At 46.0% G+C, this 64153-nt stretch overlaps 1 protein-coding gene across 1 annotated transcript; it reads right to left on the reverse strand.

The window, feature by feature from the left end:
- Positions 1-33154: 33154 nt before the first annotated feature.
- Positions 33155-36733, reverse strand: MCHR1 (melanin concentrating hormone receptor 1). The gene is made up of 2 exons (XM_026479575.4): positions 36366-36733; positions 33155-35013 (listed from the first exon to the last, which is right to left on the reverse strand). The coding sequence occupies exons 1-2, from the start codon at positions 36664-36666 to the stop codon at positions 34034-34036; spliced, it is 1281 nt and encodes a 426-aa protein (XP_026335360.4). The 5' UTR covers positions 36667-36733; the 3' UTR covers positions 33155-34033.
- Between the last annotated feature and the right edge of the window lie 27420 nt (positions 36734-64153).

Here is a 64153-nt window from a genome sequence, read left to right on the forward strand (position 1 = left end):
CCTCATCAGAATGCTACTTCTTCATGGTAATGAGTCCAGTTGTGTTCCTGACTAGATTTTTAAAATTATGATTACTTGTGATTCATTCACCTCATTATGCTTTTAGTCCATTAAGCTGGGGAAATGTCACTCAGAAAAGTATGAAAAATCAAGTCCAATGGGATCTCCCTCGATAGCCAAAGTTAATGATTATGAAAGTCACAAGTCCGCACCATTAGCAAAACAGAAAGACAAGGAACCTGATTTAACCAATAAGCTGTTCAGTACCATGGCTTCTAATTGACTTTCTCTAGGTTTCCCTTTGAAATGCTTATTTCAAAGGGCATAAATAATTTAATTCATTTTCAGAATAATTGACTTGTTTTTGTCAGGTGTTTCTTTTTTTTTAAAGATTTTATTTATTTATTTGACACACAGAGAGCACAAGCATGCAGAGGGGCAGGTAGAAGGAGAAGGAGAACCAGACTCCCCACATGGAGCTCCATTCCAGGACCCCGGAGTCACAACCTGAGCCAAAGGCAGACGCTTAGCCTACGGAGACACCCAGGTGCCCCTTGGCAGGTGTTTCTATGCTTCTTTGCTTTGTGGTGAGGGTAGATCCTGGGAGAAGGAAGGATTACTAGATTTAAGGACCCCACTGACTATCCTACTTGCCACATTTAAAGTAGGCTCTACACACAGCATGGAGCCCAGCACAGGGCTTACACTCACGACCCTGAGATTAAGATCTGAGTTGAGATCAGGAGTTGGATGCCTAACCAGCTGAGCCACCCAGGTGCCACCCGACTTTCCAAATTGTAAAGACAACGTTTGTTTTTAAAATAATCATTGTTTCCCTTTCTTCAAAGGAATTTAATAGTTGGTCTTAGCTTAGAAATCACTTAGTTCAGCGTGGCACAGCAGCTTTTATGACTGTTTCTAATCCAGACACTGGCAATTTCCAGAGGTGTTTAATTTACTAGTACAGCTGGATCTCCAGAGCACTCCTTCCATGTTCCATTAGTAGCTGAAAGTCCCTAACTTCCTGCTCATTTATGGGGCCTGCTCATCTTAACACTGGACTGTGTTCTTTACTTTTCACTGTCCTTCCTTCATATAAACGGGAAAGTAGAGGAGGACAGATACATCTGCTTCCCAAGCAGATTCCTTTGCCATATTTGCAAAATCAAGAGTTTTTCATGATATATGTTGCATGGCTAGAAGCTTTGATTTATGCAATGTCAGATTTCCTAAAAGAGAGAGACTTCACCTAATACCTTCATGGGCAATTCTTGGAGCAAGTGAGAATAAAATGATTGCTACTGTTGCACACAAAAGAAAGAAAGAGAGAAAGAGAGAAGAAAAAAAAGAAAGAAAGAAAGAAAGAAAGAAAGAAAGAGAAAGAAAGAAAGAAAGAAAGAAAGAAAGAAAGAAAGAAAGAAAGAAAGAAAGAAAGAAAGAAAGAAAGAAGAGGGGAGGGGAGGGGAGGGGAGGGGAGGGGAAGAGAAGGGAATAAAAGAAAAGAAAAAGATTGGTACCATCATTTCAATGCCATATTTGAAAATGAAGACTTCATTGTTTGCACTGTGATATTATGACATCTGGAGGCTCTTATTCAGTATGGTAGGTGAATTACTCATTTTGAAAAAGGCGTTTGCATGGCTCTTTGCCCAGGGTAAGTTCTGGCTTGTCTCCTTGAGCCTGGTGGCCACCACTGGGTAAGTTCCAAGATGCAGCAGTGAGAGGCTTTGAGATGATTCCTTGCCCCAATCTCACCAGAAGCCTCAGAGCCAGAGGTCAGCCATATGTTCACTTGGACTGAGCAGCATTCAGATGGTGGGGTTCAAGGACGGAAGAGAGAAAGGCAAAGAGGAAAAGGAAAATGAAAGCGCAGGGTGGGAGAAGGAAGGAAAAAACAAACAGATCAGACATTAGGGAGAAGGAAGCACAGGCCTTTACCATATCCCAGTATTGTATCTCAGTCTGCACTTTGTGGTTTGGGTACTGTTAGAGGAACAGAAGGAATCCAGGATGGCAAGAGAACATTTTCCTATAAGAATATAATTCTAAAAAAGGGGTTATGGTGGTAAAGAAAAAGCTCCTTTTTAAAATGGTTTTCTCACTATTCTTGCTTTTTCTATGGGCTGAGAATGGTGTCATGGAACAAGAAACAGTGACTGTTTCTTAAAAGGCTGAGGTCTAAAGTGAACACAAATATTTGCTGATCTGTAACTTTCTACCTCTCCCTGGCTTGGAGACTGGTGCTGTGGGTAAATGGAAGGCAGGGAGGATTTTGTTTAGTAGAAACCTAATCATGGTGGCTTTACCAAAAGGGAGTTATTGTCCTTATACACCAAATCTGGAAGTAGTCAATCCACAAAGAGCATTTGGGCTTCCTATCTTCCATTTGACCATCTTTAGCATAAACTTCCCTCCACATGGTCATAAGATAGCTGCCAAGCCTCCGAGCATTGCCTTCAAGTTCCAAGCAGGATGGTGAAGGGTAAAAGGTAAAAGACACACGTCAACTGAGTTTATTTCTTTTCCCTAAGCTTTTTATCTCATTGTCCAAAACTGAGTCCCATGGCCATCCCAAGGAACAAGGTAGCTGCTACTCCAAATAAACTTGAGGTCGTTAAAGGAGAAGAGGAAAAAGAATGTGAATAGGCAATTAGCAGTGCCTGTTACACAGGGTTCCTTAACCTAGCTAGGCTCCATGGACTTCCAGAGAGCTATGAGGAGTATCCATGGAAACATTTGCACAAACGTGTTTATGTGCATTTTCCTGTAAATTCTTAGCTTTTATCTCTCCAAATATTTCTTCTTCTCCATTCTTTTCCATCTTTCCTTTTTGGACTCCAAGTAGACATATACTAGACTTTCACTTTGGGAGGTTACTACTGTCTTTGATATTTCCATCTTGTTGTCTCTGTGTTGTACACTGTGCAATAGCCTCAGGTCTGACTCACTAATTTTCTCTTCAGATTATCTAGGGGCATCTGGGTGGCATTGTTGGTTAAGCGTTCAGCCCAGGTCATGATCTCAGGGTGGTGGGATCAAACCAAGGGTGGGCTCCATGCTCAGCAGGGGGTTTGCTTGAGCTTCTCACTCTCCCTCTGCCCCTCCCACTTGTGTTCTCTCTCTCTCTAAAAATAAATAAATACACCTTTTAAAAAATTATAATCTGCTTAACCCATCCACAGGTGTTTTTATTTTACAAAGTTCTAGTTGGGGAGCCTGGCTGGCTTAGTCAGTACAGCATATGACTCTTGATCTCAGGGTCATGAGTTCAGACCCCAGGTTGGGCATGGAGCCTACTTTAAAAAAAAGTTCTTATTAGTTCTTTTTTTAAAATTGCCTTCTTACTTTTCAGTAGTCTCTTTCTCATTTTCATTCTGTCTCTTTTTAAAATTTCATGTATGGTTATTTTACATTCTGATTCTCATATTCTAGTATCTGACTGATTTGAATCCCAGCCCTGCCATTTATTAGGTGTAAACCCTTGGTCAAATTATTTAATCTCCCTGTACCATATTATCACAACTCTAAAATGGGAATAATAATGGTCCCTATCTCATGTTGTTGTTATGAGAAGTAATGAGTCCATATTAGTGTAGTATTTAGAATGATGCCTGGCAGATAGTAAGACTATATAAGCTTTTACAATTATTATTATTATACTTTACTTACTTATTTTGTTTATTGCCTGCCTTACCCTCCTAGAATGAAAGTCTTGGGAGCAGGGATATTTATCTATTTTGCGGTGCTCTATCCCCTTTACCTATAACAGTGCTTGGTACAAAGCAAGCACTCAGTAATTTGCTGAGCACATGAATGAAAATGTAGAACTCTGTACCAAAATTGGAGAATATGTATTCTTTCAAATACACATGGAACATCCTCAAAAATTAACTATATACAAGGCTGTGATGTAATTCTTAACAAATTTCAGTGAATCAGTGTTATACAGACCATATTCTCTGTCCATCATTCAAATAAGTTAGAAATGAGAAATTTTAAAACATTTATTTGAAACTTTAAAAACACCTCACTCAACAACTCATGGGTCAAAGAGGAAGTCTTAATGGATGTTTAAATTATTTAGCATTGAATGATAATGAGTATGCCTCATATTAAAACTTGGGAGATGCCATAGAAGCCATACTTCCAAGCAAACTGATGGCCTTAAATTCTTCTATTAGAAGAGAAGAAAGGATAAAAGTCATGAGATAAATGTCTACCCCAGTAAACTCAAAGACAGGAGAAAGAAGGTAGTGGTAGAAATAAAAACAGTAACTAAACCATGGATCTGAGCAGAGGCCTGGGTCATTCATCAGAGGCCATTGCTTTGTCCCATGTAATGGGGGTCCTGGACACCATCTGTCTGGTCACAGACTGCTGCCCTTGGGGCCTGGGGCTCCCTGCGATGAACCAGCAGGCCAGGCTACACTGACTCCCGGCCAAGAGGCCCAGTTGCTGCCACCCACCAGGGCTCTCTAAGCTGCCCCCTGCTTCTTTTCCCACCTGTCTCCAACTGAAAGCCACTCTCACAAACTCCTCGTTGGAGCCTTGTTCAGTGGTGAACCATCCCCTTCTTCATCTTCCCCCTGAACATCTCCTCCACTCCTGGCTCCTCCCCAAGATCACCTCCCCCTGGCAGCTGGCTAGGAAGCTTACTTCTCATTCCCCACACCTGTCAGACCTAGAGGTCTGGGGATGGGGTTTGCATCCTCCTTCTCCATCACCCCCCAAGCCAGGCACACGCCTGTAACCCTTCCCTTCCTGTCTAGCCCGCTACCTGTGTCCTACCTCAGACCTCATCATGCTTGTCCTGATTATTGCAAGAGTCTCCTCATGGCCTCTCTGCCTTCAGTCTGGCTCCTCTTCATTCTCCCCACAGCAGGTCATTCCCAGAGCGAACTTTTTAGAAGCACAGATCATGTGGCCTCTCTTCACTCTGGCTTACATTTGCTTGGAAGTCTCCATTAACTCCCCAGTCAGTTAGGGGCTCTGTCCCTCCTACTCCTCTAGCACCCAGAGCAAACCTTGGTCATATCACCTGTCATATCCCTGGCATACCTATGGACCTTTGTGGAGAGGGACCATGCACATAAGTGTCACTGTTCTAAGTGTGGTCTGTGGACTAGCACCTTGGGCAATCACATGGAGGCTCCTTAGGAGTGCAGAATCTCAGGCCTCACCCAGATCTATTAAATTTGCATTTAATAAGATCCTAGGTGATTCATTTGCACCTTAAAATTTGAGAAGCACTAATGACTGTTAAGAAAAGCTTCTGCAAGAGGAGAGGGCAAAAGAATCTGAAGTTCAAGTTGGCCTTTTCATTTCCTTTGTTGTTTGGTGAGCTTGGAGTGGGGGTGGAGGGTGGAGACAGCCTATTGAAATGACCTACACGCATCCTAGACTGAAAAAAATCAATGCAAGCTTTGAGACTCAGATCAGGAAGAGAACTGATTATTCTGGAAACAGCTGACAATGTCAGGTTAATGCTGTGCTGCCCTGAATGAGGCAGGCAGATGCCAGGGTATGTCAGCCAAAGGACCTGTCATAGCATCAATTAAGAGAAATGCTGAACACTCACCCCTTTGTTGGAGCCCAGCATGAAGGGGAGTGCAGCAGGAGGGTGAGAAGAAGGCAGACAGCTCTGTCCTGGCAACAGGAAATTGCCTTAGGAAGATTGATTTGCGCATAGTGCGAAGTCATTGTTACACAGAAAGGACTGTGTGTTGAGCCTTTCTTGAGTGTTATACTCACCCAGGTTGTCCCACCCAATATATTCTTAGCACTCCTGTTGCTCATCAAGCAGTCACACGAGTGGCACTTAAATAATGGGCCCTGAAGCCTCAGTTCCTGAAAGGCTCCAGTAATCTTTCAATGATACACAATAGATCTCCAGGCAGATCTGAGTTTTCCTCTGTGGAAGCTGCTTGGTGAGGTCTGGGGGAGGGCAGGGACTGTAACAATTAGCCTTTGGGAAGTCAGCAGAGCCCCGCTGAGGAGAACATCACCATTTGTTAAAGATCTACCTCTGTGGGGCACCTGGGTGGCTCAGTCAGTTAAGCGTCTGCCTTTGGCTCAGGTCATGATACTGGGGTCCTGGAATCAAGCCCCTGTCAGGCTCCCTGCTCAGCAGGGAGTCTGCTTTTCCCTCTCCCTCTGCTCCTCCCCAATCATAAACTCTCTCTCTCTCTCTCAAATAAATATTAAAAAAGAAAAGAAAAGAAAATGATCTACCTCCATACACCAGGCATGATGGTGGCGCAAATGGACATACATGACCACACTCGTTCCTCTCTCTGGCCATATCATCCTGGTCATTCCTACAGCTAAGGAAGCTGAAGCCCAAAGACATTAGCTGAGTGGTGGCCTCCCACAGCTAACAAATGGCATTGGTATTTGGGTTGGTATTGGTATTAGAGTTGGTATTATGGGTTGAATTGTGACCCCCCAAAAAAGATACGTTGAAGTCCTAACCCCTAATATTCCAGAACATGAACTTATTTGGAAATAGGTTCATTGCAGAGGTAATTAAGATGAGGTGATAACTGTACAAAGGTGGGCCCTAAACCAAATATGACCAGTGTCCTTAAGAGAAAAGACACAGGAGGGAGAAGGCAGTTGTGACAGCAGGAGACAGAGATCAGACTGATGCTGCGACCAGCCAAGGAATACCAGCACTGCTGGAAGACACTAGAAGCTAGATGTGGTAAGGAAGGATTCTTCCCTACAGGTCTCTGAGGGAGCGTGCCCCTCGTGACACCTTGATTTTGGACTTCTAGCCTCCACAACTATGAGGCAATGATGTTCTGTTGTTTTAAGCCCCTGCTGTGGTACGTTGTTGCAGCAGCCCTAGAAGGGCAATGCATCTGGGAGCATGGTTTTGCCATTGACACCACCCCACAGACAGGATCTCGAGGGAGCCATTTGGGGTGCTCAGATTGATAGCATCCACACTCACATCCCCACTCCAGAGCCTTCTTGTGCACGTGTGAGATAGTCATCACGGTGGAGAAGACAACTCTGCTTGGAAGGCCTGTTTCTAAAGTGAACTGACAGCTAAAAAGGAGAAAAGAGCCAAAATCCTGCCTGGAGAGACCCTTTGAAACCCCACCATTTTATAAAGAAAGGAAGCAGATGAGCACGTCATCAGCCCCAGGAGAAACAGAACCTGAGACTGTGGCCCTTGCAAATCCTCGCAAGGGATTTATTGAGGGAGAGCTCTCGAGAGAAGGAAGTTGCTGAGGAAAGATGGGGTTTCAGGAGAAGACCAGACTCAGCCAGACCCTGTGGGGAGCTTGGAGCATAACTGCTCCACAGAGGTGGTCTCCCCCCAAAAGGCAAGGGGTGTTGGCGCAAAGGAATCCTGGCTCCACACGCTGGCCCATCTGAGGGTGTTCTGAGTGTGTGCACAGTGTGTGTTCATGTAGTGATGGGAGGGGCTGAGGTGGTGGGGGTGGGGCGAAGAAACTCACTAGAAGTTAATTAAGGTATCTCCTAGTGTGACTCTGGAGGAGTGGGGCAGGGGCTGTTGGCAGGGGGGAAAGGTGCTGTTGGCAGAATTCTTCATTGCTTAATAATCAATGTTCCAAGAACAACACAGCCTTGACCTCTTCCTCCTCTGAAACTCATTATTTACACGGAAGTTTGACTAAAAATCAAAATATCTTTAACAAAAGATTTGGATCAATTAATGAGCGCAGGTTTTCTTAATAAGTCATGAGGACCCATGTGTCCTTGGAGCACATCCTCGACTCTCTGAAATGATGGGATGCTCTGCTCCTTTCCCATCCTTATGACTCAAAAATAAAACCAAACAAAGGTTCTGGCATCAAGGTTAAAGTCAGGGGCTGAAGAAGTTCCTCTACTGGAAACCAGCAAAATGAGATGCAGTGGGAGAATGGGAGAGGAGAAAGGCTCTGTCCATAGCACCGGACAGTCCTTGGGGAGACTGATTTTGGGGACGGTGCAGAGTCCCTCTGTGGCGCTCCTTCAGGGCTGGCCTGGCGCTCTTTGTCCCCACTTATTCATCTGTTCTCACCTACTTTATCTGCTGCCTCCATGATCTGGGGAGCCAGCCAATTTCAGTTCTCATCTCATGGGGAATGGAAGTAAGGACGAGGCTGGCCAGAGGCCAACCATGAAATGCTGATACAGTCCCCCACCTCTCCCTCACGATGCCACCCGCCCACACATCTCTCCAGATGTCCCTCTGTGCTCTCCCTCTCTGCTCACCCTGCAGAGCTCCATGCCTTTTCCCTGATTCCCCAACCCATGTCTTTGCCTCCAGTAATCTGATTACCTGATTGGTAACCAGCCCGAACTAGGAGTCATGCCCTTCTCCATGCTCACCTGTCTCCCTCATACTTTTGTTCATACTAAGGTGCACGTGGCTAATAGCAGTCTTGCTCTCCCTCAGGCTGGGGGAAAGAGGGTGTTATTTTTTTACATCCATCAGGGTACTAAGCTGATAAATGAAGCTCCCCTGGGAAGAACTGTGGAGTTGGGCAGTGAGCAGCAGAGATGGAAGGTGGGAGTAGGGAGGAGCAGGCTTTCCTGGAGTCCCTAGAACCACATATTGATTACTTATTCATTTCACAATATTTATTGAGCAAGGGCAGTTGGGGGGAAATGTATACATAGAGAATTGGCAAATTTTTATGTTCTAAATGGATCTGACAGGAGCTCTCCTGTTCTCAATCTACATCGGGCTGGGCCTGAATTAGACCACTCCTGGTGGTGGTGGTGGTGGTGGTGGTGGTGTGTGTGTGTGTGTGTGTAAAGGAGAAACTTCCATGGCATGGTTGGCATAGGATACTCAACTTTTGTCTGTACCCAGGCACCCAGTATAGCTCCATCTCTACCTTCCCAAGCAGAGTTGGGAGGATGGGGACAAGAGGGGACACACTGTCTGTCTCTCGGCACATATTTATTGAATCTCTACCTCAAATCAAAGATGTCCACTCTGGGGATGCCTCGGTGGCTCAGCCGTTAAGCGTCTGCCTTCAGCTCAGGTCATGATCCCAGGGTCCTGGGATCGAGCCCCACATTGGGCTCCCTGCTCGACGGGAGGCCTGCTTCTCCCTCTCACACCCCCTTTGCTTGTGTTCTCTCTCTCGCTGTTTCTCTCTGTCAAATAAATAAATAAAATCTTTTAAAAAATTAAAAAAAAAGATGTCCACTCTGCCTTAATTTTCGTATATGGCATTCAAGCGGGGTCCAACGTCATTCTTTTGCATGTGGACACCCAGTTTTCCCAACAACCTATGTTGAAAGGACTGTCATTTCCCCCATTGAATCATCTTGGCTCCCATGTTGAAAATCATTTGACATATACACAAAGCTTTATTTGGGGGCTCTCTATTCTATTCCATTGGTCCACATATCTATCTGTCTTTATGCCAGGACCACATTATCTTGTAGTACGTTTTAAAATCAGGAAGTGTGAGTCCTCCAGTTTTGTTCTCTTTCAAGATTCTTTTTGGCAATTCAGGGTCCCTTGAGGTTCCATACAAGTTTTAAAATGGATTTTTTTCAATTTTTACAGACAACGTTAGGATTTTAATAGGGATTGCATTGAATCTGTAGATCACTTTGGGTAGTTTTGACATCTTAATCCATGAACAAGAAGAGGCTTTCCTGGGGCACCTGGGGGGCTCAGTTGGTTAAGCATCTGCCTTTGTCTCAGGTCATGATCCCAGGTCCTGCTCTTTGGGGAGCCTGCTTCTCCCCCTCCCCCTGCTTGTGAGCTTTCTCTCTCTCTCAAATAAATAAAATCTTAAAAAAAAAAAAAGTGGCTTTCCAGTTATTAGTGTCTTCTGTAACATCTGCCAACAACATTTTGCAGGTTTTTAAAAAAAGTTTTATTTATTAGAAAGAAAGAGAGTGTGCACGAGAGGGGGAGGGGTGGAGGGAGAAGGAGAAGCAGACCCCCTGCTGAGAGGAGGGAGCTTGACTCCAGCCCAACCCCAGGACCCTGGGATCATGACTGGAGCCAAAGGCAAATGCTTAACTGACTGAGCCACCCAGGCGCCCCATTTTGCAGTTTTCATCATGTAAATTTTTCACCTCCTTGATTAAAATATTTTATTTTTTCTAATTCTTTTGATGCTGTTGTAAATTGTCTTAATTTCTTTTTAAGATTGTTCATTATAGAAACACAGCCAATTTTTTGTGTTGATTTTGCATCCTGCAACTTTGCTAAATGTATTAGTTCTAACAGCGTTTTTTTGTTGTTGTTGTTTTGGTGGAAAGGGAAGGTTTTTTTAATTTTCCAGTTGAAGAGGAAAGCGATGGATCTTAAATAGCAATGTAAATCTTCTACCCACCGGGAGTCTCAGCAGGAACACGCTGCGTAAATGACTTCCATGGAGAACTGAGCTGAAGGATGCCTGGGCTTTGCATTCTCCTGGGTAATCTATACGTTGCCCTTAAGCCTGACCATAAAGGACGGTCTGTATAGAGCCCCTCATGTGTAACCACTCTTTGATTATTTTTGCTTGCATGTCTGTAATGCATTATTTAATTAGTTGAACATATAATGCACTTCCATGGTACAAAATTCAGAAGGTACAAAAGGCCATATAGTGAAAAGTCAGTCTCTTACCTTTATCACCCTCCCCCCGGTTCCCATCCTCAGAATCAGCGGCCTCTTGAGATTCCTTCCACCAGAAATGACGTAGGATAGATACAAGCATTTAAGTATAGACACTCTTTTCTTTTTTTTTCCACTTATAGGCGTTGTTCTACTCCTTGCTTTTCTCCACTTCCCAATATATCTTGGCGATTGTTTTGTATGAGTACCTAAATTGCTCCTATTTGTTTCTTTTTTAAAAAAAATTATTTGTGTGTGTGTGTGAGAGAGAGAAAGAACAAGCAGGCACAGCGGCAGGCAGAGGGAGAGGGAGAAGCAGGCTCCCTGCTGAGCAGAGAGCCTGATGTGGGACTTGAGCCTGATCCCAGGACCCCGGGATCATGACTTGAGCTGAAGGCAGAAGCCTAACTGACTGAGCCACCCAGGCACCCCGCTCCTCTTTCTTTTTAATAGCGATGTAGTACTCTATCAGATGTCTGTACCTTAATGTGTTTAATAGACATCGAGACTGTCTCCAATTTCTGATATTACAAACGGTGCAGAACGATTATTAGGATTCCTCTTGAACGGCATTTCAGTGCCACAGCTCACCTTAAGGAACGTTCTGAGAAATGGCTGTTATTATCTCTGCTGTCGAGATGCCCCTGAGAGTGTCCATTGCTTTTGACGTCTCAGGGTCACCTTTAGGTGGACAGAGGAGGAATTCCTCCCGAGTTTCTGTACCAGGGTTAAGGTGATACTTCTGAGTTCTGGGTTTTTTCCATCTTGTAGACTCTGGTTCATGTACCAGATTGTTGTCACTCTTAGCTTTGGCTGCTAAGGTTCTTAGAACCGAGTGTCTGGGCCTTGTTAGCAACTGTACAGAACTACTCATTATCCATTCGTGGATACTAATCTTACTCCTACTTCCATTATTTTCCCTCCCTTTATTTTCCTTTCACTTCAGTGCCGAGAGCTTATTTGTTTTATTCCTTGACGTTGTGTAGATTTTTGCAAACCATCTCAAGTTCTTTATATAACGAAGTGGATATAAATAAACATAAACCTAAATATATCCATCATACATAAATACGAATTTGGGTTGAACACCTAGAAGCAGCCCTAATCTCTCTTCAGCCGTCCTAGCTAGTATTTTCCACAGGCCTCCCCTCCCTGAGCCTCTGTAGGGAGGGTCCCCCAGCTGTCCTGCTTCGGCCCAGGAGCCTTACTCCAGGAGTTATGCTGGTCCATCAAAATGCTCCCAGGACCTGTTTTCCCGGGTAAAGGCTGAGGAGAAAACCTGACTCCCACACTACATAAACCCTTCCCTGGAACAAGGAAGGAGGAGAGAATTCCCAGGGGCTGCACCCTGCCCTGCATCAGGGGCTGCTCTGGGGTCCTGCTATGCAGGCGTCCCTCTTCCTCACGCATCTTTCAGCTCCTTGCCCACTTCACCCCACCCACCAGTGTTCTTTTGCCTCAATGTGAGAAAGCAATTTGCATCCAGCCAGCAGGATTAAGTAAGATAGATGGAGGTAGGCTGCTTTCTCATCTCAGAAACCCCTTTCATCTTGCAGAGGCCTCCGTGCAGATAGAGCAGTTTTGTTTTAATGTGGCCCCTGCAGGCTGAGTTTCAGGTTTGTGGTTGATCGGCCTTAGAGAGACAGGGTGAGTGACCAGCTTGGGAACACTGCAGTCTAAGGGGAAACACCCTTGGGCCCTTCCCGAGTGGCCTCTAGCTCCTGCACAGGACTGCTGTTCTAAGTCAGAAGAAGAGAGGACCAGGTCTGTTTGCAGTATCTGGGGTGGGCATGGGGCACCTGAGCTATGGAAAATGGGATTCAGGGGTTCAGGGCTCAGAGATGCACCCGGGGCGCTGCTCTCCCAGTGCTTCTCTGCTTGGACCTTTTCCAGAGCTGAGTTTGATCTTCGCAATTCTCAGCATCTTTACTTACACAATGGGCTTTTAACATGACTGGGCTCACAGAGTGGTTGAGGATTAAGTCATAATAGCTAGTGCTTTAATAACTCTTATTACATACCACCGGTCATGGTAAGTGCTTTACATACAAGTAACTCCTTCAGTCCTTACAACACTCTTAGTTATTATTATCCCCATTTTTCAGGGGAAGAAACGGAGGCTCAGAGAGCTTAAGTAATTTGCCCAAGTTCACACAGCTTGTGAGTGACGGAGCTGAGATGTGAAGCCAGGTGATCCGGCCCCAGAGTCTGTGCCCTTAAGGGCTCTGCGACTTGCCTGCAAAGGTCCTGGGGCAGTTCTGGCATGGTGGGGGGATGGTGTCTGAGCCTCTCAGCCGGTTTCCCGGCTGACCTGGGAGGTGAGTTCTAGCAGAGGTGATCTAGGTGATTCTCTGGCAGCCCCACCTACCCCTTCCCCAGTTAGCTGCCCTCTGGCCCACGTGGTCTGTAACTCCATCAGTGTACTTAGCACCTTGGGCTTGGCTTGAGGTTCTCTGTTTATCGCTCTGTCTTCCCTGCTCCTCTGCCAGCAACTCTTCCCTCCCATATCCCAGCACTAAACACAGTTCTTGATAGATAATAGGTGTTTAATGTTTACTTAAAGATTGTTTCTTCTTTGTTTTGCACTGGGCTCTGAGACTTCCCTGGGAGGTGACCTTGTCCTCCCGGAGGCCTGGGTCAGAGATGTCCTTTTCTAATCCATCCTTCTGCTTTGTCTGCTTGCATCTCAAGCAGGCTGTGTCAAGGGCCCTTTAAAAATATCTTTATAATTGTTATTGTTTTCCAGCACAAAAGCAAATTATGCATTTAAAAAAGGAAGGCGAACATCACAGGAATTTTGAAAATGAAAGTCCTCCCTAGTCTGCTCTTCCAGGTGTGGTTCCCAGCTTGGCCTTAGCGGCAGGGTCTCAGACCACCCCCACCCTGACCTGCTGAATCACATTCTGCACTTAACAGGATCCCACGGATTCAAGGCACCTGGAAGTGTGAAAAGCTGGCAGCAACCCTCCTTCTCCCCGACCCCAGCCAAGACAACAAGTGTCCCCAGGTTTGTGTGCTTGAGAGCCTTTTAAAAAGCACACTCTTCTAACCTCTCAGTAATTACCTGCAATTTTCTAACCTCATCTAAAGCCAAATGCTCGTCAAAGTCATCCAGCAGGAAGCTAATAAAGACCTCATAATGTAGCCTGTCTACTTCCACTCCTGCCCCCTCTCCATCCCATTTCCCCACCCCAGCAACCATGGTGATCTTTTTAAAAAATAAATTAGATCATGTCACTCTTTCGCTTAGAATCCCGTGGTGACTTTCCATTGCCCTGGGAACGCACCCCAGTCTCCTCGCAGCCAGTATCCCCCCCCACTCTCCTTCCCGCCCTCAGTCCTGACACATTGACCTTCTCTCTCGTCTGGATCCGGGTCTTTGCAGCCTCTGCTCCTGTGCCCAGATGCCCTTCCTTCCTCCCCTGGCTGGCTCCTGTTCAAGCTTCAGGTCTCGGCATAAACATCACCTCCTTGGTGGTGTGAGACGAAATGGGGTAAGCAGCTCCTGCCTTCCAGTATTCTCCGTGACTGTCCCCAGCTGTGGCTAGGACGGGCTCCCACAGGAGTGTAAACCCCAGGAGGGTAGGGACAGAGCTCCTGCGCTCGAGCTAGCTCTCCCTCAGACTTCACACAGCGCCTGTTGGCAGTAGGTTAACAATAAACAGTTGTTGACTTGCAGTGGCTTCCTGGAGATCAGGTATATTAACATCATTGCCACCTGTTTACAGGTTTATTGAAGTCACAGAAATAATAAATGCTAATTATATATGTTTTAAAACTCTGCAGGGAGAAAGAAAATGAAAACTAACATCCTTTTCTTCCTTGATTCCTTCCCACCACAAAAGTAACCACTGATAACTTTCTGTTTTGTCTCCTTCCTGTACTGCATTGCCCTTCCACACACACACACACACACACACACACACACACACACACACACACAAGATTGTGCTATCAGTATCGATTCTATTCTGCAAGTTGCTTTGCTTTAATATTGTGGTAAAACACGGGGGCACCTGGTTGGCTCAGTCTGTGGAGCATCCAACTCTTGCTTTCGCTCAGGTCATGATTTCAGGGTCATGGGATCGAACCCCGCATTGGTCTCCCCCCTCAGCGCTGAGTCTGCTTGGGATTCTCTCCCTCTCCTTCCGCCCCTCCCCCTCCTCGTGTGCGTGCTCTAAATAAGGAAGTAAGTAAGTAAGTAAATAAATAACTGGATAAAGTCTTTAAAAAAATTATGGTAAAACATGCAAACGTGAAATTTACTGTCTTGACCGGGTTTTTTTTTTTCTTTTTTTTAAAGATTTTATTTATTTGAGAGAGAGAGCATGAGCAGGGTGAGGGGCAGAGGGAGAAGCAGGCTCCCCACTGAGCAGGCCCCAGGATCATGACCTGAGCCCAAGGCAGATGCTGAACCAACTGAGCCACTCAAGCACCTCCTGTCTTAATCGTTTTTAAGTTTACAGTTCAGTAGTGCTGACTGTATGTATGTGGCTGTACAACTGATCTCCAGAACTTTCTCATCTTACAAAACAAACTATACACCTGTTTTCTTTTGGAGTTTATTTTTAAGTAATCTCCACACCCCACGTGGGGCTCGAACTCACGACCCCGAGATCAAGAGTCGCTTTCTCCACTGACTGAGCCAGTCAGGCGCTCCTGAAGCCAGACACCTATTAAACAATTCCTCAATTCCCCTTCCCCCTAGTCCCTGGCAATCACCATTCTACTTTCTGCTTCCATGAGCTTGAACAACTTGCTTTTTGAACTTAATACGTCTTCCTATGTGGGCTTTTGGGATCTAGCCCATTATTCCTACAGCCACACAGTATTCCACAGGAGCTACAGCTGATATTTAACCAGTCCCCTCTCAGTGAGATGAAAGTTGCTTCCAGTTTTCTGCTATTACAGAAACGCTGCGGTGCCACGTTAAACCCCACAACTGCGAGGTCAGAGAGTATATACTTCCATTTTGCCAAATTGCTGCTCAAAGAAGTTGTACCAGTTACCCTCCCACCCGCAGAAGATGAGAGGGCTGCTCTCCAGTTCTTCCCAATGTAAACCAAGTAAATACTGTCGCATCCCAGGGACAGGAGGGGCCAGCTTTGAAAGGAGGGTCAGTGGCTCCCTTCCGTGGTGGTTTCCCTGGGGAGAAGCCTGAGGGTTTTGGCTGGTGGCGAGATGGGAATCCAGCTACTAGAGGTATACACAGGAGGAAGTCTAATTCAAAAGCCATATAATGAGTGGACTTGGGAAGGAGCTCGTTGCCATGGCAACCTGATTCCCCTGCTGCCAAAAGCGGGTTTTCTTCTTTCTTCTGCACCTGGCAGGAGCTCCTCTCCTCTCAAGATGACTTGAGAAAGAAAGACAGAGTTTGGCATTCTTTTATTGAGGTCAGTGCACATTTTCAGACAGGGACCACCCTGTCACTGACAAAATGTGATTCTCAGATACCCTCTGGAGGCAAGGAGCTGGCTGAGCCCCGTTCTTGTGGTACACAGAAGCACCTGGGTCTCTTGCTCCAAACGCCAGACTGAGTGATGGGCCCCACTGACCTGCACTGTCTGTACTTACAGTCCTCGGAGGCGGCAGGTGGGCCAGGCTCCCAGGGAGACTGCTCTGTTCCCTTCACAAGAAAAGGTTTTCTAGATTTTGTTTTTTAAGAATGCCAAAGGTCAAGTTCAGGGAAGCCTGCTTGAGCAGGCCTCTTAAACCAGTCCCTGGTTTAAATCACTTTGCTCTACTTTCTCCAGGGCATTTAACCTTGAAAATGCTGATTGGAACAGAGCAGAATTAAATCAAATTGTTTTGACCTGTTTCCCCCATATCAGGCTCTGTGCTAGGCACACTGTGGGCATGCCCTCGTCTGATCCTTTAACTCTCAGTAAGATGGGAATTATTATCTCCATGGTTCTGAGAATGAAATCTGAGGCTCCAAAGCTTAATTTGCCCAAGATCTCAGTGCAGAAATTATGAACCTGGCCCTACCTGGGTCTCAAGGTCACGTTCCTTACCCCCAAGCAGTAGATAATTTGGAGACAGCGAAGAGGTCTGTGGGGACTTGATCCACCAGCTTCACCTGCTCCCCTCACGTGATGGTCCCCTCCTCCTTAACCCCTACCACCCTCCCTAATCAGGCAGTGAGCTCTGGTGGGGAAAACATGGGGGTGTGGAGGTTCAAATCTATACTAGCTGTGGATCCTGACCCTGAACCCCAGCCTCAAAACAGAAATATGGGAAACCGGCCCTCTGGGTTTTGTCGGTTTGTTTTTTATGAGAACATTTGTGTGGGGAGGATTAAGTGAACTGAGAAGGAAGGATCCTGTGATGTGACTTTTCTGTTAAACTCAAAACAGCCCAGATCTGCCCCCAGTGGCTCGGGAGCCTTTCGTACTTTCTCTTACACAGCCTCTCCTGTGGGAAGTGCTTCCCTAGCCTCCAGGGTATATGACAGTATTGATTTGTACCCTTGAATTTGATTTTTCTACATCATATCCCAGTGACAACCATCCCCGGAGCCATTCCCAGGAGAATCTTGTCCCACTCACACACATAGTCTCCACGTTCCAGGCCGGCAAGCAACCCTTTCCCCACAAGCCCACCCCCTCCAGCCCGCCTCTGAAATGTTGCCCCAGGCACGCTGTGCTTCCCAGCCTTCAGAGCATGGCCTGGGTGACCGTGGCTTGGGTAGCAGGTGCACACATTCAAGGAAAAATGCAAGGACAATGTTGCTTTTCTAGTTCCTCTAATTTATCTGTTGAGTCCCTCTCCCCCACTCCCCCCAGCTTTGGGGAAGGAGAAAAGAAACCCAATTTGCCAGTTCATGGTGCTACAGTGTCTTCCATTTTAAATAGTCTCTCTTGGATGACTCAGTTTCTATAGGTAAATGCTCAGTCCTTTAAATTCCCTCTTCTTTCTACTGCCACAATCCATGATGGTGGTGGCCAGGGCCACCGGGCGGCTGGTCACCCATGGGCTTTCTGAAGTGTCCTGGTGACATCCACTGCTAGAATCATGCCGGGGGCATGAGAACCCCACACAGAGTGGTTTCTGAGTCCCTCCAGTGCCCCAATTCCCTTGGAGGATCCCAGAGGAATTTCAGGATCCCCTGCAGCCATGGGGAGCAGAGTCTTTTAGTCATTTCCCCACCTCAGTGTTGCACTTTTGCCCCTCTGACTTCTGTACAGTGTCTAGCCCAGTATGGGTCCCCTCCTCGAGATCCAAATAGGAAAGAGGGCCAAGAACCCAGGGTTTTTAGCTATCCCCTCAACCTTCTCACAGGCCCCTCCCTCCACCCTTGGCTTTGGCCTGGAGGAGGAGATTAAGACCATGTGTGTCCCTGGCCTCGGCCTTACGGCCTTACTTCGGGTTGTCCTGGGGCCACACCCAGGTGTCATATCCTGATTTCCTTCCATGCCAGGCTCATAACAAAAGTCCGCGGCCTGGTCCACCAGGCCTGGTTCTTGATATATTAATGTGCGTTTAAATTATTTAGAAAATCTTTTCTCTCTTGGCAAAGACTGGCTTTCAAGGCTACTCCCTTGCTTTATGGTCTGGAGTATTTTTTTGGATGTCCAAAGCTAAGCACCAATTTCCTCTTTCTCTTTGCATTCCTAATCCTCTCCAAGGCAAACAGACGCCTCCAGCAGAGGAGGACCATTACACAAAAAATGGAGTACACAAGAGAAAAGCACATTAATGTCGTTCAACAGATATTCTCCCCAGTCCACACTGATGACTAGGAATGTTTAAGGGTCCTTCCAGCCCTGAAATCCTGTGAATCTGTGAATTCTGTCCTTTCCACATTGTCGGAGATAGGAGCTCCTATGAGCAGTATTTTGTAAAAAAGACCTTTTCTTGGGGTGACATAGTTTTAGTTACTGCCTTTGCTCTCCTCACCCTTAGAGTAACACTTCCTGGAAAAGGTGCTACTAGTGCTTCAGAACCCACCAAGGTAAGGCAACAGTCACTTTATTTCTAAATGCAAGGCACCCTTTATTAGTATCCTAGGACTGCTGGAACAAAATACCACAAACTTGGCAGCTTATAACAAAAAAACTTAAGAGAAATGTATTCTCTTACCAAGGCCAGAAAACCAAAATCCAGAAATCCATGCCTCTCTCCTAGCTTCTGGTGTTCCAGGGCTCACGGACACCTTACTCCTGCCTCTGCTTCAGTCTTCACAGACCTTGCCCCCTATGTCCCTGTGTCCCTCTCCTTTGCTAAACATCCAAGGACATCGGTCATTGGATTTAAGGCCCACCCTAAATCGAGGATCTTGAGACCCTTAACTTAATACATCTGCAAAGACCCAGTTTCCCAATAAAGTCATATTTGCAAGTGTTGGGGGTGAAGATTTGGTCAGATCTTTTTGGAGGACACTATCCAAACTCATGACACACCTTTTTCGGTTCTCAACCTTTTTGCAACACTTGACACTCGTGATCACTTTCCCTTAGAAACGATCTTTTCCATCTTTTCCTGGTTGCCAATCCTACTTCTCTGGCTGGTCCTCCACAAGCTCTTGTACCGGCTCCTTTTCTTCCCAGCCTAGAAAGCCTAACATCCCTAAGATTCTGTCCTGTTCTTAAGTTTCTTCCTCTCTCAGTCTCCCTCAGGCAATCACAGTCATTCCCAAGGTCCTCGACAAGACACAACGGAATCATCCTGGGATGTATGAGGTCATGGTATTGCAGATTTTAGGACTAGAATGGATCTTCGACTTTACCTGATGACAATGGGAAAGGAATATTACAGGGGCAGAAGAGTGGCAAAAAGGAACACAATATTTTGAAATTTCCCTGGTCTTGGTGTTCGAATGTATTGGATTGGAGAAGGAGATTAGAAAACTGGGGACCTTTGGGAAGTTTCTGCTGTAATCCAAGTATGTGATGAGGAGGGCTTAGATTGGGATGCTACCAAGAGAGACAGAGACGGCAGAAGAGAACTCGTGTTTTATGGCGCATCTACTGTGTGCCGCTTTATATATGCTGCAAGTCTCACAACAACCCTGAAAGGAATATATTCTTACCTCCGTTTTATAGATTAAAAAGCCCAGAGAGGTTAAGTGATTTACTAAAGGTCACACAGCAAGTTAATGGCCATTCTAGGGTATAAACCCATGTATCTCTGAGTCTAGAAGTTAGGTGGAAGGAATGAATCTGTGAAATAATTTAATATAAATCATGTGGGACTTCATGATGGAACAGATATAGTGGATGAAAAAGAGCAAAGGACATAATGCTCTGGGGAAAAATGGGAGGGGGGATTTTGGAGAGAGAGTGTGATGGTAAGTGGCAGGAGGATTATAAAAATGTGACTTCCATCATATTGAGTCTGGGATGATAGAGATGCATGTGGACAGATGGGATTCTTGGACTGGGGGGTCAGGAAGGGAGCCAAGGATTTAAGGAGCATCAGTAAAAAGGGGGGAGTAGTCAACCGGTTAAGGAGGTGAGGACAAAGGCCGTGACTGGTGACTTGTGGGCATGCTTTACCTGCTTTATCTGAAAGGTGTTGTTCCATCCCCCATTTCCTGCAGGAAGATAGCTGCTTAATTTCTGATTTCTTCTTCTCTTTTTTTTTTTTTAAAGATTTTTTATTTATTTGACAGAGATAGAGACAGCCAGCGAGAGAGGGAACACAAGCAGGGGGAGTGGGAGAGGAAGAAGCAGGCTCCCAGCGGAGGAGCCTGATGTGGGGCTCGATCCCACAACGCCGGGATCACGCCCTGAGCCGAAGGCAGACGCTTAACCACTGTGCCACCCAGGCGCCCCTGATTTCTTCTTCTTAACTCCATTTCCCAAGGAAGGAAGGAGAGCTGGGGAGGCCACCAGAAATAATGAAGTCCTCCAGAAAAGCTCGTGTTGGCATGCAGCCAGGTGAGGGTAGGCAGAAGCCAGCAGTGAGCAGCAGCTGCTCACCTGATTCCAGGGTAGAGCGCTGTTGCTGCTCTCAGATGACTGGTGGCAGGCGGGGGAGCTGACCTAGGGAGCACCAAGCAATGGTGGCGGCAGGGTGGTTTGTGCTAAAGATCCATTTGTCTGAAAAACCAGAGCGTTACCAAGTTTTGGTGGTAATGGAGGTAGCATTTGGGATTTTAGCCTTTTTTTTTTTCCTAGTGAGATCCAGGAGAGACCAGGATGGAAAGGCAGCAGAACCTCTATGAACCAAACTCTCTCGTTTTTCCCTTTTGCGATGAATGGTTTGCCCCCAGAATGCTGTTACAACTATAGTTACAACCTCATTTCTTTCTTGTTACACATTGTAAAGTAAACCCCGGGAGGACCTGAGAACACAGTATGTATCCCGCTGAGATCCGTGGGTTCATCACATCAGGGCATCTATCAGCCTTCCCTTCAACTTCTTCCAAACACAGGGTTCTTGCATGGATAATTCACTTTATCAGGAAGGCCCCCTCCCCTCCTTATCCTTTACAGCTTGGTGGGTGAAATGTCACTTCTTCAGCTCTATCCTTGTCCCCTGGCACTTATTCTCCCCCATACCTCTCTGTTGTAGAGTCCCAATTATAATTTTTACATTTATTTGTGGGATTATCTGATTAATGTTTCTTTCCCCACTGGGGCCTGAAGCTCCGCCAGGGCCGGGACCCTGCCCAGCTCTGACTGCAGGCACTGTGCTTGCTCACTTGACCACAAGCCATCTCAGGTCTTATATTTGACTTCGCTCTCAGACATCTAGATTCTACCTCTAGGTATTACTCCATTACCAAGGGTTCTTCCTCCAACATCGGGGAGGAGGTTATAAACCCTCCAAACTTATTTGCAGTATTTTTTTTTTTTTGAAGTAATCTCTATGTCCAACATGGGGCTTGACCTCACGAGCCTGAGATCCAGAGTCCCGTGCTCCATCAACTGAGCCAGAGCCAAGTGCTCCTTATTTGTAGTATTTTTTGTACAAGTACAAATGTGCATTTGGGATGGGGGAGAATCCAGATTTTCAGGAGATTTGAGGTTAAAGATTCCTTCCTTGCAAAATCCTCAACAGCACTCAATTGCCTTCCTTGCTGTCCTCTAAATCTCCCTCCTTTGCCCATCTGAATTTCCATGCCCTCCTCTCTTTTGAGACCCTACTGGAGGGGTATCTGTTGTTTTTGTCTTCCCATCATCTTTCTATCTATCTATCTATCTATCTTTCTTTCTTTCTTTCTTTCTTTCTTTCTTTCTTTCTTTCTAATTGATCACTTTTTAAAAAAAGTATTAACATGTAATGTATTATTTGTTTCAGGGGTACAGGTCTGTGATTCATCAGTCTTACACTATACACACCCATCATCTTTCTACCTGATGTCATATAAATGTTCTTTTTCTTTTTTTCTCTTAAAAAAAAGTATGCACATGCCCGCACACACTCAGTGGGATGTCCAGTGAAATGGTCCCACTACGGTGAACATGTGACCTGTAGTAGCCAATAGGAGTGTCCCAATTGCCTAGTTTTCATGCTTGGTTGGATACAGTGGGAAGGACTGTAAAGAGGGACCAATCGGGGCCTTTTTCAGTTTTTGAAACAGGTGTTGGGGGTCAAGATCGTAGGGGGTGATGGGCAGAAGTGGTAGCTAAGCCTGGAGCTGATGCCTGTGAAGACAGTGCAAGCCCACACACCTGCTGGTGGCCATCTTTGTTACCACACGGGGGGTGGGGGGACATCTCTTGAGAATGAAGTTGACAGAAAGCAAAACTGAGCAAAGTGATGGAAAGAGAGGGGTTTGTGAGGAAGAATAAGAGGGGGAGTGTGCCCTAATGGCAGAGCCCCTCCAGTCATGACTTAAAGTCTTAGCTGGCCCTGAACTTTTTACTTGAGAGGCCAATACATTCCCCTTTTTTTTCTCAAATCAGTTGGAGTTACAGTTCCATCATTTCCAACCAAAAAAATTGTTACTGATTGTCTCAGTCAGCTCAAGCTGATTGATTTTCTGCAGTTTTGGAAGCTAGAAGTCTAAAATCAAAGTGTCGCATCCCTGAATGAACCACTGTGGCCAGGGAGATGGGATACAGTGATTGGGTAAGGCCAGCTGGGGCTCATCCCTGGAGCTGGGAGGTAGGGTCAGTCCTTTGTAAACCACAAGACTAGAAGTTCAGGATATTGGGGAGGGTATGTGTTGTGGTGAGCGCTGGGTGTTGTGTAAGACTGATGAATCATAGACTTGTACCCCTTATGTTAATTTAAAAAAGGGAAGAAGTTCAGTGTATTATCAGGAGGGTTAACAGAAAAGTTATTAAACAAACAGGGATTTATTTTTCTTGCACAACAAGAAGTCTGGAGGATGGTGTTGGTTCAGCAAGTCAGTGATACCCTCAGGAGCCCTTGTTCTTTCTGTCTTTCTGCCCCAGCAACCTCAGTGCATTGGTTTACATTCTTATATTTGTCATCTCATGATCCCAAGATAGTGGCTGCAGCTCCAGATAATGCATCTGCATTCAAGGCAGGGAGAAAGGAGGAAGAGCCCAGATGGTATGAAGTTTGTCTGTTTACTTTAAACAGGAAAGCCAGACTTTTCCCAGCAGATGTCTGTTTAGGTGCTGTTGGCCCAAACTGGATCACATATGCACCCTTAGCTGCAAGGGATGCTGGGAAAGCAGGAGACAGTGTTGTCCAATGGCCTTAGACTAATCATGATCCATCACCTGAGGATTCTGTTATTGAGGAAGAAGAGAGCATGGATATTGAGGGGTGGCACTGATACTGTTAGGCAGAACCCTCTAAATACACTCAAACTTTCTCAACTCTACATATTTGCTCAAGTTTTTTCCACCTGCCTGAAACTTGCTCTTCTCCATCTTTGCTTGTCAAAGTCCTATCTGCCCTTCAAAATCTTTTTCAAATGCCCCGAACCCCCAGTGAGATGTACCTTCTACCTTTATTCTGGGACTTCATTCTGTCTGTCCTGTGGATGGTCACATGTGTGAGTCAGTATCCCACTGTGGCACAGCCTTAAGGTTAGAACTTTCCACATGTGCCCTTGATAGGTGACCTAACCTTTCCAGGGCTTGAATTTTCCTCATCTATAAAATGGGAGTAATAACAGAACCTGCCTCACAGAGTTACTGTGAGAATTAAATAGGAAAGTTTATTCATATTAAACATTTCGCCTAGTGCCTGTCCCGTAGCCAGCACCTGATAACTGCTAGCCATTATTGTTATTATTATTACTGTCCTGTTCTCCCTGTCACCTCCTTTGGTCTCTACCTTCCTCTGCTTTGCATACTCCACCACTTTTCTTAAAATTGAGATATAATTCACATACTATAAAATGTACTCTTTTGCAGTGTGTAATTCGGTGGTTTTTAGTACATTCACGAGGCTGTGCAATTGCCACTGCTGTTTCATTCTAGAACATTTTTATCACCTTCAAAAGGTGGCAACTATGCATCTACTTTCTGTCTCTATGGATTTGCCAATTCTTGGACATTTCATGTAAATGGAATCATACAACATGTGGTCTTTTGTGACCAGCCTCTTTCATTTAGCATCATATTTTCAAGTTGAGCCATGACGTAGCATGGTCAGTACTTTAGTCTTTTTGGTGGCTTCATATAATTCCTGTTGCGTGGATTTACCACATTCTGTTTCTCCAATAATCAGTGAAGGGCCATTTGGGTTATTTTTACCTTTGGCTATTGTGGAGGGTGTGGCTACGAACATCTGTGCACAGGTTTTTGTGTATGCATACTTCTTATTTCTCTTGGGTATACACCTCGGAGTGGAATTGCTGGGTCCCGCAGTAACTCTGTGTCATTTTAATCCCAGTGACTGCACATGGTTGAACTGAAGCTTTCTGGGGCCCTCACTCCTCCAGAGTTCGGTGAGGCTGGCCTAGGAGGCTTGGTTTATCCACTGGTGGCATTAAGCTGTGATACAGTGGTCTGGGGGAGAACTGCTATTTCTGCCTTCCCTCTGTGCTTTCTTTGTGTCAGGCCCAGTGCCGGACCCTGCAGTCCATGTTGGCAAGGAGCCCAGAGTCTGTGGAGGCACAGATACGTCGGCAGACTATGGAATTGCGATGTCGTGAATACAATCCTGGAGGGCAGCCCAGGGCACGGTGGCGAGATGACAGCAGTTCTCCCATCTGGGAGGGAGGAGGCTATTTAAAGAGGGCTTCCTGAAAGAGGCACCGCTTGATTTGTCTTAAAGATGAAGTAGGAGTTACTTGGCCAAAAAGGGGGGGATAGTGTTCCCAGGCAAAGAGATTGGCACAATGAAAGGTGTGGTGCTAGGAAACACCTGGACTGTGCCGTGGAGGTGGTGGGGGAGAGTAAAGCGGAGACTCAATGCTGAGGGAACAGCAGAGAGCTTTGAGTGTGAGAAGCCCAGCTTCCACACAGGAGAAACGGAACAGATGGGAGGTCTGCCTCACTCTCCTCATCCATAAAATGGGGATAATGATAATATTCTCTACTTGTAGGGATCTTGTATGGGTTTAATGAACCTGAACAAAAAGTTTGTACAGCATTTGAAACCGTCTCGGACACGTGCTCGATAAATGTCGGCCATAACTGCAGCTCTCTGCTAGGAACTTGAGGAGACGTCTTTGTATGTTCCTGTCTGAGGCTCAGAGATGAGTGAATGGGCGGTTCGGGGTGGGGGAAGTCGAGGCAGCAGGTGTTCATGGTAAAGACATAATGTTTCCATCGTCACCATGAAGATGGAACGGGGACGTAGAGGGACAGTGGACATTTTCCAGAAAAGGAAGATGAACTTGGCAGACAAAGCAATAGGCATCCGTTTCAAGGAAGGAGCAGTTAAGTCATCAATCAGCCATTACGTATTGACCTACTGTGTGCAAGGCATTGTGTAAAAATTGCTGGGATGTGAAGAAATATGCCTTCCTAACCATAAGTTTACAATTAAATTGGAGAGACAAGGCAATAATTCAAGTAAATAACCATCCAAGTCACGTGATAGAGCAAGATTAATCATTTAATAAGTGGCATCGCTAGGACATTTTATCGGAGTCCAGAGAATGATTAACTCATTGGAGGCTAGGGAGGACTGGGAAGGCTTCATGGAGAAGCAGGAAACTGAGCTGGAACAGAAGGGTGGGTAGGATTCAAGTAGGCACAGGGGAGGAGAGGTCAAATCCGATGGAGGAAACCACAGGGCAGGGGCAGTGCTTTTAAGTTATTTGCAATCAACCAGAGAAGAAGAGAAAGAGTCTGGAGCATTCTGTGGAGGTTAATGGAGGACAGGACAGGAAAAAGTGATATAATTAACAACTAACATTTATTAAGTGCTAGGCAGAGTGTTCAGTGCTTTTTTGTGTTAAGAGAAAGAAATATCACCGTTTTAAAATTATGCTTATTGCTCCAGGAAAAGGGTCAGATGTATAAATGCTTCCAGGAACTGGACAAAAATGTGACTCAGGCCAAGTGTTAGATGGGATGGGGGGGAGTAGTAGGGATTGTGGCAAACTCAGGAGCACTCGCTTCCTTTAAAAGGGGCCATCAGTCAGCCCCAGTGAGCTGTGGTCTTCAGTGACCACCACGATCTTAAATCCAATGGACCGTTTTATGCCTCACTGACCTGACCTCCTAGGCAGCCCACCACTCCTCCTTAAACTACTCTCTTTCCTTGCTTCTATGATGCCACACTTACTCACTTTCCCTTCTACCTCTCTGGCCTTTCCTTTACAGATTCCTTTGCTGGCTTGTCTGTTCCTCCTCTGTTCAAAGTCTGCATGGGAAGTTTCCAGGACTGAGGCCCAAGCCTCTTCTCATCTGACTCTGCATTTACTCCCCCTTGGGGCCGTCCCATCAATCTGTAGGCCAGTGGCCCTCAACTTCATATTTCCAGCCTGGATCTTCTGAAATCAATGGGATACTTGAGCGTCTCACATATGAACAAACCCCACGCTGGACTTACGATGTCTTCCCATAAATCTGCACCCCCTTCCGGTCCCCTGTTTCAATAAATGGAACCCCCATCCCCCCAGTTATCCATATCATCAACTCATTCTCCATCCTCCACAGCCAGCTCATCCTAGGCCCTGTGGCTTCTGCTCCACAAATATATCTCACATGTGTCCACCTCTGTCCATCTCCACCACCACCACCCCAGTGCAGGCCATTACTATGACTCGCCCGGATAACTCCTGTAGACTGTCCCTTTGCTTTTATTCTCTACCTTGTTCTAATCCATTCTCTACATAGAACCCAGGATTATGACTTTCAGATACAAATGTAAGCATATCATTCACATGTTTAAAGCCTTTTGATGGTTTCTCTTAGATTGGATATAAAACCCAAACTGGCTAGCTCAGTTAGCGGAGCATGCAACTCTTGATCTTGGGGTCATGAATTCAAGCCCCATGTTGGGCAAAGAGCCTACAAACAAACAAATAAATAAAAATTAAAATTAAAGAACAAAGTCATTGGTATGGTTCACAATGCCCTGCGTGAGCTGGGCCCAGGGTTATAAAATCAAATGTCTATAGGGTACAGGTGAGTGACTTAAATAAATGAAACTAGCTAAGTCAGGAAAATGGTAAGAGCAGGGACTGTGGCAAATTGTGGAGTGCATGCCTGTGGAAGAGTATCGTCTCTCGAGTCCAGCAGATTGTTGGCCTGTGAGAAGATAGAACCTCTGGCAGGATCTTCTGATATTTCAAGAGAAGCTCAGTCATTCTGATTTTTAAATAAACCTAGGAATTTTAAAGTTGGCAACTAATTCGCAAACTTTTTTTTATCTTAACAAAACAAAAAACAGAAAATCATATCTGTGGGTCAGATGCAGCTCCTCAAGCAGCCAAATGTTGACTTCTGCTCCAAGGATCATGGACAGAAAACTCTTAGAAAAATTAATCATAGTTTAGTTTGAGAAGCGCTTAATGGGGTTAGGAGGTGGGGCTTGCAAAGATAAAGTGTCTTTTCATCCCCTTGCTGCAATGAGATAGATTGAGAAATACATTGCTCTGCTTAATATAGTAAAATATGTCTTTGGCAGGAAAAAATTTGTGTTTTACATTGGATTGTGAGTTTTCTTTAGGGGAGAGGAGGTTTGGAGACCCTAAAAGAAGGAGGAAGAAGGAGATGGGGAAAGGGCTGGGGTCCAGTGTCCATGGCTCAGAAACAGGGCAGCAGGCCAAGCCTGTAAGGAGAGGGCAGAAGGGCTTCCCCGTGACGTGGTGTGACAGACGAACGACAAGAATCCTGAGATCTGCCAGTCAACTCAGTCCTTTCTGATGTGGGCTCTCCCTCCTGTCCTTCCCTGTTTTGGCAATCTCTGAACCCCACTGTCACAGGTTTGAGCTAGCCCTGGTTGCCTTGGGGTGAAGCCACCTGCAGAGAGCCAGGCAGAGGTGATCTGAGCCAGAGGCAGCTGGGGGCACACAGGAAGGACCTGCCTGCAACCACCCACAGAGATGTTTGAGGGAGCACCTGCCTGCCTGTAGCCCCCAAGGACAGAGATGTTAAATTGGTTTATAAGGATATTTCAGGTCAAGGTGACCCTGAGAATCCCTTAGGTTGCATATGTGACCTCTCATTTAATCATCCCAACAGCCCATGGCCCATGTGTTGGGCAGGACCATGCTCTCTCTGAAGATGCCAGGGAAGGAAGTGTCTGTTGCATGACTCTCTCCCCCCTGCTAGTGGCCTCAGGCATTCCTTGGCTGAGTAGATGGATCAATCCAATCTGCCATCTTCCCATGACGTTCTCTCTGTGTCTTCACATTATCTTCCCTGAGTGTGAGTTTGTTTGTGTCCAAATTCCCTTTTTTAATAAGGACACCAGTCATATTGGCTTAGAACCCACGCTGATGACCTCATCTGAACTTGGGTAAATCCATAAGACTCTATTTCCATATAAGGTCATATTCGGAAGCATTGGGGTTAGGACTTCGACATACCTCCTTTTGGGGGATGCAATTCAACTTATACGAGAGGGCAAGCAAGAATCCCACCTGGGAGAGGAGAAGGGGTTCTTCAAGCCAGGGATGTACAAAGGCAGAGAGGTGTGAGGTTCAGGGTGCGATTATTGGGGTGGGGGGAGATGAGGCTGGGGTATGTGGTATATTCCAAAGTATGTGGACTTTGGAATCAAGCATACCTGAATTTAAAGCTTGGCACTGCCACTAGCTCTGTGACCTTGGGTGAGTCATTTAGCCTAAGTCACAACTGACCCATCTCAAAAGGGCATAAAGTCCTGTCTACCATAAAATGCTAGTGGGGAGATTAAATAAGTTACTAAACAAATATAGTACTGAGCATCATGCTTAGCACAAGAATGATCTTTAAAAAAATAGAGGCTACTCTTTTTTTTTTTCTTTTAGCAAAGGATGTTGCCCTTCTGTGTAGCCTGAGATCACTACTATTCACCACTAATCAAGGAGATAGCTTTGCAGATAATTAAGTGAATGATTTTTCCATCCCATTTCTGACCTAGAAAGTTCTTCCCCTGGTTGTCCTCTGAGATTTAGACATGAGGTTGGGGCACTCAGGGTAGGTTGCCCATCACTGTTCAAACAGAAACCCCACCTCAAAGAGGAATCCCCTCCCCTCCTCCATCAGCATAACCCTCCCCTCCCATTTACAGTCTCAGAATTTAGGTATAATTAGTAAGTCATTGCTAACTGTAAAATTAAATTTAGCCTGGTCTTACCAACCATCCTCCAAGAAGGAATGATGCCTTGCTTTTTCTGACCTCAACTCAAGCTGCTGGATCAGTTTGACTCACTGCAAATCATAGGGCTGGGAGAAGGAGGAGGTTTTGGGGGATTTGTGATTTTCCATCCAAATGCTCAATGGGAGACAAAAAAAAAGACAAATATCTCATTGAATAGCAGGGAGAAAAAGCCTAGCTAAAAAAATCGTTTTTCTTAGTAATAAGGCATAAAGAATCAATTATTATTAATTTGAGTTGAGTAAAATATTATTGCTAACAATAAAAAAGAACCCAATTTAAAAAATGGTCAAAGGGTTTGAACAGACATTTCTCCAAAGAAGATATACAAATGGCCAATAAGCACATGAAAAGATGTTCAGCATCAACATCACTTATCATTGGGGAAATGCAAGTCAAAACCAAAATAAGACTACTTTACACTCATTAGGATGTCTGTTATTGAAGGAAGGACGGAAGGAAGGAAGGAAGGAAGGAAGGAAGGAAGGAAGGAAGGAAGGAAGGAGAGGGAAGAAGGAAGGGGAGGGAGGAAGGAAGGAGGGGGGAGGGAGGAAGGAAGGAGAGGGAGGGACTGAGGGAGGGAGGGAGGGAGGGAGGGAGGAAGGAAAGAAAGAAAGAAAGAAAGAAAGAAAGAAAGAAAGAAAGAAAGAAAGAAAGAAAGAAAAAGAAAGAAAAGAAAGAAAAAAAGAAAGAAAAAAAAGGAAGAAAAAGAACTATTGTTGGGAAGGATGTGGAGAAATTAGAGAACGCCTGTGCATTGCCAGAAGGAAAGTAAAATGGTGGAGCTGCTGTGGAAAACGGTATGGCAGTTCCTCAAAAAGTTAAACATAGAATTGCCGTATGATTCAGCAATTTCACTTTTGGCTATCAACACAAAAGAATTGAAAGCAGGATCTCAAACAGATATTTGTACACCCATGTTCATAGCAGCATTATACACAATAGCTAAATGGTAGAAACAGCCTAAATGTCCCCTGACAGATGAATGGATAAACAACAGCTGATATATACGTACAATGAATATTACTCAACTTTGAAAAGGAACGAGATTTTGACACATGCTATCACATGGAGAACCTTGAAAGCATTATAATAATTGAAATAAGCCAGACACAAAAGCACAAATACTGTATGATTCCACTTATAATGAGGTACGTAGAGCAGTCAAAATCATAGAGATAGAAAATAGAATGGAGGTTGCCAGGAGCTGTGGGGAAAGAGAATGGGGAGTTGGTTTAATGGGTATAGTTTCAGTATGGGATGACCAAGAAATTCTGGAGATGGGTAGTAGTGATGGTTGCACAATGATGTGAATTACTTAATGCCACTGAATTGTACACTTGAAAGATGGTTAAAATGCTTATATCTATGTATCTTTTGTTGTGGTAAAATACACCTAATTAAAATTTGCCATCTTGACTATTTCTAAGTGTATAATTCAGTTGTTATGTATATTTTACCACAATAAAAAACAAAATAAAAACTGATGGGGCACCTGGGTGGCTCAGTCAGTTAAGCATCCGACTCTTTTTTTTTTTTTTTTTTAAAGATTTTATTTATTTATTTAACAGAGACAGAGACAGCCAGTGAGAGAGGGAACACAAGCAGGGGAGTGGGAGAGGAAGAAGCAGGCTCATAGCAGAGGAGCCTGATGTGGGGCTCGAACCCAGAACACTGGGATCACGCCCTGAGCCAAAGGCAGACGCTTAACCGCTGTGCCACCCAGGCGCCCCTAAGCATCCGACTCTTAATCTCAGCTTAGGTCTTGACTCAGGGTCATGAGTTCAAGCCCCATGTTGGGCTCCACACTGGGAGTGGAGCCTACTTAAAAAAAAAAAAAAACAACTGATAATGCAGGAAATAAACAAAAAATATCATAGCTAGTCCCTTTATTTGGTGTTCTTATTGGTATTACTTTAGAGAATATCAATATGCAGAAGAGTTTCCCTGCAGTCACTTGCAACTTCGGTTTGCCTAACCTGTGAGGTCCTGAGTCCCCCTGTTCTGGAATCCTTCCACCATAGGGGACTTTAGAGACTTAATCCTCACAGTTGGAGAGGAAATATTTTCTGGGGAATAGATGAAGGAGCAGTGTAGGAAGCAGTCACTGGGTTTGGGGAGATGGCACGATGGGGCCCAATGAGAGAGACAGTATTTGTTAGGTATGGAAAGGGGAAAAAGAGCAAAGAGATCAATTTCGTACTCTTCACCCACTTCTTGGACTCTCTCTGTACCTCACAGTGGCCCCCACAGTTCCCTGAAGTTGGGGCTATTCATAGCCTGAGGTTGAATGAGGAAGAAAGGAAAATTCCACTCATTCCTCAGACCAGCGACTAGCCCTACCCTCAGCTCACCATTTCCACCAGTGATGTCATGACGACGGTCCTGCTAGCAACCCACCCCTTCCCTCTGCACATGCTTATGCTTATTCTTAAGCAGTGGCACCTGCAGGGTTGGGCTGGGAAAGGATGTGTTGGCACAGTTCCCCTACCCCTATTATAATCTCCCTGCCTCCCTTTCTTCTGCATTACCCCCACCCCGTTCCTCCTGACTTCTCCAACTCTCCCCCAATCCTCTCCCCTCCCTTCTGTTTACATTTCCACCCACTCACTTTCTGTCTCAACCTACTTTGCTTCAATGTCAGTTTTTAACTGGGGTTGAGAGTTGAAGGAAGGGGTGTTCCCCTCCCTAGGGGTTGCTAGACCTTCCTTTGCCCATCACCTGCATTTCCTAGGAGAGGCCACCTGGCCTATTTCATCTCCTAGACTCCTCCTTGGAGGGGAAGGGGCTGAACAGACCCCCAGGAAGCCTTTCACAGGCAAAGCAGCTGCAAGAAAACCTCCTTTTCTGGAACCAGTGGGTAAGAGTTGCCTCGAGATTCCCCTAAGATTCTTTTTTCTTCGTTGGATGTGCATCCGAAATAGATTGGGAGCTTACCTGTGGCAGCTAGAGACCCCACTGTTAGTGAGTAGGGAAAACTAACCATCAGCTTCTTGCCTCCCCCACCCCGCTACTGAGGTGGAGGGGAACACAAGCCCAAAAATACTACAGCTAATGATCATGATAAAAAGAGCTGCCCAGGGGTGCCTTGGTGGCACAGTTCATTGGCTGCCAACTTTTGGTGTCAGCTCAGGTTATGATCTCAGGGTCATGGGATAGAACCCTGCGTCGAGCTCCGCACTCAGTGCAGAGTCTACTTGAGTCTCTTTCTCCCTCTCATTCTGCCCCTCCCACCTCTCTCTCTCAAATAAATAAAATCTTAAAGAAAAAAAAAAAAAGAGCTGGTTGGGACCTGAATTTTGCTAAGCTGGCTACCTGCTTCAACTCTGCAGTGAAAAGTAACTGGCAAGGAAGGGCTGGGCTGGTGCACCTGCTTTACGGAAGCCTCTGAACAAGTTGGGAGCTCACGATTTGTTGCCACTGTCTCAACGTCTGCTGAGCAGTTTGTCCCCGGACTCCTGGTTCCCATCTCCTCTCGGTGAAGAAGCTTGAGAAGCAGCAGCCTTGGCTGCCGCCCAGCGGCCCATCTGTAATCTTCCTGCTCAACACCAGATCTTGGCAGCAGCAGGAGGCAGGCTCAGGCTGCCCCAGAAGCCAGCCCTGCAACTGGTGACTCAGCGGGGGGAGGTGGCGGGTGGGACTTGGGGCCTGAGGGGCCAGCACGGATGACAACCGAGTGCTTTTGAGCAGAAGACAGGAAGCTGAGTCCTGAGCACAAGGCCAGCAGCAGAACTGCAATCTAATGAATTCACAGTAATTCCGTTTGTGGGGCTGAATCCTTCCTGTAGGCTGAGATTCCCCTGCTTCTTGCTTCCTATGATGCAGCTTGACCAAGGTCTAGATTCCCCAGCCGAGTGACCCCTCTTTCCCTTTTCTGCCCCCCACCCCCACCCCCAAGCCAAAGCAATTCTGCAGGAGCATCCAAAGAGATGTGGGTGGAGATTTTCCTTTATTCATTTTTATTTTGGAGAGGAAGGGCTGGAGCAAAAAGATGATGCCAACACACCAGGCATTAGAATGACCCTTGCACATGCAAGACCCTGACGGGCACCCACTCTGGATCTGGCGATTCACAAATGTGCCTCATGACGACAATGTCCCCGCAGCTGCAAAAGCCCCCTTAGTCCTCCCCATTTTTCTTAATTTCAAAACTTCTATCCGTACCCACCCAGGTAGCCTTGTCATTCTCAGGAAGTGCATCTCCTACAAATTGGGTTTTTACTCCTGTGCGCTCAGAGCCCCACCCCCACCCCCAAAATAAGCATGCATCCCCTAGAGATACAGGAAGATTGACAGGATGCTGGAACGTGGAGAGATGGCATGCTTCATTTCTCATCATCCTCCAGCTTGGGAGAAAGGCTGCCCTCCATCACACCAGTGAGAGATGGGAAAGAGCGTTGAGACCATACCACTTTCCCATCTCCCCTGGACCCTGTAGTAGGGCTGCACCACTCACACCCTGGCCTTCCCAGATTTCAAATAAACCAGCAATTGAGAAAAAGGCATATGGGAGCTAAGAGATGTAGGGCTCCAGTGAACATTTAAACCGAAAGTTTCTTCTTGTTTCTGTTCAATCCAAAGGTCTCTTCTTACTCTCCCAAGGGGATTTCTGACGCTTGAAGCCCCCAAATCTGGTTCTCAGCCTCCCCAGCAATTTGTGGACCCTGTGGAAGGTTTTTAGTTGCCACAACCCCTTACCACCCAGCCTTCCTTCATTCTCCCAGAGGGGTCTTGGGTTTTTCTCAATGTCTCTCCCCACGGTTGCTGTGCTGTCTTGACTTGGAGGTGCCCGGGGTGGCAGGGGAAGGGTCAGGTGCCCTTGCTTTCTGTCCTCTCCTCATCGGCTGTCTGGGCATTGCTGACGGCTCGAAGCTGCCCCTGGGCGGCAGGCTTCACCGACAGGACCAAGCGTTTGCGGAATGTCTCGCAGAGCACAATATACACAAAGGGGTTGAGGCAGCTGTTGGCATAGCCCAAGCTGATGGCTGCGTTGTACAGGTAGACAAAAGTGAGTGTTGGGCGGCTGATGGACAACTGGGTCAGCTGGAGCACATAGTAGGGAGCCCAGCACACGAAGAAGACCAAGCAGATGGCAATGGCCGTGCGAGTCACCCTCTTTGTCCGCAGCCGGATGCTGCGTTGAGAAGCGGGAGCTACCGAGGACATCATGCGCTGCAGGATCCTCACATACGCAGCTGTGATGACCACGAAGGGCAGGGCAAAGGCCAGGAAGAACTGGTACAGGGTGAACCAGTAAAGGTCAGTGTCTGGGTTAGGCAGGCGGATGCCGCAGCCCACTGTGCCCCCTGGGAAGGGGATAAGCCTAGCATAGAGCCACACGGGGGTGATGCTGATGAAGGAGAGGGCCCACAGGAGGCAGATCACCAGGGTGGCCACGGAGGGCTTCCGGAACTTGGTGGAGGAGATGGGATGGACAGTGGCCAGGTAGCGGTCAATGGCCATGGCAGTCAGGATGTAGGTGCTGGTGAACTGACTGTTGGCGTCCATGGCCGTGATAAGTGTGCACATGGTCTCTCCAAAGTGCCAGACACCATTGCCCATGAGCTGGTGAATCATGAAGGGCATGCCCAGGAGAAAGAGGAGGTCCACCACTGAGAGGTTGATGATGAAGATGTCGGGGACGTTGCTGCACCAGTGCAGTTTGGACTTCTTCACCACTGCGAAGATGACCGTGGAGTTCCCGATGATGCCCAGGAGGCAGATGGTGCCGAACACAGAAGGCATGATGATATTGATGTAGGAGACACTCCCTGTGCGAGGAGGTGGCCCTGGGGACAAAAGGAGCAAATGTTGACCATTTGACATGCACTCCTCTCTAAGGGCTGACATCCTCCTGGCGTGCTCAGCTTCTAGCGATGACGTACTTGCCTACCTCATATCTTCTTTCCCTGTCAGCTCAGGGCTCACCATTCATCTGGTATTCTTTCCTACCATTCTCCCTCCCCACACTGTTGCTAATCCTGTCCCCTTGCCCTCCTCCACCAGTTCCCTGGCTAATCCTACCAGATTCTCCCGCACCACCTGTTAGTGGAAGGACCCAGTCCTTTACTTCCTGCATTTTCTCAGAAGGCACAGAATCAAGAACCACAGCTGTCTGCAGAGAATTATTCTGTGGGCCCGTAGGCTTCACCAGGAAACCTCGTCAACATAGCCAGAAGGACATGAAATTGTGTGTGTGTGTGTGTGTGTGTGTGTGTGTGTGTGTGTGTGTGTGTGTGTGTGTGCGAGTGCATGTGTGTGTGCAAGCCCATGTGGGTGAGCAAGTGCATGCACGGATGGGCGCATGCATGTGTTTTCTCTTCTGTTTGCAGCCCTGATCATCTCCTTTTAGAAATCACTAGTTGGAAGCTGTGCACTGATTCCTAGGCGTATCTGTGGGCTACTGTCTTGTGGAGGGAGGCTTTTGTCCATCAGGCCTGCAAACCCTTCTTCTGGGTTCCTATCAGGGAATTCCTTGGTCTGTCTCTTCTGAGCCTGGGCTTCCCAAGTGAGCAGAGACTGAAACTGTGTGTTGCAGCCTAGCTGCCTGAGAATTTTCTGCACACAAGAAAATTTTTCCTCTTTTTCCTTCCTTTCCTTCTGAGGAGCTAGAATTTCAGGGCATCTCAGCTCTGGAAATGTCAGGAAGCTTCATTCACCAGGAAAGTTAATCCCCTCATGGCTCTGTGAGTTAGCCCTTCCCAGGGCCTTTCCCAGGGGTCAGGAAGGATGTTTCAGATCCCATTACTGCAGTTTCAGTAAAAAGACAAGGGGATCCGTGAATGAGTGAGCTTCCAGCTGTCTCCTCACATACTATCCTCTGGCTTCTCTTGCTTGCTTTTCCAGCCTGGAATTTTTTCTGCAAAGCATTTGGAACTCATGGGTGAGTCTTCCCCTGTCTCCCTCGCCAGCGGGCCACCATTCCCTGCCACTTCTGAACGTACCTTTGCCCTCTTCTCTGTTCCTGTCCCTTCTGCCCCTGCCTGCCCCGCCCCCTTCTCCCCTTCCCCTCCGGGCAAAGCAGACTGCAGTCCCCAAGAACTGTAATAAAGTTTCCGGAGCACTTCGGCTAGGAGGTGAAACCTTTCCATTTCCCACCCCCAGCGCAGAGGAGGAAGGACTCCCCTCCAGCACTACTCACCGGCCGAGGTAAGGTTATCGGGGCCATCCGAGGTGTTGCTGGCATTGGGGCCAGTGGGCAGCAGCGAGGCTTCCAGGTCCATCCTGCCGCTGCCCGTCGCCTGCTCTCCCGTCCACCCACGCAGGCTGCGGCAGCACCGCCCGCCTGTCCCAGAGAACGAGCCCTGCAGTCCGGAAGGGGGTCTTCCTGGCGGTCTGGCAGCTTCTGCCGCCTCCAAGCCCCGCTTGTCTCCCCACTCCCTCCTTCCTCGGCTCCCACTGACATCACCTAGACACATTAACATTCGGAAGCAGATGCACATTAACCTCTTCAGTCCCGAGCAGCAGCTCCCCACTTCTGACTGCCTGCGGAGCCCGGAGGGGGGGGGGGCGGGCTCAGGCAACCCTATCAGGGAGGGGGGCTTCCTTCCCACGTGCTTGTGGGGCCGTGTCTCCTGTGCTCACGGGAGCTTGCTGCATGTGAGGATCCAGGTCCCTGCAAAGACAAATGAGAGAATTCTCCTTCTCCAGAGGACAGAACGAGCCTGGCCTAGTCCCTAACCCCAGATGTGGGTGGCTGGGCCATGTGGCAAGGGCTAGGGGTAACTCTTCACAGATCTTGAAGATGGCAGGCTCAGACCAGAGCATGCCTGTCCCCCAGGCCACCCTCAGCTCCTTCCCAGTGCCCTGCTGGATTCCAGCCAGCTCCCTGGCTAGACCGCCACCGTCCACCAGAAGCAGAGTTGTTGGCAGCCGAGGTGCCGACCAGCACTCAGAGGTGACACAGGTCATTCTATGCTGGTGATGGCCAGGGTCTTAGGGACCAATAGGGAACAAACTACCCTCTCCACAGAATTGAGGACTAAGCTTACAGAGATTTTATTTTCCTAAATGCTCTGAGGTCCTCCAGGTTGTACCTGGGACTTCTTGAGACAAATATCAGAGCATAGCACCCCCCCCCAAAAAAAAAGTTGTCAACCAGGAACAGCCTTAGAGGGCAAAGCATTAAGTGAATTCTTGGCCGAGGTGCCCTGCCGCCAGCCTCCAGTGCCCTCACAGCCAAGAGCTGCCAGTCCTACTGCCAGACTCCAGAGCAGGGGCTTCAAGGTAACCACAGTCTGATCCCTACTCACTTCTTCAGTCTTATTTATGAATGAGTTTCATCCAAGAGATATTTATTGAGCACTTACTACTTGCCAAGCACTGTTCTAGGTTCTGTAGTGAAAAAAACCAATAGGGGCACCTGCGTGGCTCAGTCGGGTTAAGCCTCTGACTCTTGATCTCAGCTCAGGTCTTGATCTCAGGGTTGTGAGTTCAAGCCCAAGGTTGTGCTCCACACTGGGCATGGAGCCTACTAAAAAATAGATGAATGAATAAAAAATAAAGTCCCTGAGTACCTGTCCTCATGGAGATTACGTTCACGTTGGGATGAGGTGGGGGGGGATAGAAAATATACCAAAAATTAAAAAGACAATTTCTGAGGTTGGTGATCAGTGCTATGAGAAATGAAGGAGGGTGAGGGGGCCAGGGAACACTAGGGGAAGTGGAGGTTGCTATTTTACATAGGAAGGCCTCTCTGGGAAGTGTTTTAAGAAGAGTCCTGAAGGAAGTGAAGAAGCATGCTTGGAAATAGCTGGAAGAAGAACATTTCAGGCAGTAGGAATAGCTAGTGCAAAGGCCCTGAGGCAGGAGTGTGCTGAGTGTCTTTGAAGAACTATAGTAGAGCAAAGAATGATAATACTGGCTATCATAGAGCAAAGGAAGATTAGCAGATGACATCAGAGAGGAAACAGCGGGAAGGGCAGATTCTGTTAGGCCTTGTCAGCCATTGTTAGGACTTTGGCTTTTGCTTTAGGTGAAATGGAAGTCACCGGAGAGTTTTCAGCTTAGGAGGGGCATAATCAGACATGTTTTATTTTTTAATTTTTTAATTTTTTAAAGATTTTATTTATTTATTTGACACAGAGAGAGACAGCCAGCGAGAGAGGGAACACAAGCAGGGGGAGTAGGAGAGGAAGAAGCAGGCTCCCAGCGGAGCAGGGAGCCTGATGCGGGGCTCAATCCCAGGACTCTGGGATCAGACCCTGAACCGAAGGCAGATGCTTAACGACTAAGCCACCCAGGCGCCCCAATCAGACATATTTTAAAAGGATCAGTCTGGGGGCACCTGGATGGCACAGTCGATTGAGCGTCCAACTCTTGGTTTTGGCTCAGGTCATGATCTCAGGGTCATGAGATCAAGCGCCCCATTGGGCTCTGCACTCAGTGCGGAGGCTGCTTGGGATTTTCTCTCCCTCTCCCTCTGCCCCTTTCTCTCCTGTTCTCCCTAAAATAAATAAGTAAATTTAAAAAAAGAAAATAAAAGGATTAGTCTGCTGCTGGATAGCAATTAAAAAGTTATTTTAGGGGCGCCTGGGTGGCGCAGTTGTTAAGCGTCTGCCTTCGGCTCAGGGCGTGATCCCAGCGTTCTGGAATCGAGCCCCACATCAGGCTCCTCTGCTAGGAGCCTGCTTCTCCCTCTCCCACTCCCCCTGCTGTGTTCCCTCTCTCGCTGCCTGTCTCTGTCAAATAAATAAATAAAATCTTTAAGAAAAAAAAAGTTATTTTAGCTTGGGTTCCCTTGAAGGCAGAGCCTGAGACAAGGACTTATGTGCACATGAGCTTTTCTGAGAGATGACCCAAGAAGCAGGCACGAGGGAATGGGGACAATGAGACAGGAAAGGAGAAAAAGCCAACCTAAGGGTACATTAGCAATGTTGCTGCTGTGGGCAGGAGCTTGAATTTACCAGGATCCTTAAAAAGTGCACAGACTTTCCCAGAATTACCTGCCTGAAGGATGGGAGGCAGGAATGTTTATCCAGTTACCCTGACCCCCACTGGTTCAAGGTTACCCCTGGGGTGTTAACTCTGCACTTTCTGGGTGCATGGGTAAAGCAGACTCCTGTAGCATCAAGCATTAATGGGGCAGAGAGCAAAGAGATGTGCAGCTCACACTCGAGGCGAGAAGCGAGTAAATCTTGTGCTGGAACCAAAAGGACTCTGACAGCATTGAAATCCAGGGCAGAAGGCAAACAGGTACGAGGTGTGCACTGGAGGCAAGACATACGCACAGGATCAGCTGAGCTCATATGCGACTGTCTACTGCAGCTGGAGGTGAAGTCAGAGGTGACCAGGGGCAATGCGATGTGAGTTACCCGAAGCATCCAATATAAAAGGCTACTACAATAATCCAGTTGAAAGAGGATGCTGTCTCAGATCAGGAAGGTGGAGGTGGGGGAGAAATGGTGGGCTTCTATATATTATGTAGAGCCCAGAGGATTTGCTGAAAAATTGGATGAGACATGTGTGAGAGAAAGAGGCATTGGGGTGATGCCCAGCTTTGGGGCCCAAACAACTGGAAAGATGCAGCTGTCATTTACTGAGATAAGAAATTCTGTGGGGAGGAGAAGATTTGGAGGGAAAATTAAGAGTTCTGTTTTGGATCCATTATTCAAAATGCCTATTAACATCTGAGTGGAAAAGTTGGGTGGTAGTCAGATTGGAGTCAGAAGTTCAAGGAGGAGGTCATGCCTGGAGATACACTGTTAGACTGATGACCCTGGATGAGCTCACCCAGGGAGTGCGGGTGCGTGCAGAGGAGTCGTGAGGACTTGGCCCTCGGGCATCTGAAAGCTTACTGGGTGGGGAAAATGAGCGTCATGATCTACTGTCTCCCCTTCTTCCACCTGCCACGGTCTTCCCTCCTCCATCCATCTATCCATCCACCCATCCAACACATTATTCTTGGGCTCCTGCTATGTAGCAGGCACTGTCCACACAGTAAAGAAAAACAAGTGTCTGGTGTCAATGAGCTTCCACTTAAGTGGGGAGAGGCAGATAATAACGAGCAAGCTAATAAGTAAACAAGATGTCGTTTTCATGGTTGAGATCCAGACGAGTCCAGGTAATTACATCATGAAGGGATTTAAGTGTTTGTAAAAAGGCCTGGCTCCAAAATTATGCTACCCCTTCCACCATCTGCACTAGCAAAATGACTCTGCCTGATTGGAGGAATTTAAACCATGACCAATCAGCAAGGGCAGGTTTGTATCTTTCTAGCTTTCGCACGCTGAGGTGGTAAGTGTGTGTGAACACTGAGCCAGTCATTCCGCAGTGGCAGCCACACAGGCTGATTACTCATTGTGGTAGGTGTCAAGGGAATAAATGGGGTGCTGGGAGTGATGGGTTCTTTAGTGACTGGGGTCCTTTAGAGAGGATGGTTAAGGGCACCTTCTTTGTGGAGGCATTTGGGTGGAATCCTGAGCATCCATTCATCACAAATGATTAATTTAAACCAGCCACAGCAATCTCATTCTCCTTGCCAGTGACCATTTTAGGAATGAGCATATCTACTGGTTGCCCGTGTGCACCTCTTCAAACCCTCTTGGCCACACTTAGTTTATATTCCATCCATTGCTTCAGTGACCCACTCTGTACAGTCCCTGACCATCTTCAGGTCCTAGTTCAGGTGCAGGTGTGACTCGATGGCACTGTGTCTCAGGCCTGCACTCTGTGCCTTTTACCCGTTGTCCCGCATCTTTTCTGTTGCTTTCATAACTTAGAATACGGGGACCATGAAAGTGCCTGCATGTGAGCAACCAGGAAGTGTAGGGAGAGTTAACACTCCTTAGGGTGAAACTGTAACCAATGGAGGGTGGGGGGTGGAAGCCATAGAAACATGCTTTTCTCCTTTCCTCCCAGGTTGTATGGTCCTGAGACACATTTCATATGGCTTCTCAGTAGTTCCAAGGGATAGGGCAACTTGTCGCTTGTAGTGGTGGCCAACTCAACATCTTTACACGGGGCTCCTTGCTCCTCTGCTGTGCTCCTCTGTCCTCACTTCTGATTCCTATAATCACGCTTTCTAGTCAAACACCCAAACTCATACTTTGGCTCTGTTTTCCGGGAATCCAAGGCTAAGGAGTGTGGCTCATTCCTACCAATGGTAAAGGGGAGGAGTGTCATGGTGGGAGGCACTTGTCAAAGTGCGTCTTCTTCTTACAAAGAGGGCACAGAAAGAGAGGACCCACTGTGCCTCCTCTCACCTTTGCTGTGCCTGGACATGACACTTGGAGCATTTGCAGTGAATTCTAGAACTTGCAGTCGTTGAAAGTATCCTCATTGATTGAATCAATCAGGGTATCAGGAAAAATCCAGAACGAATTCACATAGGGAAGTGGAGGAGTGTTTAATAAAGGGATTATTTACCAAGGTTTGAAAGCCGTTAAGGGAAATGAGAAGGGATGGTGGAGGAGTGCCCCAGGGAAGCAGCAGCAGAAATGACCGAAGGCCAAGAGGCAGGGAGCAGTTGTCGAGAGCTGCCTCAGCAGCTGTGGCCTTCGGTTAAGGAGGCCACCAGCCCACAGCAACTTGGCAAAGAAGGAGCCAGAGGAAGAAATAACCTGACCTCACTGATCTCTCTGCCTGTGGAGGCCCAGAGTGGGGTGGATAAGGGTAGAGAGTGGATTTGAAGGGGCAAATAGAAAGTCAGCCCACTGACCCAGGGAGAGGCATTGGAGCTGAGACAAGGTATTTAGTATACATCATTTTGTTATTAATCCTTGAAACAACTAGGTATTTAATTCTCCTCCTTGGATAGATGAGGAAGTGGAGTTCCACAGGTTGGGTTTTCTGGGAGCAGACTCTGGGATGGAGATGGAGTGTAAAACGTTTATTGCAAGATGACCCCTGGGAAGGAAGAAAGGGACAGGCATTGGGAAGGGTAGACACAGATTGTGAGGCAGGCCCATCAAGGGCTCTACAGCCCTGTGGGAAGCTCCAGGTACAGCAGACCCACGTTGGGTGGAAACAGCAGGACCCTTGTCCACCACCCTGCCCAGCTGAGTGGCCAAGAGCCACTCAAAGAAGAGTGTGAACCCTGCTTGAAAGCTGAGACTGACCCCAAAGCAGCCAAGTACCATCAACTGAGCCACACTCCACTCCTCATCCCCATGCTCAGTTGGGCATGGAGCAAGCGAGAGAATCCAAGCTGATTCCACAGGCCACATCTTACCCCAAAGCCAGGTTCTGGGATTCAGAGCTTTTCCGTCAGTATCACGAAAACCCCCAGACAAGGCCACGCTGAACAGATTTTTCGACCTACTCCTCTCTCAGCCATCTGGCTCTGAACTGTTGCTCCGCTCTGCCCAAGCATAGTCATGAAGAAGATCAAGTCTACATGCAACGATAAATCCTTTTTTCTCTTACGCACATGTCCCCACTCACCATGCCCTACCCAGGACACCCTAAGGGTTTGGTGTACCTCCCTGACTCCCCCAGTGCTGAGATCCCCTGTCCTATACTTTTCAGGACGTGGCTGCCATCTGCATGTTTTGAAGGCTTACTGGGGTCACTGCATAGGATTCCACTTGTTCCCCTCACTCTTGCCTTGCCTCTTCCTCTATCCTCTCCACCAAACAGCAGGGGTATTCTTGTTAAGATGTAAATTTCATCCCCCTGCTCCACTGTTGAAAACACATTAGTGGCTCCCAATTGCTTTCAAAATAAAGTTAACCCCCTAACAGAAAGTAATGGACATGACATTTGGTTGGGGGAGGGGGGGCTACCCAGAAGTTAATTGCCAGAAAACCCAGACCTTGAGAAATTCTTTGGAAAGAGAAGTGCCAGCGCCTATAAATAGCTGCTGGTGAGAAAAGCTTCCTTATTTCAATGGGGATGCAGACCCTGGGGCTATAGAAATCAAGTAGCGGCACTTAATTTCCAAAGGAAAGGGGGCAGGGTTACTATAATGGACAGGGCTAGTGGAGTTACCAGGATGTCTGACCCGCAGAGACTGATGTGGCAAATCAATCATGGAGTGTTTAAAACCAAAACATATGAGCAGCTTACCCACTAAGTTTCTACTGGATTTGTATATCTGAAAAAAACTTCTGGTTTGGTAGACAGAAGTCTGACTTTGGCCACCAGGACTGACAGCACAGTCTCTAACCCAGTTCCCAAGCCTGAGTCAGTCACTGACCCAGACCCTTGGAGGAAGTGGAAGCTGGAATGGGTACTCCCAAGAAGCGATGCTTCGGTAACATGACAAGTATGTGCTGTGAGTCTGCCTCCAGCCTTCCCTAGAGGGGTCTGAAGCCATCTACCAGTCTGTAGACTGCGCACAATGAAAAAATTAATACTCAGACCTTTGGGTGATAATCAGGCTCTGAGCTAATATTAATTCCTGGGGACCCAGAACTCCATCAGGCTCTACTGGCCAGAGTGGAAGTTGAGGTGGGTCAAGTAATAGGCGGAGTTTGACTAGGAAGACGTCACCATAGGCCGTGTGGAGCTCCCTGCCCTTAATTATATAGCTGGAATAGATACCCCCAGCCATTTGGCAGAATTAGAGTATTGGCTTTTGGATTGGCAGAGGAAGGGATTTGATGATGAGAAAAGTCAAATGGAAATCCCTCCTTACCAAGCGATAAGCCAAAAGCAATAGAGTACCACTTGGGGATTGAGGAGATTAATAATATCATCAAGGCCTTTAAAGATGCAGGGATGGTGATTTTCTCACACTCCTCCTTTACTCTCAGTTTGGCCAGTGAGGAAGCAGATGGGCCTTGGAGAGTGACAGTGGATTACCATAAACTTAATTACAGGGTGACTCCGATTACAGCTGCTATTTCAGATGTGGTATCATTGCTGGAGAAAATAAAGACAGTCCTGACACCTGGTGTGCAGTGATTGATCTGGCAAATGCTTTTTTTCTCTATTCCAAAAGACAGAAAAGATCAGAATCCTGCTTTTATGTGACAGGCTCATCAGTGAACCTTCACCATCCTGCCTCAGGACTTCATTGTCTGTCTCTGTCTCTCTCTTTTTTGTTAAGATTTTACTTTTTTGGGTTTTTTAAGATATATTTATTATTTATTAGAGAGCGAGAGAGAGCACAAACTGGGGGAGGGGCAGAGGAAGAGGGAGAAGCAGATTCCCCACTGAGCGGGAAGCTGGACGTGGAACTCGATCTCAGGACCCTGAGATCATGACCTGAGCCAAAGTCAGATGCTTAACCGACAGCCACCCAGGCGCCCGTAAGATTTTATTTTTAAGTAATCTCTATACTCAATGTGGGACTTAACAACCCTGAGATCAAGAGTCATATGCTCTGCTGACTGAGCCAGGTGCCCCTTCGTTGTCTCTTGTGACCACTCCAATTCTCAGACTTTGAACACTTCATCATTACACTGGACATTATGCTATTCCAGTATGTTGATGACACCCTGTTCCTGGGGCCTAGAGAGCAGAAAGGATCAGGTGCTCTAGGTGGTTATGATATAAATCCCATGAAAAGACAAAGGCCTGACATCTCAGTAAAAGTTTTGGGGTCCAGTGTTCTGAACATGTCGTGATTTTCCCTCCAAAGTAAAGAACAGTTTACCTGACGTCCATTACCATAAAAGAGGGGCCCCCAGAGACACACAGTTGGAAAAGCGACAGTGATTCCCCAAAGGGTAGAGAGCAGACTGGTCCTAGGATTACAAAGCCAAGGGGAGTCCAGTCCTCTCGGTTGGGACCATTTGGACCTGGTGTGCCTTGAGCACAGGGATTGTGATTCTTACCCTAGTGTCAGACACGGCTACCATGTCAGTCAATGCATTCTGAATACACCCCAGCTCCAGGCTGATGTCCCCCCATTTAGACATTTACATTGTACCCTGCACTTTTCCTTCATAGCAGTCACCACAATTGTAATCATACTATTTATTTGCATGCTAATTATTGAATGTCTTCCACTCACTAGATTATAAGTTCCATGAAGGCAGAGACCATGTCTGTCTTATTCCTCCCTGTATCTCCTGTGCCTAGCACAATGCCAGGTACATTATAGATATTCAACAAATGTTGGATGAATAAATGACTAATAGAAGAGTATACGGGGAATCCCCGAGAATGGAGGCGGGCAGAGGAGAGACAAACACAAGCACTTTTGTCCATGTTCCCCTTCCCCAAGGCTCCATTCAGCCCCAGCGCTTCATGGCCAATATGGCAGCAGTGGTCACACCTGTGAGCAGGCAGTGGGCATCTCTCAGCTGTGAGGTAACCCAGAGGCCACAGTCAGACTCTTTCTGATTGTGAGAAAGACAAAGAAGATCACCTTCAGGGATAGAGATTCATCGTAAGGATTCATGGAAATCGCAAGGGAGCAAGAGAAAGGAGCTGAAGTAAAAATACTTGCATGAAAGTCTGATATGTCCACATCATGGATGAACCTTGAGGACATTATCCTAAATAAAGTAACCAGACACAAAAGGACAAATAATGTATGATCCCACTTCCATGAGGTACCCAGAGTAGTCAAATTCATAGAGACAGAAAGTAGAATGGAATTTGCCAGGGGCTGGGAGAGTGGAGAATGGGGAGTTGCTATTCACTGGGGACAGAGCTTTAGTTTGCGATAATGAAAAAAATCCTGTAGATGGATGGTGGTGATGTTTGCATAACCATGTAACTGTATTTAATGCCACCAAACACTTAAAAACAGATAAAGTAAAATTTACGTTATGTATATTTTACCACAACTTAAAAATATGTTAAAGAGTTAAAAGAAAAAAAGGGTGTTAGCGCAGTAAGTCAGTTCAAGAGTTTCTACAGGAGTTCAAACGCCTATTATAAATCACAGTTTTACTAAGTTGCAGTTCTGCTGCATGTTCAATTAAGTATTTTTTTCTTTTTTTTAAAGATTAATTAATTTATTCGAGAGAGAGAGAGAGCACAAGTGGGAGGGGCAGTGGGAGAGAGAGAGAGAGAATCCCAAGCAGACTCCCTGGTGAGCGGGGAACCCGACATGGGGCTCGACCTCATGACCCCAAGATCTTGACCTGTCCCAAAATCAAGAGTCAGACACTTAACTGACTGTGCCACCCAGATGCCCCTAAATATTTTCTCTTAATAAAACATGGAAAAACTAAAACCAGCACCACTATTTTGGGCCCCAGAGATTCTAAGACATCAGGCCACATGGAGGCCTGGGGCAGCAATGTAACATCTTTGAAGAACAGATTTCTTGTGGGCACCCAGCCCTTGTGCTATCCAAGAGAGAATCTAATTTTTCCCCCTATCACGTATTAAGACACCAAGTCACCTCAGAACACAGGCACTGATCTGAGGTGCCTGTGACCAGGGGCAAAAAGCTGGCTTCATCTTCAGGAGTCATAAGAGTTGCACAACTGCATTACAAAGAACTGTTTAAGGCCTACTTTCCTTAAAAAGGGGCTGTGGGATATTTGATGTGGGTGCCAAGACAATTCAGTGAGGGACAGGATAGGCTTTTCAACAAATGACACTGGGACAACTGGATATCCACACACACACAAGATGAAGTTGGACGCCTACCATATGCAAAAATTAACTCAAAATGGATCATAGAACTAATTGAACTAAAACTATAAAGCTCTTATAAGAAATATAGGGGTAAATCTTCATGACCTTGGGTTAGACAAAGCCTTCTTAGACATGACACCAAAAGCAAAACAGAAGAAAAAATAGATAATTAGACTTCACTAGAATTTAAAATTTTGGTGTTTCAAAGGATGCCGTCAAGAATGTGAAAAGGTTGGGGCGCCTGGGTGGCTCACTTGTTAAGCGTCTGCCTTTGGCTCAGGGCGTGATCCCAGGGTCTTGGGATCGAGCCCCACATCGGGCTCCTCTGCTGGGAGCCTGCTTCTTCCTCTCCCACTCCCCCTGCTTGTGTTCCCTCTCTCGCTGGCTGTCTCTCTCTCTGTCAAATAAATAAATAAAATCTTTAAAAAAAAAAAAAAGAATGTGAAAAGGCAAACCACAGCATGGGAGAAACATTTTGCAAACCATCTATCTGATAGGGGAATTGGATTTAGATTATAAGAACTCCTATAGTACCTCAATAATAAAATGACAAATAATCCAATTGAAAAATGAGCAGGAATCTGAATAAACATTTCTCCAGATATGCAGTCAATAAGCACATGAAAAGATGCTCAACACCATTAGCCATTAGGGAAATACAAATTGAAACCACAATGAGGAATGTATTTAATGCCACTGAATTGTATACTTACAAATAGTTAAAATGATATAAATATATATACATATATTTATAAGAAACCACAATTTAAAAAAACCACAATGAGATACCACTTCACACCTACTAGGATAGTTAGAATAGAAATGACAGGGAAGGGGTGCCTGGGTGGCTCGGTTGGTTAAGCGACTGACTCTTGGTTTTGGCTCATGTCTTGATCTCAGGGTCATGACATTGAGCCCCACATCAAGCTCTGTGCTTGGTGGAGAGTCTGCTTGGGACTCTCTCTCCCATTCTGTCCCTACCCCCTGTGCAGGCACGTGAAAGAAAGGAAGAAAGAAAGAAAGAAAGAAAGAAAGAAAGAAAGAAAGAAAGAGGAAGAAAGAAAGAAAGAGAAAGAAAGAAAGAAAGAAAGAAAGAAAGAAAGAAAGAAAGAGATGAGAGATGATGAGTGTTGGCAAGGATGTGGGGAAATTGAAATCCTCATACTTTGTTGGTGGAAATATGAAATAGCACAGCCACCTCGGAAAACAGTTTAGCATTTCTTTAAAATATTAAACATAGAGTTACCATGTGACCCAGCAATTCCACTCCTGGGTCTATACCCAAGAGAAATGAAAACACGTTCATAAAAAAACCCGTACATGAATGTCCATGACAGCATTATTCATAATAGCCAAAAATTGGAAACAAGTGAAATGTCCATAAGCTGATTGGGTAAATAAAATGTGGTGTATCCCTACAATAAATTATTTTCAGCCATGAAAAAGAATGAAGTAATGGGGCACCTGGGTGGCTCAGTTGGTTAGGCATCACACTCTTGATTTGGGCTCAGGTTGTGATCTCAGGGCCGTGAGCTCGAGCCCCACATCAGGCTCCATGCTCAGCGCGGAACCTGTTTGTCCTCCCTCACCATGCTAGCGCACACTCTCTCCAATAAGTAAATAAATAAAATCTTAATTAAAAAAAAAAAAGAATGAAGTACTGATTTATGCTACAACATGAATGAACCTCAAAATTGTTATGCAAAATGAAAGAAGCCAATCAGAAAGACTACACATCTTACGACTCTATCTATGTGAAATGCCAAGAACAGGCAAATCTATAGAGATACAAAGTAGATAGTGATTGCCTAGGGGAGGAGGACTGTGGGGGTGGGGGAAAGGGAGTGACTACTAATGGGTAGGAGTCCTTTTATGAGGTGATGGAAATATTCTAAGATTAGTTGTGGTGATATTTGTAACCACTGAATATTCTAAAAATTACTGGGGGTTGGGGGGCTGGCTGGCTCAGCCAGTATGACATATGACACTTGATCTCAGGGTCGTGAGTTCAGGTCCCACACTGGGCATAGAGCTCACTTTAAAAATAACTAACTAAGGGGGCGCCTGGGTGATTCAGTCGGTTAAGCATCCAACTCTTTTTTTTTTTTTTAAGATTTTATTTATTTGACAGAGAGAGGGAGAGAGAGAGAGAATAAGCAGGGGGAATGGCAAGTATAGGGAGAGGGAGAAGCAGGCTCTTGCTGAGCAAGGAGCCTGATGTGGGGATCAATCCCAGGACCCTGGGATCATGACCTGGGCTGAACACAGACGCTTAACCCACTGAGCCACCCAGGCGCCCCTAAGCGTCCAACTCTTGATCTCTGCTCTGGTCTTGGTCTCCAGGTAGTGAGTTCCGTCCCCGTGTTGGGCTCCACGCTGGGCGTGTAGCCTACTAAAAACAAATTTTTTTTAATTAAAAAAAACCTAACCAACTACATAGTGAATTGTACCCTTGGAAAGGATGTGTTTTATGGTATGTGAATTATATCTCAATAAATGTGTTTTTAAAAGGGTGGGGGTTCGGGTGTAGGAAGTCCTGAGAACTACACAGTGCCCTCTCCTGTCCTCGGGAAAAATGTCTATTCCTTGTCTTCCTTTGTGCCCTGTCTCCTGGGAACCTCATCCAGCTACATCTTGCCAACCATTTAGAGGAGGCGAGCCGCTGGCAAACGCCTTGAATGCTCCGTGCTGAAAGGGACTTTGTGGGAAGGCCTCTGACATCGAGCTGCAGTGTGAAGTTGGGTCACGGCTGGTTCTGCTGACGATGCTGGAGTCAGTGATTTGGGTGAGTTTTCACTTTGGCTCTGCTGCAGACTTGCTGTGTCATCCAGTAAGTCCCCGGTCTGCTTGGTGCCAAATGGTAACTGGAGTAAAATGGGCCTGCTTCGGGATTCTCTTGCTGGGGATTGTATCGATATGTTTTTTGAGGCAAAAATTATAGAGCAACTAACATTTAAACAGCTTTTCTTTTTTCTTTCTTTTTTTTTTTTTTTCTTCACACACGTGCCTTCTCTTTGCTAACCCAGGGAAACAGATGTGATCCCCAGTGACAGATGTGGAAACAGAGAGTTGGGTGACTTTCCCAGAGCCAACCAGCTGGCACAGTGGAGCTGGGCCCCAAGCCTAGGCCCTCTGCTTTTCTGACTCCAAATTCTCCACTCATTCCTCCCCATGGCACTCCCTTGTGATGACACATTCTCTCTACTTCCAGAATGCCTTTGAGAAAACAACTTCGCTTTCATTTGGCCTCAATCTCTTGGAGGCGGCCCCTCTCTGGTCATCCTCTCCACTCAGTTCTACACCATCTGGGTCCTGATTTCGCCCAACTGAACAGGGCTGTGCTGACTTGCCCCACGACAGCGAGGAAATGTTCGCAGAACGGATGGCGGTGAGGGTGGAATGAGAATCCATTTCTTTCTTTCTTTTTTAAGATTTTATTTGTTTATTTGACAGAGAGAGAGCCCAAGTAGGCAGAGCAGCAGAGGGAGAAGGAAGAGCAGCTCCCTGCTGAGCAGGGAGCCCAACGAGGGGCTCCATCCCAGGACCCTGAGATCATGACCTGAGCTGAAGGCATACGTCTAACCCAGTGAGCCACCCAGGTGCCCCTAGAATCCATTTCTTTTTTTTTTTTTTTTAAGATTTTATTTATTTATTTGACAGAGAGAGACATCCAGCGAGAGAGGGAACACAAGCAAGGGAAGAAGCAGGCTTCCAGCGGAGGAGCCTGATGTGGGGCTTGATCCCAGAACGCCGGGATCATACCCTGAGCTGAAGGCAGACGCTTAACGACTGAGCCATCCAGGCGCCCCTAGAATCCATTTCTTTTTAAAAGAAATTTAATGCTTAATTTTTTCTTGTGGCACACAGGACCCTTGATGATCTGGCCTCTGCCCAGCTATCAGGCCTCATCTCCCACCACCTCCTATTTCCACTCTATGCCCAGTGTCTTATTCAAGGATCTTAGTGTTTCCAGAAAGCACTGTGTGCTCCTACAACTTTTGCAGACACTGACCCCTTGGATCTTTCTTTGGCCGCTTCCCTCCCTTCTGCTCCTTACCCTGTCCTCCACCCAACATCCAGCCCGGCACACACTGCAGCAAATGCAGGTTTTGCCCTCCCATGTCGCTCTTCAGGCCCATGCACCCACCCCCAGCTGCTATGAGTGTTGGCTCCAAGGACCCCTAGCTTTCCCAGGTGTCCCCCTTGGGGGGAGAATTGATCTTGGCTGACAGGGGCCTCCTTGCCAAGGAGGTTATGACTCCCATAAGCCAGCGGCCAAAGCCGGGAGCGGGAGAGGGAAGGGGAACCACTCCACCCTGCAGCTGTGTCCAAAGCCTCCCTCCCCCCCCCAAACCCTCTGGACCAGGCCAAGGCTGGAGTGACCTGAGAATTTCCGCTTGGCAGCTCCTCCCTCACGGACCTGCTTCGCTCCTCCCTCAGGGGTATTTTCCTTCCACAAACCCCTGCCCTCACATTCCATTGTAATTAAGGATTTTCTCACTGTCTCCCAGACTAGACTCTGCACTTCCTGAGGGCAGGGATAACGTCCTCTTTATTTTTGGGTCCACACGGCCTGGTGGGGGGCCGGGCAGAGAGCAGGTGCTCGGTGTTGAACTCCATCCAGCTTCTGAGAGGTTGTAAATAGCACACCATGAGATTCTGCACCGTCCCTGCCTTCCTGCCTCTCCCTCTCTCCACATTTCCTCACCCTTAGGGTCCCCTTCTAACTGGGTGTCCCCGCTCTATTCCTCCCCCACCCCCACCCCATGACAAAGCGATAGACTCCCCCTGTCCTCCTTCTTGCAACTTGGGTTTGAAACAGAGAGACGGGCAGAGCTGGAGGGGAGCCTGAAAGAAAGGGCCGTGCCAGCCACCGGGCTGCCCTCCCTGGCAGAAGTGGTGTCAGTGAGGGGTGGTGGCAGCTCTCAGCTCACCCGGGGGACTGGGCAGCGTGAAACCCATCGCAGAAAGCACCTACAGCCTCGGTGGGCGGCCTTTTCTGATCGCCGCTCTTGACTTTTCCCTCACGCTTTCTCTCTGTACGTCTTAACTTCATAAACGCTCTGGGAACCACGGTGTTCCCACTCTTTCGCGTTCATTCCCACCCACTCGTGGCACCAGCCCACGTCACCGGAGGAACGTCTTGCCTCAAAGGCTTATTAACTTTCCAGGCAGCTTCCAGCTCACGTAGGAGCTGAGTCAGTGCATCTCGGCGGGCGCGGGAGGGAGTCTGCGCAAGGCTGACTCAGATGCAGCCGGTGGGTCCTAGCAGAGGTCCTCTCCAGCCACACGCAGCAGCCAGAGGGGCAGGCCCCATTGCTCTGGGGAGAGGCTCACCCCGGGCCAGGCACTGGGTAATGCTCACGGTTAATCTCACCTAATTCCCCGCAGCGCACCTATAAATCACATCTACTGTTTTTGCTGCCCCATGTCCATTCTCCTTCCTTGTTTCCCTCCCCTCTGGAGACCCAGCAGTCCCCCCCCACCCACGTCCCGGGCTCCCAACAAGGCACCTCAGAGCAGGTGCGGAGTAACCAGTCTAGTAACCACGCTCATTGGTCCAGGGCTGGGCATGCGACCTGTCAGAGCCAATGAGAGGCATTGAGACTCAGGTCAAAAATTCTGGGATCCAGGGGTGCCTGGGTGGCACAGCGGTTAAGTGTCTGCCTTCGGCTCGGGGCGTGATCCTGGCGTTATGGGATCGAGCCCCACATCAGGCTCCTCCGCTATGAGCCTGCTTCTTCCTCTCCCACTCCCCCTGCTTGTGTTCCCTCTCTCGCTGGCTGTCTCTATCTCTGTTGAATAAATAAATAAAATCTTAAAAAAAAAAAAAAAGTCTGGGATCCAGGGGCACCTGGCTGATTCAGGCCTAGAGCATGGGACTCTTGATCTTGGGGTGGTGAGTTCAAGCCCCAGTTGGGTGTAGAGCTTACTTTTTTAAAAATGGAAAAAAAATTCTGGGATGAAGACACTCATTCCTTTTTGCTGAACTCTAAATCTGAGAGGATGTGGGGGTTAGAGCTGCTGGCTCCAGCTTGATAACCATGTGAAACTTGAGGCCAAAGCCATCTCTGTAGAAGAGAGAGAAATGGAGAGAAAACGGAGTCCTGGTGATCTCCTGGAGTCCTGGATCCAGCCATACCTGAAGCTGGAATAATGGACTTTTGAACTTCTGTGCATCAGTATACCCCTTGGCTCAAGTCAGTCTAGGTTGAATTTTTTGCCGCTTGTCACTAATCAATACTAATATTTATCACCACATCCAACTAATTTAATTATAAGACATACACCCCCCCCCACACACACATTTTAACATCTCTGATGTTAAAAGCATATCTTACAATCAGTGGTAGCATCCTGATGGAGCCATCATTGTTCACAAATTTGAGAGACTGAGCACAGCTGTTCATAGTGTTTTCACCCCAACTGAGTTAAATGCACTGTTGGTACTGCATGTACTGAATTTAATGCTGTTTCAAATGTCTTCAGAAAGAATCATGTTCTGATTCAGCATTCCGATGAAAGGGGATTATGTGAAGAGAAAGGCAGGGATATGGGAGCAACAGGGAGTGAAATTGATATTAGTGAAACCTAGTTTTCTCTTTGGAGGAATGACTGCTTTCTTCTTACAAAGCAACAGCAAGTGCTTTGCAGAACCTGAGACAGGAAGGCAAACCAGGAGCGGAGGTTGTGTTATATTTTGTTCCTAAGATATGGGGGGGAGATTGGCTCAATCTCGTATTCCATCTAACAAAGCAGCTGAAGGCAGGCGATACTGTGAATCTCACCGAAGCGATGAGGAGACTTTCAAAGCAACGAGTCGCTGTGACTGGTTAATGGCTTGTCCCAAGACTATTGGTCAGAGGTGTTGTCATAATGCAGTTGGTGTGTTTTCTTTCTTGGTGCATCTTGTACCCACTGGAAGACATTATCACTCCCTGGTTGCAAAAGTTCTGTTAAAGTCACAGGCTCAAGGTCACATGCTCATTACCATCAGATTTAGGCCACAGCTTTAAGTTCTTTATTGTAATTCTCTTTATTCTGTGGTGTGGGGAAACAGACACAAGGTGAGAAAGAGAAACACCTCTGGCCTGGGGCCTCTGGGAAGGAGGCAACATGGGTTGAGGAGACCAGGCCCAAGAGTCCAGGTCCTGAATTTCTGTATCCGACACCAGAGTGCAGGGTGGCCCCCAACAGAGCTGGGAGTGAGGGGACACTTGAGAGAGAACTTCTACTCTCCCTTGATGTGTCCAAGAAAGCTGAGCCTCATAGCAGGGCTGGGGCCCAAAGATTAGTTACAAAAGGAATGTGATGCCTAATTCGCGCATGACAAAATGGAAACTCAGGGACACCCAGTAAATTACCTAAGGTCACCCAGCTAGCAGGGCAGAGCCAGGCTTTGAAACCAGGCTTGCCCTGCCTCTCTCTGCTGTGAGTTTTTGTGAAGTACCACCTTATTACTGCTAGCATGAGGTTCATGTTGTTCACCCGCAGGGAGCTGCCACCATTAGTGGACTGTAATCCGTTAGCTTGACTCTGATCAGTGTCTTTGCCCCCACCGGTTTTTACCACACTCTACTTTTCTAAGACTTAGGGGCAGTGGGGCATTGAGTATCCCTGTCCACTCAGGCAAGAAAACAATAACAACAACTTAAGAATGAGTCGTTTGGGGTGCCTGGGTGGCTCAGTGGGTTAGACATTCCACTCTTGATCTCAGCTCTGGTCTTGATCTCAGGGTCGTGAGTTCAAGCACCGCAGAACGGAGACTACTTAAAAAAAAAAAAAAGTCTGTAGGACAGGGCACATACAGGCATGTGAAAAATTACTTCAGAGCATTGTTCTAGTGAGCTGGAACTTTGGTAGGGAGAGAAACCAGTATAACCTGTTCTGCCAACGCAGAGCACAAATAGAACTCCAGCTGATTGCTGGAGTCCTTATCTCTCCCCACTTTGTGATTTGCCCCCAAGTGCTGAGGGCTTCAAGCTCCATACAGAGGTGTGAATGCTGGCATGAAGATCCTGCTTGTCTGTCTTCTCCACTTTTTGCTCCTGCTTGTCATTCGTGGGCTTTCTCCCCAAGTCTTCTCTTGCCAGGTGACAGCAAGATGCCCCTGGCAGTTCCAAGCCCGCATTGTCTTCATAGCTTATGAAGTTAGAGGAGAAGAGAGAGCATCTTTTCCCAATGACTACAGCAAAAGTCCCAGGGAGCCCTCCAATTGGCCTGGTTGGGTTATATCTCTATCTCAGGGGGATGGAGTACTTTGGTCTGAATTTGATCGTGTGGCCTCCTTGCAGTAGAGAGGAGGACTCAAACCCACTGAAATCACATGTACTGAGAAGGATTTCTGAGGAATAGGTGTGGATTGTTTTCCAGAAGGTTTACTGGGCTGACAAAATACACCCACCTGATGTTATGTGTGCCACGTCCTGGCAACAGGGACACTGGTGATCGATCTGTTTCAGTCAGACTGAAACATCATCAGTCTCTTTCTTACACACAAGAAAACCTTTCCCTACTCCATCCCACCCCACCCCACCCAGTGGAGCTCTATTATGCCTCATTGACCAGAATTGGGCAACTGCCCCATTCCTAAACCAGCAACTTCCAGGAGACTGGGGGCATGACTGTAATGGGCTTAGAACAAACACTTCAGGGAGGGAATGGAGCCAACCATGAAGGTCACTTTACTCTTCTCCCTGGGAGGAGAACATATAGATTAAGAGATTTAAGCATCAATAACCTAAAATGCAAGGAGAAGAGAAGCAAAAGTATAAAATTTCTGTATGCTAACAAAGTACATTGCTATCAGTTTAAAATAGGATGTTATAACTATAAAATATTTATGTAAGCCTCATGGTAACCACAAAGGTAAAACCTGTAGTAGATACATAAAAGATTCTTATAAAGGAGTCAAAGCATACTGCCACCAAAAGTCATCAAATGACAAAGGAAGTTAGCAAAAGCGGAAGCAAGGAACAAAGGATCTATGGAACAGTCAGAAATAAGGAACAAGGGGTGCCGGGGTGGCTCAGTTGTTAAGCGTCTGTCTTCAGCTCAGGTCATGATCCCAGAGTCCTGGGATCAAGCCCCACATCAGGCTCCCTGCTCAGTGGGAAGCCTGATTCTCCCTCTCCCACTCCCCCTGCTTGTGTTCCTTCCTCGTTGTCTTTCTCTCTGTCAAATAAATAAATAAAATCTTAAAAAAAGAAAAAGAAGTAACAAAATGGCACTGTAAGTCCACACACTTATCAATAATTACCAGTAGTTTAAAAATTGTTATAATTAACAAAATTTTATACTTCTATAATTATATATTCTATATATAATTTTATACAATTCAATAATTCTATAGAGTATATTTATATAGATATATAGATATCTATATATTATATATATCATATCTATGTAGACATTATACAGATCTATAATTATAATTCTATAATTATCAAAATCATCTCATTTTTAAATGTAAGTGGATACAATTCTCCAAAAGACATAGAATGTCTGGATAAAAAAACAAGATCCAAAAGTAATTACAGGAGACCTCTGGTGGAGTGGGGAGGTTTTGGCAGGCGCGCTCTCATACCCTACCACCTTTGTGGTCAATTGCCGATGAACTTGACTTTGCATGTGGTTACTACTTTACTATCCCAGCTGGAGAAAGAAACACTTTCCTTATTCCTGCTCCCCAACACCCCCCCACACACACAACAGCTCAGCCAATGAGAAGCCACTATACTTTGAACTCCCAGTGTATTCCAATGGACTTTTGGTTTTCACAGTCTTCCCAGTTTATCCCTTTTCCCCATAGAAAGCGTTACTTCTCCTTTTGTTCTCCAGACTTGCCTACGGTTTTGCCACAGCTTGTTGGTCCCTGATTGCAACTCTCTTTTATTCCCCCCCCAAAAATATTTTTTGCTGGTAAAATAAGTGGCAGTTTCTATTTTAAGGTTAACACAATGACATGCTGCCTACAAGAGACTGACTTTGGGTTTAAGGATGCATAGGGTCGCCTGGGTAGATCAGTCAGTTAAGCATCCAACTCATGATCTCAGGTCTTGATCTCGGGGTTGTGAGTTCAAGCCCTGTATGAGGCTCCATGCTGGGTATGGAGCCTACTTAAAAAAAAAAAAAAAAAGGATGCAAGTAAAGTGAGAGTGAAGAGATGAGAAAAGACATTTCTAGGCAAATGGTAACCAGAAGAAAGCAGGGGTAGTTAATATTTATGTCAGACAAAATAGACTTTAAGTTAAAATGATCCCAAGAGACAAAGAATGTCAGTATAATGATAAATGGGTCAAATCATCAAGAAGATATAACAGTTGTAAATATTTATGCACCCAACATCAGAGAACCTAAATAAAGTAAAGCAAAGATTAATAGAGCAAAAAGAAGAAATAATCATGGGGCGCCTAGGTAGAGCAGTCGTTAAGCGTCTGCCTTCGGCTCAGGGCGTGATCCCGGCAATCTGGGATCGAGCCCCGCATCGGGCTCCTCCGCTGGGAGCCTGCTTCTTCCTCTCCCACTCCCCCTGCTTGTGTTCCCTCTCTCGCTGGCTGTCTCTCTGTCAAATAAATAAATAAAATCTTAAAAAAAAAAAAGGAAGAAGAAATAATCAGCAATACATTAATAGTTGGGGACTTTTATCCCCACTCTCAACAATATAGACCATCCAGAAAGAGAATCCATAGAGAAACAGCAGATTTGAACAACACTATGACCAAGTGGACCTAACAGAGATACATGATCATTCTGTCCAACAACAGCAGAACACACATTCTTCTCAAGTACATATGGAACATTTTCTGGGATAGTTCAAATGTTAGGTCACAAAACAAGTCTCAACAAAGCCAAGAAGATAGAAATTATATTAAGTTGTTCTTTTTTTTTAAAAGTAAGCTTTACACCCAACGTGGAGCTTGAACTTACAACCCCGAGATCAAGAGTCACATGCTCTACTGACTGAGCCAGCCAGGCGCCCCTAAGTATCTTTTTCTGACCACAATAGTATGAAATAGGAAATCAGTAACAGGAGGAAAGCTGAAAAATTCAAATAAAGCAGAAATTAAACAGCACACCCCTGAATAACCAATGGGCCAAAAAAGAAATCAGAAGGGAAATTAAAAGACATCTTAAGACCAGGAGGAAGGAAAGCACAACATACCACAACTTACGGGATGCAGTAAAAGCAGCCCTAAGAGAGAAGTGTCTGAGGATGTGGAGGAAAGGGGACCCTGGTGCACTGTTGAGAATGTAAATTGGTCCGAGCACAAGGGAAAATAACATGGAAGTCCTTTAGAAAATAAAAAATCGAACTACCACCTGTTCCAGCAATCTCACTTCTGGGTATATACCCAAGGGAAATAAAATCACTATCTCAAAGATGTCCTTGCACCCTCTTGTTTATTGCAACATTATTTACAATAGCCAAGACAGGGAAACAACCAAAGTGTCTGTCCACAGGTGAATGGGTGAAAATAATGTAGGAAATAAAGAAATTGGATAGTACAAAATGGAATATTATTCAGCCATAAAGAAGAAGGGAATCCTGCCATTTTTGAGAACATGGATGAAACATGAGGGCATTATGCTAAGGGAAAGAAGTCAGACAGAGAATGACAAATACTGTATGATCTCACTTCCACGTGGAATCTAAAAAAATCAGAACTCATAGAAACAAGAGAGTGCATTGGAGGTTTCAGAGGGCGGCAGGAGTTGGGGGAGGTACAGGGAATGGATGAAAGTGGTCAAAGGGTATCAACTTCCAGTTATAAGATGAGTAAATTCTGGGGGCGCCTGGCTGGCTCGGGCAGAGCAGTGGAACGTGTGACTCTTGGTCTTGGGGTCATAAGTTCAAGCCCCATGTTGGGTGTAGAGCTTACTTAAAATAATTTTTTTTGAAGAGATGAATAAATTCTGGGGGTAACATGGTGACTGTAGTTAACAATACTGTATTGTATACTTGAAAATTGCTGAGAGAGTAGATCTTAAAAGTTCTCACCATCCACCCCCCACACACACAAAAAGGTAACTGTGAGTTGATAGATGGATGTTCACTAACCCTATTGTGGTAATCATTTCACAATATACACATATATCAAATCATCACATCGTATGGCTTGAAGCCTTGAATTTACAAAATGTTATATGTCCATGACATCTCGATAAAGCCAATTTTTATAAAAATAAGAGATTTAAAAGACACACTTTTAAAAATGGACAAGACAAAACTCTAGTGTTTAGATTTACACATCTGAGTGATAAAACTTTAAAGAAACGGAAGGAAGTGATTTTTTTTTAAAGGAGGTGATTTTGATAGAAGTGAAGCTAGTGGTGACTTTGGAGGGAGTGAGGGAGCTGTGCTTGGAACAGGGCGTACGGAAGGGCCACTAAGGAGCCTGACCAAGCACCATTTCTTGACCTGGAAGGTGGTTTCCGGGGTATTTGCTTTATAATAGTTCATTGTGCTCAATGTTTGTTGTATGTGGGTTTCTGTATCTACATTTTATTTTATAATAGAAAAAGGTTATGAAAAAAAAAGTTAACGCTGTGCATCTGGTCAGGTTACCCACTCTCCTTAAAATCCTTCAGTGGCTCCCCATTGCCCACAAGACAAAGTCCAAGTTCCTAATCAAGGCTCACAAGGCTCTGCCAGATCCAGCCTGCCCTGGAGAGGGGAAGAGACTGCAGAAAACAGGTCATGCTAGCAGGGCAGGGGCTGCAGGAAGTGAGATGGGGTCTGGGGAAGCCAAAGGAGAGGCCAGACACCCAGAAGGCCAGGAACTAGTTGCATGAAGATTAGCAACATGGAAAGGTTCCTCTCTACCTCCTGGTGCTGTAGTGTCAGTGGGAGAAATGGGGGCAACTCTTTCCAAGGAGCAACAACCACTCTGTAACTCTCAGCATTCAGCGTGTGCTTCTTAGACTAGCTCTCTGGCTCTATATTTTCCCTGATCTTTCTTTTTTGTCATCTGGTCATATCTTTCCATTATATTCTACTGAGTCTTATAAGAAGCTTATAGTCCTGCAGAACAAGAGTAGGTAAAAAGTATACCTAAATTGCTTAATTTTAAAATAATGGCTTTGTTTTTCTCATCAAAAGTAACTCTGGGAGCCCCTGGGTGACAGAGTCCATTGAGCGACTGACTCTGTGTTTCCGCTCAGGTCATAGTCTTGGGGTTATGAGATCAAGCCCTGAGTAGGGCTCTGCACTGAGTGAGGAGTCTGCTGGAGTTTCTCTCTCCCACTGCCCTGTCCCCGGACCGCACGCATGCTCTCTGTCTCAAATAAATACATAAATAGATCTTTAAAGAAATAAAAAATAAAAATAATGGCAACTCTGCGTAGTTATCCTATGTGCCCTCTTCTCTAGTATACTATACTTCAACGAAAAAATTTGAACACAGTCTTATAGTTTATCATAGTAACCTCAGAAAATATAGAACATAAATGCAATTTAAAAATTATACTTTTTCGGGGCGCCTGGGTGGCACAGTGGTTAAGCGTCTGCCTTCGGCTCAGGGCGTGATCCCGGCGTTGTGGGATCGAGTCCCACATCAGGCTCCTCTGCTATGAGCCTGCTTCTTCCTCTCCCACTCCCCCTGCTTGTGTTCCCTCTCTCGCTGGCTGTCTCTATCTCTGTCAAATAAATAAATAAAATCTTTAAAAAAAATAAAAAAATAAAAAAATAAAATAAAAATTATACTTTTTCAAGAAAATAAAGTCTTTAGAACCAAACACAGAAGAACATCTTTATGACTTTGGAATAGGCAGATCTTTCACAAACAGGAAACAGAAAGTGTTAATCATAAATGAAAATAATTTATTAAATGTATTATATTAAAACTAAGAATCTCTGATTATCAAAAGACACTAGTAAGGGAGTAAAAAGACGACTCACAAAATGGGGTAGGACATCCTCAATACATATATTTGATAAAGGTCTCAAATTCAGAATTTTAGAAGAACTTGTATAAATCAATAAGGAAAAGATAGACAACCCAACAGAAAAATGGGCAAGAGACTTGAACAGACACTTCACAAAAGAAGCCCTCCAAATAAACATATGGAAAGACTTTTAACTTCATTACTCATCAGGAAAATGCAAATAGACTATAACATGCTATCCTTCCAACTTGACTGGATAAAATAAAATGGATTGAAAATATCAAGTTTAGAGGAAGATGTGAAGCAAGAGGAATTTTCACTGAATGTAAACAGCTACAATTACTTTAGAAAGCTAGCTATCAGTAGACAGTAAAGCAGAAAATAGGCCTCCCCAGCGACCCAGCAAATGCACTCCCAACAGAAACGTATGCATGTATGTGAACCAAAAAACACACGGAAGAATATTTATACCAGTACTATGTGTAATAACCCACACTGAAGACAACCACATCAGTAGAATGGATAAATTTATCATACTGTACTCATACAATGCAATGAGAAGAAGCGAACTATAATCACACGCAAATATATGGCCCAATCTTACAGAGTTTTGAACAAAATAACCGTAACTCTAAATACTTCATTTTTTATTTTTTTATTTTTATTTTTAAGCAATCTCTACACCGAAAACGGGGCTTGAACCCACAACCCTGAGATCAAGAGTTCCACGTGCCACCCACTGAGCCAGCTGGGCCCCCCAAATACTTCAGATTGTATCATTCCATTCATAGAAAGAACAAAAATAGGCAAAACTAATCTATGCTGTGAGACATCAGTAAAGGGGTACCTCAAGGTGCTAGTGGATGGAAGGGAGCATGAGAGGACCCTTTGGGGTCCTGCTAATGTTCTCTTTTTTGATCTGGGTGCTGGTTAAACATGTATGTTCTGTTTGTGAAAATTCTTCAAGTCCTACAGCTGTGATATGTGCACTTTTCTGTACACTTTTGAAGTATATATACCTCAGTAACAGAACAAAACTGAAAATGGATATATTATGAAGTCAAATTCAAAATATGCCTAAACAAGAGCCTCAAAGATGCAGGCCTTCTGGGTAGGCTGGCAGGGGTTGTTCTCCTTTCTACGAAGGTTCTTTGGTGAAAAAGTCTGAAAAGCACTGTGTCCGGTTCCCCTGGGTGAGGTTTTGAGGTGTCGCCTCCACCAGGGAGCTCTGTGATGGGACAAGGTTTCAGGCTCCTGTGCCCTTGCTCACGTGATTAGGTTCAGGGTGAGGCGAGTGAGGCGTGGGAGGTCAAGCGCGGGGTCAGCTCCTGTCCTGTATTTAAAATTTTGATATTGTGTTCATCATGATGTTTGGAGGGCATTAATTTTGAATATTTTTTTGGAAATACTGCATTGAAATATTATCTTACTGAGTTTGGTTTTGGCGTATACTTAAATTTTGTGTCTGTCCTTACCCTAATGATGACAGTGTGGCTGGTTTTCATTGAAGGAAAAAAAAAGGCTCAGCTAGTTTTTTACATATACTTTTTTTTAAAGACCTTATTTATTTATTTGACAGAGAGAGAGAGAGAGAGAGAGCACAAGTGGGGGGCAGGAGAGGGAGAAGCAGGCTCCCTGCTGAGCAGGGAGCCCCACATGGGGCTCAATCCCAGGACTCTGAGATCATGACCTGAGCTAAAGGCAGACGCTTAACCAACTGAGCGACCCAGGAGCCCCAAGGCTCTGCTAGTTTTTATTCTAAAAGAAAATCTTTATGCTCTGCAAGCAGTAAGAGCTTGGCATTGGGTTCCACCGCTCACCGGTTACCAGTGTTGCCTGTTTTCTAGTCGAGGGAGTAAAGAAGGGGTTCCAGCCCTCAACCACTAGAGGGCGCCAAAGAACAGCTTATAAAGCTGAATTCTTTCCTAAGGTCGTCCTCCAGGAAAGACGTTGCCCAGCCTGGATTCCTTTTCTCTGACAAAAACCCATCCATTTTGTGATTCTCTGCCTCTCCATAGCTCCAGTCCCAAGTAGGCCCCAAACACATGAGCCAAATTCAATATAAGAATAGGCTTGGAGTCTATCTCAAAAGTACCCAAATAAGATATTTATATGGACTGCAAGGATCAGAAAGCCAAAATAAAAATCCCATGGTGGTTTGAGTTCAGCCTTGTGTGTAAACCCTGGCTTGTGCGATGTGGGGCAAGGTATCTGGTAGGGTAAGAGACCTTCTTGATTTGCCTGAGGCTGTCCTGGTTTTAGTACTAAAAATCCTGCAGCTCAACCTCTCCATCCCTGCAAACTGGGACGGTTGGTCACCCTCAGTTTTCCTGATCTGTAAAATGGAAAAAATGTCAGTACCTACAATGGGGAGAATTGAATAAGATGATGACGTGCATAACAGGTGCTGAAAAAAACACTAGCTTAGTTTTGTTATCAAGTAATACTGTAGATGGTTGCAGGCATGGCCTGAGTTCCTATAAAACCATTTAAACAGACCTGAACATTTCGATCATTCTGCTCATGCATTTGATTCAAATCCAAAAACATTTGCTGAGTGCTAATTATGTATCAAGAGATTGTTAGCAGTTTAGTGGTTCTGGGCACATTTTTAAAAATGATCGACACTTCTCAAGGATAGTATGATCTTTAGCAGACAAAGAGAGACAGAAGTGTTTACAGAATATAGGGGGGAAAAGTAATCCAAGCCTGCTGCATTTACCCTCATAGGTCCTAATGTCGTCCAGTCTGGAAAACTGTAGTGGTTTCCTAACTTACTTCCCCAACCCCATTTCAGTCTCCTTCCAATCTAATCAGTTGACTACCAGGTAAATCTTAAAACACATTTTGGATCCTGTTTTCAGAAGCCCAGTACCTACCTTGCCTTGGCATTCTTTACTTTTCACAATAGGGCCTCAACCAAACTTCAAGCCTTATCTCTTGACCAAACCAGACAACTCCCTTGCTTAAACATGTCCCATGTTTTCCTCCCTCCATTCTATTACTCAGTGTTCCTTAAGTTGGAATGCTCCACCTCATTGCTTCCTGTCAAGCATACAGTCCTTCATGTGAATTTACTGGGTTTTCTGCAAGACATGGACTCTCGCTTACTTCATTTTTACTGACTTTATAGCATTGTTCATATTGGTGTTATTTATGAACCCTGTTCTTGATTGTGGGCAAGGATTGTCTATTTCACTTTTTATATTTCCTCCAGTTCCTTGTGTGTAGCCAGCACATGTTTACGGTATTACACCCAAAATTCTAATACTCTAATTTTAGTATCTGTACCACGGCTTTGCTAGTTTGTAGCTGTGTGGCTATGTGATGTGTGTGTGTGTGTCTTTTTAAGGTAGGCTCTATGCCCAGGTCCCTGGGTGGCTCAGTTGGTTAAGTGTCTGCCTTGGGCTTGGGTCATGATCCCAGGATCCTGGGATCGAGCCCCGTGTCTGGCCACCTGCTCAGTGGTGAGCCTGCTTCTTTCTCTCCCTCTGAAGCTCCCTTGTGCTTGTGCTCTCTTGCTCTCTCTCTCTCAAATAAATAAATAAAATCTTTAAA

This window comes from Ursus arctos, unplaced genomic scaffold (genome assembly GCF_023065955.2).
Source record: "Ursus arctos isolate Adak ecotype North America unplaced genomic scaffold, UrsArc2.0 scaffold_21, whole genome shotgun sequence".
Classification (NCBI taxonomy): domain Eukaryota; kingdom Metazoa; phylum Chordata; class Mammalia; order Carnivora; family Ursidae; genus Ursus; species Ursus arctos.

Bases quoted from the DNA above. Each gene is read 5' to 3' on its own strand.
- MCHR1 (XM_026479575.4), bottom strand. From the start codon at position 36,666: ATGTGCATCTGCTTCCGAATGTTAATGTGTCTAGGTGATGTCAGTGGG. The intron at 35,014-36,365 runs GTGAGTAGTGCT...TTTTGTCCCCAG, and splicing joins CGATAACCTTACCTCGGCCG to GGCCACCTCCTCGCACAGGG.